Source organism: Anarhichas minor, unplaced genomic scaffold, assembly GCF_050575085.1.
Source record: "Anarhichas minor isolate MPS153535 unplaced genomic scaffold, ASM5057508v1 ptg000008l, whole genome shotgun sequence".
NCBI classification, from domain to species: Eukaryota; Metazoa; Chordata; class Actinopteri; order Perciformes; family Anarhichadidae; genus Anarhichas; species Anarhichas minor.
In genome coordinates, this window is record NW_027466454.1 from 444,936 (window position 1) to 517,024 (window position 72,089).

Below are 72,089 nucleotides of genomic sequence, written 5' to 3' on the forward strand. Positions count from 1 at the left end.
TTAAATCCCTAGTGTAGTATGCTTCAAGGTCCAAAAGCATTGGATCATACATTTACCATAATACAACTCAGTAGCGTCTGTCACCAGATGCTCTCTATTGGGTAAATGGCTGTGTCTTTCAAACTCCAGCCCCCCAATTTGTAAAACAAACAACATTTGGTCTCAAACCCATCGTGCGATCACCCTGATGACCCCTGATCATCGGGCTATATTTTCTCAGAGCACCTCCAGAGCCACAGAATACATTATAGAACTATTTTTCACAGGCTGAATACTACTCATGGTTAGAAAGTGTCAAATCAGTGGGGTGAAGTTTTCACACAAATTGTGTATGTTTTTTTGTTTTAAAAATTTTCACCCATTTTTAAATATTCAAAATGTTAATTGAATATTCTTCTTCTTCTATTAAAAGAAAAACACATTTTGCCTATTTGTGTATTACTAAGTGGATGTTTTTGTAATTTTCTGTTTTCCTGTGTGCATGTGTTCATCGAGCAGTAATGATTGCAGACTCTCTGGAGTTGGGCTGTGGTCACTTTGAATTAGGGGCTTTGTCTCATCAGCCCTCCTCACTACCTGACTCCTGTACTGCTCACTAGACCTGAGTCACACACACGCAAACACACACTCAGCGCTGTGTATGTGTGTGTGTCAGTCAGCCGATCTGACAGCAGCAGCCTCTGGGCAATGAGGCCCATTGATTCATCTCTGCTCAGAAGAAGGTAGTAAAACACAAACACACACACACACAGAGACACGTTCTTGTCACATCCATTTGGGCCATGAGTAACCCTGAGGGTAGACCTTTCATACCTGGGGGGGGGGGGGGGGGGGTTTGCTGCTTCCTGTAAATGGGGATGACCCTGGAACCTCAAGGTCCACCACACACACACAGACATGCCCCATTAGTCACAGTTTGCCCCTCTCTTCTCACTGAGTTGACTCACAGCCCCTGTGTAGTAAACTCACACATACACACACTAATGAAAAACATCATTCTTTATAGTTTTGACCTACGCACTAACCTTTAGTCAATTTCCTTTTAGGTGACCTTTGACCCTGCCCTAAGGCTCATTTCCAATAAATACCTCACACAGACTTTGAGGCACATTCACCCTAAATCCATGAGGGTCGCTTTTCTGCAGACTTTGCCGAACAGGAATTACCCACAATTCATAGTATGGTACTGGTGGCGCGTGCAGATCCTCCCATAGACGTTGCTACATTCATGACAAATATATACTCATTAACATCAGAAAAGAAATCACAAGGATTGGATAAAGCTCAGCAGATCTTGAGACGATCTTCCAACCACTCAGCCAGACCGGCCAAAGAAAAACACCATCAAAAGCCATGTGATGGACCCAGGAAGAGAGGGAGGAGAGCCCTGATGAGAGCTAAACAGGACCTAAGGTTATTCCTCCAACCAGCCTGCTCCAAGCTTATGTTTGTTCGCTGGAAATTTAGATGGATGGAATAAGACTCATAATATAATTGATCTGGACAATACACATTATGTGGACAAAATCACCAATACAATTCAAACTTCATGTGACACAGAATGCAGCCTGCAGAAGAAAAATGTAGACAAAAGTTTATTTTAAGTATGTATTTTTCCCACGACACAATTTCTCACACATTTCTACTTGCCAACAATGAAACATCCCCCAAAGGCTCTCTTGCAAATTATACTGCAGTTTACAAATTTACAAAAGAGAAATGATATCAAAGACCATGTATTTATTTTCCTTCAAACTTTGTCACAAGAAAACAAAGATGAATGGTGTATAGGAGTGCGAGTGTTGCTCCATACCATGTATCAGGAGACCAGTGTTTGTTCAGGTAAAGAGTGGATTTTAGTCATTCAGTATAATCCAAGTGGGGATCTATGGAGCCAAATTCAGGTCAATAGTTTTGATCATTTGAAAAAAAAAATTTGAACCTGAAAGTTCAAGTTGTGGTCTTGTACATTGAAAAATACAGCAATGTATTAAAAATAAGTGAATGAAACGTTTTTTGGGTTGAATATCATTTTGATTCAGTTCTGGAATACATTTTTCACGATATATACATTTTTCACTACATATATACACACGCACACACACACACACACACACATATATACATATATATATATATACACATACATACATACATATACACATATATACATACATATACACATATATATATACATACATACATATACAGTTGTGTGAAAAAGTGTTTGCCCCCTTCCTGATTTCTTATTTTTGTGCTGGTCATATAATTAGAATATCATCAAAAAGTTGATTTATTTCACTAATTCCATTCAAAAAGTGAAACTTGTCTATTATATTCATTCATTACACACAGACTGATATATTTCAAATGTTTATTTCTTTTAATTTTGATGATTATAACTGACAACTAAGGAAAATCCCAAATTCAGTTTCTCAGAAAATTAGAATATTACTTGAGACCAATACAAAGAAAGGATTTTTAGAAATCTTGGCCAACTGACAAGTATGAACATGAAAAGTATGAGCATGTACAGCACTCAATACTTAGTTGGGGCTTCATCTACACACACACATACGTATATATACATATATACACACACACATATATATATACATATATACACACACATATATATACATATATACACACACACATATATATACATATATACACACACACATATATATACATATATTGCTGTATTTTTCAATGTTCAAGACCACAACTTGGACTTTCAGGTTCAATTTTTTTTTTCAAATGATCAAAACTATTGACCTGGATTTGGCTCCATAGGGATTGTCTTTTCTGCTTTAGAGCACAAAGTGTAAAACCAAATTCTACACATGAAGTCCTCAGGTCTGCATGTTGGTTCTAAGAGTGGCTGTAGGTGAATCCGTCACTACACTGAGTATGTCAATGCCCATTTCCATGAGTTAAACTGTACATGCTGACGAAGCAAATAAGTTGACAATATTGTGATAGAAATACCCTTATAGAACAACTCCTGCTCAACATCAAAGTGAAAAATGTTTCTTATGATTTAAAAACAATAGGCAAGAACAGAGGCCTGTACTATGAAGCAGGATTTGTGGTTAGCGAGGTAACTTCAGGTTTAGGGTAGATCTCTTATCTCCAACAGAGGTTATGTTGGAGATAAGAGATCTACCCTTGTATAAGCTCTGCTTACTGACCAATCAAAGTTTCATACGTAGATCGGAAATTAATATTACACAATTACGAAGAAGTTAAAGTCATAATCCAGACTAATAGCAACACAGTTCAAACAGCCAGCAAAAAAAGACAGCTGGAATCGTCTGTCTACTGTCTGAATGGATCATTTAACAGATTTATAATACTACTGCTTCATCTAAAGCACGATCGATCTGACTATAATTACACATGAATGATGTTTTTATATTCATCTTCTATTTGCTCCCAGTCCATTTCACACCGCCAGAGTTCCAGCTGAAAGAATAAGGCTAAAATATTGTCATCAGAATACATCCAATTAACACAGTAACTGAACGGAATACACATGAAATTATAGTCAGCTCTTCTCGTGCTGTTAATTTACACATTCACACAATAGGTTCTTACCAGCTGTGCTTTCTGCATTTGGCAGTTTACAATATGTTACTTTCAGCCTGAATTTAGTGATTAACTTTTTTCTAATTTGATAGTTTTCTCTTTATGTGAACACACTCATAACCAGACTGAGAAACCCTTGTTGACGTACTGAGTTGATAACCAGCGTTTAGGGTTAGTTCAACTGGATAACCTAAAGATACCCTGGGCATTTGTTGAACTGGCTTCATGGAACAGACCTCAGGACCATCGTATACAGAAACCACTTATATGAAGAGATGTGTTCCTCTGTGGCACATGTTAATCATTTAAAATTCCTCTATTCCAAATGTTCTCTTAGTTAGGAATGGAAATGATGAGTTTTGTACGAATTGTCCGCATTTCTCAAAACTATTTGTTTTTCAAGCTCCCCTGTGGAGTTTTCCTATAAATAAAGTTTCTGTCTACATTCATAGTTTCTCACCAAAACACATGTGTGTTGATCCCTGTGGTTACAACATGTCCAAACTTTCTGTTTTCACCTCGGTATCCTCAGTGGCATCTATGCTGAAACAACATGATAAAGAATATTCATGATTCTGTCAAACAGTGAAATAAGATGATTTTAACAACATTAAAGCTACTTCAGAATGTTAAAAATGGAAAACTGTATGATACCGGGATAATAGTCAATGTAATGGAGTTGGTACATTTTGTCCGTACTTTACTGTCTACTGTATCTTAATCACCACAGAGACAACTAACTGGGATACAATGTGTCCTGTTAGAGAGAGATAGGAAGAGAATGAGGATAAACTATTATAATATATCAATATCCCCTCCAGCCTCTTCCTCTCTCTCGCTTTCTCCCTCTCTGTGTTTTCGACCTTGATTTCAAAGAAGAATCCATCTCTCAGACATTTACTAACCTTGGGTTGCTAGAAGAATGGGAGCCGTTTCTGCCATTAAAAAACCTGCACTGTTGAATCTATAAAACGTTCTTCTATCGTCTGATGGAGTGACGCTTCCTGTTTCTGAATGAATGCAGGTCAGGAAAACATTTTCATTTTATTCTATTGCTAATCTGAAAACATTTTGATAGTGAACATGTTTCTCATTTCCTCTTCCTCGTTGTTACAAGCAAATAAAAGTTTCTAAATTGTTTGCAAAAAATCAATAATATCTCTTTTTGGAGTGTTCATGTATCATTTTTTGTGCACTGCTTCTCTTTGTTTGGTACTGTTCTGTGCTTTTAACAGTCATTTAAAAAGGAAACGTCATCAGAGTTATGAAGCACTGCAGCACCCCCATGTGTCTGCCCACAGAACTGCATCTCAACATGGCGAGGAGAACTTAGAGGAGAAGAGAGGAGGAAACAGTAAGGCAGACTTTTGAATGAATGAATTCAATAAAAAACACAATGCAAATATACAAAAACTGTATATATACTATATCATGAAGCAGGTAGTATACATTAGACGTGACAGTGAGAGGTAACTCATGGATGGAACAGTTTTGGTATCTTAGGGATCTTAGATCAGTTAAAGATCATTTTCTTTACATTTCCTATCATCAGCAGATGGATACAACTGTTTGAAATCATATCTCTATTATCACGACTTGATTTGGTGGGTCTGCTTTGGTTTCACCAATAATTAACCTAGAGTTCACCTGGAACAGGACCGAGACCCACCTGACCCACTTTGATCTGGTTGTCTAGTCCGCGCCAGATACAGTTTTCACACCAACCTCAGCCTGACGTTGAGAAACAAAAATTAGGAGCCCACACACAACAGACTCTAAAATCAATCTGCATACAGTGTGTCTATTGTCAGAAAGTAGAAACACTGCAGTGTTTTGTGGGCCTGCTTTTGAGCTGTGTTGCTCCGTCTTTTCTGTCTGAGTGCTGCTATCAGTCTCATCAGTTATACATTTACTTCTTCACTGCATGATACAATGGACGTGTGGCGTGAGAGCGTGTAAAAAGTGTCAATGGCTTCATGGTCAATGTATGTGAGTTGGCAGTCCTGGTTTTGTGAAGGTATGTCTGTGTCTTATTTCCAATAAATTTGACCACAAACTTTCCCTAATCTTCCCTAAAGTCATTTTAACCACGATGATAAGGGTTCCTCAACCTTAACATAGTTTGAAATGCCTTTTTGTGCGTCAACCTATACAATAGATATGTCAGATTAAACTGCTATCTAACTTGGCCGTTTGATTGTCTGACTGCTTGTGTTTCCAGACCCACAGGTTCTTTTTGATGATGTTACCATCTTCACACATCTCTCCCATTTTGGTTCATCAGGTTCCATCTGGGTGTGTGGTGTCTCAAATTGATTTCTCAGTCACTACACACTCTGTATGTATATGCAGGTCGGTGATGCCTCCTCAGAATGCAATCCAGCTCTTTTTTTCTAGTTCTGCTTCACTGTCTCTTTCTTGTCACCACCTCTCTTTGGCTGCGAGAGGGGAGAGAGAGAGAGATCAGAAGCCTTTGGTACTGCGCCACCTCCTGGCATTTCCTCTATATCAGTACTAGTGCGTGTACACGTGTGTCATCTCTTAGCTTGCAGCATTAATGTTGGTAGCTGACACAGTGTGGTGATAGAGCCATTTCATTACACTCACACAAACACACACATACATGAGAAGACACGATGGGTAACACTTTATATAAGTCCATACATTTGTTTTTCATCTTGCACCTGGAACCTCAATTCTTTGGTGTGTTAATTATCTCCTTCACGTTGCTGGGAGGTCAAATTCAAAGGTCACGTCTCTGGACACCGAATCAGACACGATCAACATTTATGTACAGATGTCCCTGTTCATCATTTTCTTTAATTAAAAAAGTAGTCCTGACTGTAGACTGTTTTGAATGTACTGTACAGACTGGCACATGTTCAGGGATGCCACCACCCAGGAGAACTGGAGGAATACATATCAACATTGATTATATATTAGTTAATGTGTTGATGATGCGATGATCTCAAAAATAATCAAAATCATTCCCGCACTAGAAAGCCTGGATGAATGGAGAGGTGATGGCTATATCCAAAGCCAAACAAATCTGTCTTTCATTCAGGTGACAAGGAAGCATACAGCATCACCAGAGAAAGACTGAAAGCTGGCGTCAAGATGTACTGATGAGAGATCTCAACACCAACAACACTAAAGATATGTGGCAGGAGATCAAGAATGTCACAGGCTATAAAAGCAGGAGCACCCCCATCATGTGTGAGGCCACATTCACAGATGAGCTGAACACCTTTAATGCTTGCTTTGATCTCCTCAACAGAGAGTCAGCTGTCAAGTCTGCCCCGCCTCCAGAGGACCGCCCACTGTCAGTATCCTCTGAGGATGTGAGGAAAACTCTGATGAGAGTGAATATGAGTAAAGCTGCTGGGCCTGATAACATCCCTGATCGTATACCAAGAACATGTGGCGACCAGCTAACTGGTGTCATCACTGATATTTTCAACATACCACTGTCACAGGAGAGAGTTCCACCTGCTTCAAGACAGCCACCATCATCCCTGTCCCTAAAAAGTCTGCAGTGTCCAGTCTAAATGACTACTGCCCTGTGGCACTCACAGGTGGTTTGTGAAACTGGTTCTCCAGCATCAAAAACAAGCCTGGACCTCCACCAGCATAGAGAGCCAACAGATCCACAGAGGATGCTGTCTCCACTGCTCTCCACTCAGCCCTCACTCATCTGGAAAATAACAACACCTACATCAGAATGTTGTTTGTTGATTTCAGCTCAGTCTTCAACACAAGATTTCCAATTAAACTGATGGTAAACTTAGCACTCTCACAAACCGACCCCAGGCCATTCAGATTGGCAGCCACACCTCCACACTCTGGTGTTGAACACCGGTGTGCTCAGCCCCCTCCTGTTCACGCTGTACACCAACGACTTAACCTCCAACATGAAGAGAACTCTGTTGAGAAGTTTGCAGATTACATTATTGTCATCAGCCAGATAAAAAGCGACGATGAGACTTCATATAGAGAGGAAATAAACAATCTTGCCCCGAGAACAAACTACTGCTCAACATCAGTAAAACCAACTTTAGGAAAAAGGAGGCAAAGACCCACGCCCCTGTCTACATCAACAGAGCAGAAGTGAACAGTTCTCTGTTTCTGTCGTGGTTAAGGTTCTGTCTGTTAAAGCCGCTGTCGTGGTCATGACACACCTCGCTCCCAGCTCATAAACAGCTGCATTCCTCAAGGATTCTTAAGAAGGCACAATGCCCCTGCCAAGTTCTTGTCAACTTTCACAGAGGAGCAAATAAAAGCACTGCAAACATTACAAAGACTGCAAACATTACAAAGTGACATGAGATGTGTGCAGCCCCAAACAAGAAGGTAACAGCTGGTAATTTAAACCACCCAGAACATCATTGGTACCCATCTAAGGAGCATGAGTGATATTGGTGAGAAGAGGTTTCAAAGAGCTCAAAGGATATTAAGACACATTACCCACCCAGCCACAGCCCGTTCCCCCGGCTGCCGTCTGGAAAGAAACCCAGAGGAATCCCTGATGCTCGGTAGATGGTACCAATGAAGGGCTTTGAAGTTTTAATCACCCGCTGTAGAGCCCTCCTGACCTGGGCCAGGTACATCCCATGCCAGCTTGTAATGTTTGCAGTCAGGATGCTTTCTATTGCTCCTCTGTAAAAGTTGACAAGAACTTGGCTCGGGAGTTATGCCTTCTTTATTTTCCATATAACAAATATATAGTTTATGATTTTTTTTTTACCAGGATGGAGATGTGTGATGACCATGGTCAGGTTGTTTGTGATGCTGATTCCCAGGAACTTAAAACTATTGACTTGTTCCACTTTAGCTCCATTGATGTAGACAGGGGTGTGTGTCTTTGCCTCCTTATTCCTAAAGTCAACATTCAGCTCCTTGGTTTACCACCACTCTGTAAGATCGACCAAGACAGGTTTTACAGGAACACTGTTGTTCATTTCCTTCTGTCTCGATCACCGGGTCACGTGGTGTTTCACTGTTACACTGTGATCAGTGGCTTTAGCTTCTAAAGGTTAATCTTTTTAACCTGTTTTCTCTGCTGAATCACGTTGACATCCTGGATATATCCTTCAAGCACATATTGTAGATCTTTCTGTCTGCTTCTCTTTGAAGTTGCTTTTTTCCTAAATTAGATATTTATTCAGTGAGTGCAGCTAGTGAAAGTGTGGGCTCCATGGTAGTTCTGACTGCTTGACAGAGTAGCAGCAGGGGGCGGGGCTTAGCGAAGGGTCAATCAAGGCTCATAAGAAGTAAATTAAAGACATATTAAAGTAATACTCCAACCTGAGCGACAGTCTATGGATCATCAGCAGTGTGGTAAAATGTTCATATGCCTGCAACATGGGCAGAACTAGCTTTTCTCTCAAAAAGACTAAAGCTAGCTGAGTTTAAGCCAGCTTTTTCACTGCTCAGAGCTACAGTGGAAGCTCCGGGGCATTTTGTCTCCATCCTGCCATCCTCTCATCAGCAGTAAAAGCCGTCAATTTACAGTGCTGAGAGGGAATGCAGTGTGCCACAGGGCAGCGGTTACACAGATAGATTACCTGCAAATCCCACCCAAGAGGGATGGAGAGCAGCCACATCAGCAGACTGCATGCCGCACACACACACACACACACACACACACACACAGACCTCGGAGTATAACCACACCAGGCTTCATAGGGCCAAACCAGTTCATGGTGCTGCTACGTTCTGACTGGCTAATGAGTGGACTACCAGGGGAGCAGGAATTCCACAAGGTTGGAGATTGATGAAAAATCATAATAACGATTGAATCAAATGGCAAAGGTTAGGGCTGGACCATCTGCAAGTTACAACCTGGTTGAAAGAGGGACACAACAATCTGATGCAAAACATGGGTTCTTCTTACTGAACTAAAAATAAATAATAAAAATAATTTTACATCACTGAGGTAAACCCCACCTGCTGACAGCAGAAAAACATGTGCACAGAGGTAACTTAATTGAATATGATACTGGATTCTGGATGGTGACAGACTGGCTTTATGTCCAGAGTCCTTCAGACTTTTTGTTAAGACTGAAAGACTATCTAGCATTACATTGTTTTAGTTGTCTATATTGGTTCTGTGATTTCGGTTTCTAGGTTTTGGGTTTTCTGTTTCATTTTGATATACTCACCTTTTGTCATGTCTGGTTTTATGTCCCTGCCCGGGCCTGATTTGTTCCTGACTGTGTCTAATCATTACAAAAAGCTGCAGTCAAGTCAGACACTTTCCTGCAGCCTTCAAAGAATACAGGAAATCACGGAAGTATTCACATATATATATATATATATATATATATATATATATATTAGGGATGTAGCAATACACGTATGAGGCTTTCGGTTCGGCACGCATTACAAACCGAACAATACGTTATAATAATACTATTGCTTTTGGAAATTAAAACAAGCTTAAATTGTGTGAAATATAATATTCTCAGTGGAGCCACTGCGCTCAACAAGGCAACCTACTTGACGTCGCAGGCAACGTGCTGTCTGACAATCCCACCATCAAAGGAAAACGTTCTGGAAAACGCAGGCTTTACGAACATGCTGAATGTTATTGAGCCCCGTGACACTACTCATTCACGAGCCCATTTCAGCCAGACCATAATTCCTGCTTTGTTAAAGAAAACAAAAGCCCAAACAGAGAATCAAACTTCCGAAGTACCCGCTATGGCTCTGACAACAGATGGCCGGACGTCACGGACTACATAAAGCTACCTGACTGTAACGACTCATTACCTCACTACTGAATGGGAGATGAAGAGCCATGTTCTTCAGACACGCCCCCTTGAGAGTCTCAGCGAGGATTTGGCCTAAATAATGACAGAAGCAGCGGAAATGTGTTACATGAGCGAGCTAATGTAACAACTATTCCTGTGACCGCTGATAATGCCAGTTAATGCTGTTGGAGCTGCTGGACTAGGGCCACAAATAGGAAGCTTTGCCCATGTCATAAATCCAGCATCTCAGAAAGCAACGGCAGTGCAGCCTCCTCCAAAGATCAGAGACATTGCGACCTTCTTTCAAATAAGTACAACGGCAGCCCATGTGTTAAAGATAAAACAGGAGTGGCTGCAGCTTCCTGCACACAAACTAATCCAAGATGTACAAACTAAATGGAATTCCAGTTATATGATTAAAAGATATATTGAGCAGCAGACTGCAGTGTACGCTGCAATGACAGACAAAGCTGTAAAGAAAACTGTTAAACATATTGTGACTTTGACTGAAAACGACGTGAGACTGGTTGAGGATGTCATCACAGTTTTGAAACCCCTGAAAACTGTGACAACCATTATGTGCACTGAGTCCTCTCCATCCGCATCCATAGTCCTGCCTATGAAAATGATGATCCTGAAAATTACGGTACTGTTTGATGATGACAGCCCAGCAGTGAGGGATGTCAAAACAGCCGTCAGGAATGACCCGGAGAAGAGATACACAGACCCTGGTCTTCAGTATTATCTACACAACAGCACTGCTTTGGATCCCTGATTCAAGTCACTGCTGCACTTGGATGCTGCCACTCGCCTGAGAGTCTATGATGCACTCACCACAGAGATTGTGAGCACTGAACAGGTATTATATATCATTCTGCTGCTTACTATATTTTTGATCAATGATGTATTTGCATACCGTGTCATTCTTTTAATCAAATAATGTAACAAATATATTATTATTTATATTTCTTCAGGGCCATGCCTCAGTCACCACCTCTGCAGAGACTCTGACAGTAGACTTGAAGCCCTCAACATCACCTGACAGGAGGACTCAAGCACCAAGTCTGTAGCCAAAATGGCTGAGGAGGTGAACTCCTTCAAGCAGTTTTGTGCTGTCTACAGAAAATGTGGACTTTCTGAAAAAAAAAACTTACAAATTGAGTAGAAACACACACTTACACACTCACAGAGTTCCATATAAAACAGGATTGTTTATTTTGTTTGTATTAGTTTATAACTACAACAATGCTACATTTTAGTTTTCATAAGAAACTGTTTTTATTTTACACGCTGCTAAGAAGACACCCCAGAAGATGGATGACTCAGGTCTTTTTCTATCATTGTTCATACTCAAAATGATGATGGTGATGTAACAATACAATCAATTTTTGAAGGAGCAGTTGTTTTTTTATATGCTTATATGCTACTAAGAAGACAACCCAGACGATGGGTCACTCACGTATAGTACCATCATTGTTCAAAGTCAAAAAAAGAACTTTATGATGTTAGTTTTAATACATAACTATATTTTAAAATCAAGGAAATGTCTCTGGCATTTCTAGTAGTATATCTAAAAATGAGAAGCAGACTAATGTTAACTGATTATTTTGCACATTGCAATATAAAGGATGGTAAAGGATGGATAAAGGGTGATGGCTGCACGGTGGTGTAGTGGCTAGCACTGTCACCTCACAGCAAGAGGGACCCGGGTTCGACCCCCGATCCCGGGTGGTCCTTCTGTGTGGAGTTTGCACGTTCTCCCCGTTGCAGCGTGGGTTCCCTCCGGGTTCTCCGGCTTCCTCCCACAGTCCAAAGACATGCAGCTTAGGTTATTTGGAGACTCGAAATTGCCCGTAGGTGTGAATGTTTGTCTGTCTCTATATGTGCCCTGCGATGAACTGGCGCCCTGTCCAGGGTGTACCCTGCCTTCGCCCAATGTTAGCTGGGATCGGCTCCAGCGCCCCGCGACCCTCAACAGGATAAGCGGTTTGGATAATGGATGGAATGGAATATAAAGGATAGGCTCAGGGTTAGATTTGTTAGCCATGGAGCAAAGTTTGGTATTTTCCACCTGCAACTGGATCCAAATCTGAACCAGCTACATGATACTCAGATAGCACCAAACAGTGAACTAATCTACTGAAATAACACACTTGAGTCTGTGGTTGCTTTTACTTGACTTAGACCTTTCTATAAAGAATCATTTTCTGATAAAATCACATTAGTCAGTCCAGACAATGTTTGTATAATGTGCAGGGACTTGCTCTGTTCAGACACATAGTTGTTGTGGGTTGGTGAGAAGAAAAAGGTGATTAGATGTCATTTACTGTGACATAAACAATCACAATACTCACAAACACAATGGCATGCAGATACAAAGGGAATTTTACATTCATCTTTATTCTTCATTAAAACACATTATGTTAACTCACTCACATTCAGCAGAGACATTCATGATTTTACTTTGTACTAAATGAGCACAACACCAGTTTTTCTCTGAGATGGAGATCAGCTCAGTATATACATGTATGTGTGATTAGCGGGGACCAAAGAGGTGATGATCTGAACTGTTACTGCTCAGCAGGGACGACAACCAGGATGATCTGCAAGGTTCTGTTGAAGGAATCTGGGGTCACAAAGAAAACCAAACAATTGCATCATCTCTCATGTTATAAGGTGACATATAATAAACAGTGTGGTGGAAAAAACTGAGGGGTGATTTGAATTCACAAAGAACATTTACAAGGTTGTAACAATTTGGGAATTAGAATACTAGCAATTACATTAGTAATACATTAGTAATATTGTTACATATTCGCAATGCAAAATCAACATGCTTTGTTGCTACCTGAGGGTTTGACTCACCTCCTTTCATGATTATTTTTCAGTTCATAAGCAGGGCAAATGGAACTATTTAACAAGTACATCAAATGGGGTAAAATTGACTAAAGTGACTTTAAACCATTAAAAAGAAAAATTATAAAAGGGTTCTTCCCAGGTAGAGTGCTTGAACTTTTGACTCCTGGGAAACCCCTTTCTGTTATTCACCTTTTGGAAAAGCTATTTTAAAGGCAAACATTAGTAAAGAATTTTCTTTTTTTATTGAAATGCCTTCTCATTGGAACCTTTGGAAGATAACAAAAGTATAATTTTTACTAGTGATGTGACCTTTCGTGTCGAGGCTTCGAAGCTTGTGTCGAGTAATCCAGGAAGATTTTTATGAAGCGCGTATCGAGGCTTGTGTCGATGACGTATGTGGTGACGTTCGAAGCCTCGCGAACCAGCCGTACCACGTGACTGATTCAGGAAATGGTTCACGGGTTTGGCGTGCGATTCGAAATAAAAGGGGCAGCGATACGCAATGGATCCCCGGTCACATTTTGTGTACTTAGGACTTTATTGAGCGTTTCTTTACAAACTACTCGAGAAATTGGAATTGAAATTGGAAATTGGAATTGAAATTGGCCAATCATAGGCTGAGAAAAGCCTCACCTAGACACAGGCAGACGAGAATGGATCCATGGTTCACAGACACAGAGAGGGTTTAGAGAGGATTCTAGCTCTCAAAATGATGCCAAACTGCTGTATTTGGATAGATTGAATACTATTAGTGATAAAACAAGTGAAATATATAGTTATATAGTATATAAAAGTACAATGGAACAGCTGGAACAGCTTGTTCTAAAATGACAATTTTGCTTGACCTCGCGTGACCTCTCTGTACTAAAACCTCTCTAGCTTTTTTTTGCTTTACTTTATCAAAGCAAAAATTTGCAGAGAGACTGCTGACATGTGCTATGATTTTCAAAGAAATAATATCAATAAATGTGCTTTTTTTTCAGGCGAACCTGAAACTTTTCAATTTGAGCTGTGTGCCATCTTCATTTACTATTAACCAGTAACATATATACAATATTTACATATCTGAACAAATCTCACAAGTGTTACCTGTATTATAACATCAACATTATTAAAATATACGTTGTAGTTACAGAATTACAGTATTTTTAGTATGGGTATGCAATTTTCGAGCAGAGGCTTAACAATAGGGCTAGGGTTAAGAAGGTTTAAGGAAAGAGAAAAAAAAGTTTCCTTATTTTTTATTCATGTCATACTTTTATTATTTGTACATTGTGTCAAATTCAAAGACATAGTTTATATGGAACACAACAATAAGTATTGTAATGATTTTCAAATAGTTTAGGCAACTGCAGAGGATGACATACATTCATCACATTACGTAGAATTGAAAAGACTCATTGTTTACTTTTATTGTAATGTAAATAAAATTTTCCTTAGGTCAAATTCTGACTTACTCAGGCCCTGTCCACATTATTCCGTTTTTACTCCGTATTTGCTACGTTTACACTGAGCGCCCACACTACGCCGGAGTTTTGGAGCACCCTAAACGGAGGAATCTGAAAACTCCGCCGAGGTTGGAGGTGTTTGAGAACTCCGGGGTTGCGTTTGCGTGTGGACGGTCGGATACGGATGTGCTTAGAAAATATTACGCCCACACCCGTGTTCGCTACTGGATTGGTTCTTGGCAACCATGACGTCTCCGTCCCTGATTCGTCACACTCACTATCACGTGACCCGTACCCGGAAGAAAACAAACTGGGCTACCAGCGATTAATTTCAACATGGATAACTAATTGCAAGCGTTGCTGCTATCACAACAGCTACATGATGTTGCTGCTAACACAACAGCTAGCAGCAGTTAGCAGCTGTTGTGCAGTAAAAGTCTGCATTTCTGTGGAGGAAGCAGCTGTTATTGGAGTGATTAGCGAGCGGCGTGACCAGCATCAGCCCTATGGAGCAGCTCGTTGTTTTTAGATTCTAATGAGAAGACACGCTGCACTAACGTTTTACTTCTTCCGTTTGGTAGCCTTGAGAGACCTTAGTCTGTAAGTATGTATTTATGAAGCATGAAAAGATGTACGTAGATATATTCTATTCGCGTGTTTAGTATAACATTTGTGTTGTATTAAATGCTAATCGCGGTTAGCATTTCTCCATTGGTGGTAATGTTAAAATTAGCTTAGAAGCTAGCTAGGCGGACATGTTACATGCTGGCTATATCATGGATTGTTGTTTTGTATTCGTGTAATGTGTATAGGGACAGTTTGTAAAGCCATATTTCATATTGTGTTTCCACAGTTTTACAAATAAGAAAGATTCACACTGAAGTCTTGAAACTCTTCTATGGATTCCATGGTCTTTATTTCACGGATCTACTGTTAGCGATCTGCTAAGCTTTCCTGCACGAAGCAAGAGCAGAATAGAGTGAGAGACGTGTGTTGACCACATTTATGGACCCATATTCTAGTAAACGTTTACGTGTAAGTGTTGATTTTAAAGTACATTTGATGTGAGAGAGAGAGAGATAGACCCGCAGCGCTGTAATGCTAATCGCGGTTAGCATTTCTCCATTGGCGGTAATGTTAAAATTAGCTTAGAAGCTAGCTAGTCGGACATGATGTTCAGAGCTACTAGTGAGAACAGACATCAACAACACGGAGGAAACGAATGAGAGACCACATTGATGGACCCATAATCTAGTAAACGTTTACGTGTAAGTGTTGATGTTAAAGTAAATTTGATGTGAGAGAGAGAGAGAGAGAGCGAGAGACCCACAGCTCTGTAACTACGTCTGAAAAATAAAACTTCTAAAACTTTCCACGAACTGTGTCTGTTTGAGTTTATAGAGGGAGATTTTAGAGGAAGATCTTAAGTATCAAATACAACCTTTCATTATTAAAGACTACTTTATTACTCTGTCGTATTTCTTTTTTTTTTAAACTAAGCAAGCAATCCACTTCCTGTTTACACCGTCACGCGCATGCCCAGTGTACGTTAATGGTCACGTGCTGTCCGCCTTCGAAGGCTGCCGTGTGGACGCAGATCAACTCGAGAATGATGCTGAAACTCCCGTGTGGACGGAGATCGTTTCTATTTGACAAATCTGCATCCAAGGAGAAACGGAGTAGTGTGGACAGGGCCTCAGGCTGCGCCCTCTATTCGACTCTATGTAGAACACTCTACACACTGTAGTAACCTTCCGTTTACAAGTGGAATAATTGAAATGGCAAATTGTTGGCACTAAACTACTGTTTTGATGTCTTCCAATCAGCCACACCACAGCCGTGAGACTGTTCTTGTAAAGGTCTTCAATGACATACACTCAAACACAGAGTCAGAGTCTCTGTGGCAGAGCCTCAGCCGTAGTTTTGTTGAATGTCAATGAAGCATTTGACACAGCTGACCACAATAAATTACCAGAATAACTGGAAAACTGAGTGGGACTTTCTGGCACATTACTAAAGTGGTTTGACTCCTACTTAAAGGACAGAGACTACTTTGTGTCTATAAGTAATACAGGTAACACATTTGAGCAGACAAATAGGACATGCAGAGATCCCCAAGGCTCCATTCTGAGGCCTCTTCTGTTTTACATCTATATGCTTCCACTGACTCAGATTATGGAAGACAACAAAACAAGTTGCCATAATTATGTAGATTCCACACAATGAACATAACCATATTACCAGTGTACTATGGTCCAATACAAGCACAGGGTAAATGCATTGAACAAATCAACTTTTGGATGTTCTAGAAATTGGATGTTCCAGAATTTCTGGTGTTTTTGGATCCAAGAAGAAAAAAGTCAGCGTTTAGGTTTTTTGGCAATGTTAAAAACCACAAACCAAGCCAGAAGTCTTGATGTACTCATGAAATCAAACCTGCATTTCAACAGGCAAGTACCAAGTCAGTATACGATCATTTTAAGAATACATCAAGTATTAAAGGACTTATGTCTCAGCAGGATTTGGAAAATCTTCAGCAGACTCGACTACTGCACCTGTGTCATCACAGCTTTACCTAAACAATTGATTAGACAGCTGCAGCTGATTCAGAACGCTGCTGCTCGAGTCCGCACTAAGACCCAGAAATTGGATCAAATCACTCCAGTTCTGAGGTCTTTACATCTCTCTTTCACAAGAATTGATTTCAAAATACTCCTGTTGGTTTATGAAGCACTGAATGGTTCAGGGCCAAAGTACATTTCTGATCTGTTGCTAGATTATGAACCATACAGACCTCTCAGGTCATCTGGTTCACTTCTGCTTTCTGTCCCCAGAGTCAAAGCTAAACATTGAGAAGCAGCGTTCACTTATGGACCATATATCTGGAACAAACTCCCAGTAAACTGCAGATCAGCTGAAACTCACTTCTGTTAATTCAAGGCTGAGAGACTTTTCTGTTTGCTGCTGCAGTCAAATAAATCATTTCTTACACTGCACTGTAACTTCTACAGTATTCTTGTATTTTATAGCTGATTCTATCTTCGCTTGTTTTTATTTTGTCTTATATTGTCTTCTAAATTACTGTTTTTCATTGTATAATGTCCTTTTATAATGTGTGTCTTTTATACTTTGTCTTTTGATTTTCTATTTAAAGCGCTTTGAATTTGCTGAAATGAACGATATAAATAAACTTGCCTTGCCGTGCCTTTCCTATGGGTAATACTCTTCTCCAATCACAAGCCCACTGAAAAGTTGCACAAGCATATTTGCACAATCTGAGGTCCAATTGTTTTTAAGACTCAAACTAGAGTTAAAATATTCCACATTGAGGATTCTATAACGTTTCCAGATATAAACCTTTCACAATTACGACTTGTCTACCTGAACATGTGTGGACCAGGCTTTGCAACCATGGATGTATAGAGGGAACTTGATACAGCATTGGAGGTGGGGCCCCGTTCATTTCCATGAAAGCTGCTCATTGGTGCATGAAGCAAAAAAGTTTGACTTATGAGTAAAGCTCCTCCGGCCATCTTCCACATCCAAGGGCCCATAGAGTAATCGCACTAGTGTTTCCTTAACCCCACCTGCCAGCCCTTGGTCCAGCCTCGGTCTCGGTCTCATTCACAGCGGAACGGAGGAAGGAAAGTAACTAGAAAATTTCGCAAGAAATTTTGACAGTGTGGCTTCTACTGCCCGAAGACGGCGCAAGCTACACATGCCGATGTTACCGTAGTATCGTTGAGGTTTGATTGATATATCACTTTTCTCTTTTCTGCATTTTAGATTATACTCTTGGATTCAATCTTGTATTTGTGATGGACAGTCCACAAATGGCTCCCGTCATTTCTGTACTGACGGGCGCTAACGCTCCCATCATTTCTGTATTCGAGATAAATACATTTGTTTGAGAAGCCTTTGGAAATTATGGGAGCGTTACCAATTATGGCAGCGTTAGCTCCCATAATTTCTGTGCATACCTCATTCTGAGCTTCATGTTAAGATACAGTTACTCTATGGGGCTTTTATTTTGAAAGGGTGGGACTGGGTGGGTGAGAGAGGGGGAGAGGAGACATATTCATAATGTTTGACACACAAACACACACAACAGAGGTTATTAAATGACAGACTTCATCATAAGCTAGAATTCACTCTCTGGGGCTTTTATTTTGAAATGGGAGGGGGGGGTTCTCTAAAAATATCTAAGACCTGAATGACTGTATGATAGAGAGAGAGAGAGAGAGAGAGAGAGAGAGAGAGACAGACATACAGAGAGACAGAGTGATGAGTGAGAGACAGACAGACAGAGAGGAGGTTTAACTATGCCTTTGACTGAATATCTCCATGTCATGTGTGTGTGTGTGTGTGTGTGTGTGTGTGTGTGTGTGTAGAGAGAGAGCCTGCGTGCCTGTGTGTAACTGGTTGCCATGGTGAGGACGCACCTGGTGTTAGAGGCAGACTGATTAAGAAACATTACAGTAAACAGTGATTTTGAACAAAACCTCCTTTTAACAAATTAGCAGGAGTCTGAGTGCCAAAATATCGGTACCGTGAGAAAGATAAGACTCTGCCAAATGCGTTGATGTGTTTTTTATGTTTGTGGTGTTAAAAGATTTGAGCTCTAGAGCAATATACAAAACTGGTACCGTCTGCTTTCTTTGAGAAATGAGTGGTCAGATTTAACATGGAGTCCAATGGAGCAGTTGGTTGGAGTTCATGTCGCTCTGCGGCTCTTTGAGCCAAATGTGTAAGTCCGTTGGATTCCATAGACACTTTACTGCGACCAGCACAACATTTCCAAGCTTCTGGGCCATAAATGGTGTATAAAGAGTAAAAATTGTGGGAGCTAGAGCAATTTGTTTGGAAAAATCACAGAGTATTTTCCTGCTCTGCTCAACTCTGACAGTTATGCTCTAACACTAGCTTTTAACGAGCCGTGCAATACACACCCATTATAAAATCTGAAACGGACCCAAAATTTTCCTGAAATTCTGTGACTTCATGAAAACTGTGCTAGCTATCAAAATGTCCATTTGGCTCAATAAAGTGCAGCGTTTTGTCTAAGTTTTAAACTTTGAATCATGTTTCTACGTTAATGTACGGCTAGTCAATATGGACCCAAAGTTAAGTGGTTTTTTTGCTCTCTTCACGCCGAAACCCCATTCAGGTGAATGGAGAAATTTTGCTCTGTTTTTGGGGATTTTCGGGAAAACCGTGGGGCGAATCTCACCGAAAAATAGATAGCACACTATTCCCGATAAGGCCGCACGCCGCTGTTGGCAACGCTGTGTGAGGAGAAGCGCGCCAAACTTTTGGATAAAGATTATTATTATTATTAAGCCCGCAGGATTACAGTCAGTGTGCTTTGGCATAGGCCTTTGTGCCACAAAGCCACACTGAACTATGGACTCTGGCATTAGTGCATTTTACAACTTTTAGGTCCTAATGTTTTAAATAAGGGCTAAGTGTCTTTACTGGGAAGTTGAGTTACCTCCCAAAAAATTATCCAATTAACAGATGTCCATCCATTATCTCACCCTTTTAAGGTCGCGGGGGGAGCTGAAGATGATCACAACAGACATAGGGTGAAGGCAGGGCACACACTGGACAAGTTGCCAGGCTATCACAGAGCTGACTCATAGAGACAGACAACTATTCATGGTCACATTCACACATATGGGCAATATAAAGTAAACATTGAACCTAACCTGCATGACTTTGGACTGTGGAAAGAAACTGGAAAACCGAAGCTGACACAGGGACAACTTGCAAACTCCCCACAGAACCCGGACGCCTGGGGGGCGCTCGGATTCAGAGCACCTCAAAATCAAATGCGGAAAATAGCATGATTATTAGCCAGTAGTGTGGACACGGCCACTTTTTTTTTTGGATGAAATAGCAACGTGTGGACAACAACATCATATAAGTCACTTATTATAAACTCCAAAGACAACTATAGGCTACTCATATAAGTATAACAATATCGTGGCATAAAAGCACCAAATCCGGGCCAGAAATCGGCGCTATGAGTACAGTAAATCAATGTTTGTACCCTCATGCTAACGGCTACCCAGTCATACAAAGCATGTAATAGCATTAGCACACGTGGCGGAACACGTAACTAACTTCTGTTTTACGATCCGTAGAAGCACTAAACAGTTGTGAGTGATCAAACGTACCTTCATGCTGAACTCCGCCGAAAAAAATCGTAGGTATGCGCCCAAGTTTTATGAAAATATGGATAATAATGTCGCCGAATTTCCGTTCCAAAGCTGTAGTCATTGCTGCCAACTGCATACTGTTGACTTCCGACTTGTTTCCAGAATAAGAGCGGTCAAGGGGGCTTGGGCGAGTGGTCAGACTGCCTGCGACCGGAAATTTCCGCCGGGGTACACGCGTCATTTCTGGCAACTTTATTGCATGAAATCTTTTGACGATCACCACCAAACTTGGCATGGCTCTTCCTCAGACTGTGACGCGAGACACACACATGAAATGAGAAAATCCTACAGATGACAGCCAAAACTGGCTCTGATGATGTTATGAATATGAATATGATTCCTATTATCTGTATTTGGATGTAGTGAATCATATGAGTGATAAAGAAAGTGAAATATATAGTTATATAGTGTATAAAAGTACAATGTAAGAGCTGCAACAGCTGGTTCGAAAATGATGACCTCGCCTGACCCCTTTGTACTAAAACCTCTTATTATTCACTTTATTCCACTTTATTCCACTATAACCATTTTTTAATAACTACTGATCAGTTATGCTATGACTTGGGAAAGTTTTAGGGATCAAACTGCATTATTTCAATAACCTTTTATCAATGAAAGTGCATTTTTTCCAGGCGGAGCTGAATGTTTTCAATTTCAGCTGTGTAGTCTCTTATTTTTCTATATTAACCAGTAACATATACAAAATATTTACACAATTCAACACATCTCACAAGTGTTACCAGTATTATAGCATCAAAATTATTAAAATAGACCTTGTAGTTTGGGTAGTGTCCTCAAAAGAGTAGGAGTATGCAATTTCTGAGCAGGGGGCTAAAAATAGGCCTAGTAGGCAAAAGGTTAATGTGAGGCAAACTTGCTGACCACTATTACTGGTGTCTATTCCTCCCTTCTCCACACAGGAGATGAGAGGGATTAAATACATTGAGAAAACTATCATACACAGTAAAACGTGCAGTGAAATTCTTAGTTACATTGCTCCAGAATACATCTAACAAATAAACTAAAAGATTTGAAAAATAAATAATGAAACAATGTATCAGTATGAGTCTCAGAAAAAAAACTAACTGAGGAAATGTCTCGGAAGCAATTCCGGCGTTATTTTTCAAATCCAATAATCTTTGCAAAACCATTGGGGTTACTTACGGTGACATTTTTTAGACTAAAGAGCTACTCCTTTGATTTTGTGTTGCTCAAGTTGGGTGACTTGCAAGTGAAAAAGTCATAAAAATTGGTCAAAAGGTGTTGATATTCTAGCTTTTAGTCACTTTTATGAATCAAACTTCAAACACATTGGATATTCCCTGCCAGATAAATACCCTCGCTCTCAAGGTGCGTTCACACCAAAACAAGATACGAATTATTTGCGCCGCGTTAATCACGTCATTCGTGCCGCTGGTCTCCCCGGGGACTATTTGTGTTAATTCGACGTGCCGGAGAGGGGGCGTGGCTTATCGCCCTGGAAGCCGTTCAACTGTCCGCCACCAACCATGGAAAAAATAACCTGTATTTCTCTTTAGTACGTGTTGTGGAAGTCCCAGATATCCCGGGAAACTAAACGCCGTCATGTCTGGGTTCATAACATAGTCCGGAGGAGCTCTGTGGATTTTATCGAGCTGTATTCACTGTGTCTAGCAAGCCACACGTCGGCTGGTTTACTACAGCTGTATGAACCCAAAATAAACTGATTTGGCTGTGATTTAACTGCAATAAACGGACAAAAAGGGACTCCGAAATAACTACGCAATGACGTTGATTTGTAAAAAGTCTGAATTCATGTTGTGTTAGTTCTCTCCAAAAGACGACAAGCAAATAACTTTTAAAATACTTGTTTTCTCAATGAAGCTCGGATCAATCGGTGCTAGGCTAAGCTAATATTGTAGCAGCTCCATCAACACTCACAATAACGTCACATAGACGTAAATATGTAAACTCTTTCATAGTTTGTACCATATGGTTTACACACATTTATACACATAGTTTGGTCCGGTTTGGTAAAGATTCAGCATAACCATCCCAAAACAGATCCATCTATTTCAGTCATGTGCTGCTGAATGTGATGTTCCATTGTATAAGCAACGACTTACCTAAAGCCCTCTGAAGCCACTTTGGTCTGTGGTTGAAGCAAATGAAGATGTAGTAGGCAGGGATGCCAGTGAGGGAAATGGCAAATCCAATCCCTGTGTTGACCGGGTCCGAGTACAGAGACAGAAAGACCATGAAGAAACATGTGAGGCAGAACACCACTGGGATGAAGAGCGGGACCTGGGTCAGAAGTCAGAAGTGACGCCTGTTATTATTAGCCATATACTGTCTGCAAGCAGATACACACATGTAACCTTTAAACATGACTTAAGATTTTCTCAGCAAAATGAGTAACTACAGATGTGGACAGGTGTGGAAACACTGACCTTAAAGGGGCGGGGGAGGTCAGGCTTTGTATATCGGAGGTAGATTAGGCCCAGCACCACCACACCGATGAACAGCCACCGCAGGAAGCTCATGAAGTTCAACAGGCTGTAGATGTCTCCCACAAACACCTGGAGTATGGTCATAGGGTACTGACCACACACACACACACACACACACACACACACACACACACACACACACATTTAAGAAGTTAAAAGATTTGTATCCAATGTGGGAGAAGCAATGGCTTGTGTAGACAGTCCTATTTCTGCCACGGTCAGTTGTCCATTAAAATCTACTATCAAGACACCTCAAACATGGTCAATTGTTTAACATATGCCAGCATGCAAGGTATATGCAGGTAACCACAGCAACAACATTATGCTTCATATGTTACCACTGGCAATAATTAACATATAATATGGTAAGTATTATTTGTTTCAACATTAGTATTGATGTCCTTGTAGATTGTTGTTGAATGATATTTGCAATTGCTGTTATCAATAGTTGTTATTTAAAATGGGGGTATGAGTAATGTTTAGTGTTGTCAGTTTTTTTCTAATGAACAGTTATTGACTTTTGTCATTGTTGTTCAAATTGCAGTAAACTGACCAGTATGAGGACAGCAGCCAGTGGAGTGTGCCTGCGGACATGGATCATAGACAAAACCTCAGGGAGCTGTCCTTCTCGGGATGCTACGAAAAACATTCTGGTGAACACAAAAACACACGTTACAAATATACATATATATATATATATATATATATATATATATATATATATATATATATTACACATACACTGATCATCAACTGGCTGACGAGCTGAATGTGTTTTACTGGATTCACACCCTTCACCCGCTCTGACTCTGACATCAATCAACAACCTGCACCCCATTCACCCCCACCCACTGACCCCCAATTGCACTGTGAAGAGGATGTGTGTCAGCTCAGACGAACAGGAAAGCACCACCTCATCACCTTCCTGTCTGAAAGTCTGTGCTGACTGTCGTGGCCCATCGGCATCATGTGCATTTATACTTTTTCATATGGATAATTGCAATCAGAAGCAAGGAAAGGCATATTGCTCTCAGCTGCAAAACTTTATGTTTGAAGCATTAGACAACTTAAACGGTTTGTATAGTACCTTATGAAAAGTAACTCCTCATTTTCCATGGCTATTTCTATGAAAGCCAGCCACACGTCAATTTCCGCTCGTTACATGCATACAGTCTTTAAAAAATAAACAGGAAACAACCAATTCAGGCAACAAAACTACTTAGTTAAGTTTCGGAAAAGAATACGTTTGGGTTAAAAAAAAACTTTTAAAAAACTGTGCCATTACTGAAGCAAACAAATTAGATGACTTATCAACGGTGACTCCTCGTTTCACATGGAGAACAAACAGCGGTCTCCCTGGTGGCAGATCTGTAGATATGCATTTCATTACACTTTTGTAAGAAGCTTCCCTGTTTCTCTTCCAATTTGCTATTTTGGGGTCTTTCAAAAGTTATTGTTTATGAAACTCAACACTGCCTGAACAAATATTTACCATTTACAGCCTTCCTGTGTCTCAAATAAAAAATCCCTCCAATTCCTGGTAGACTTTTAAAATGAAAAATCTACAGCAAGTGTTAATTTTCCTTGACTGATGGAAGTAGTGCTGTAATGTATAATTTACTCAATTTACAATGTGAACTAATAGAGTGCAGATAATTTCACCCATTCAATGATTTGTACCCGGTGTTTACTAGTGATTTACTTCAGGCCTCACACTCAACTCTTGTTTAAGACTCAGCCAAACTGAACAAATCATCAGTGCTATATGGCACTTTACTGAATTTAAAATACATATGTTGTGTGTTGTCGTTGGTAATACATGTGAGACAGCAGAGAGGAAGCATCTTTACCTTGATAAAGCGAAGAGGCCGCCATTCATGGATCCGAAGCAGGACAAGGCCACAAAAACCGGCACCACTATCGAGAACTTCCCCATCAGCTTCTCTGCAAAAGTCTGACAGGTAGAGACAGAGAGGGAGCAAAGAGAGCAATGATATGCGTTGCTTCAAGGATGTAATAAGTCACCAACATATATCAGCAGTGTATCTTCCCACAAACTCATGGTATATTATTCATTCATTTGAGAAACTCTGCCCTCATTGTTTTTGTCACTTCAAGGCCTCCTTTTCCAAGTAAAGAATGTATTAATGACACTTTGTTCTTATTAAAGGAGAACTTCAACACTTGAGAATATAACTTGGATGGATAGATAGATAGATGGATAGATGGATAGATAGATAGATAGATGGATAGATAGATAGATAGATAGACATCCTCTTAAAGAGCTAGCGCATTACCTGTTTAACAACTTAATAACTGTATTTATGAATAGAGGGGGAAAATACTACCACCCAGATGCCAACAGTACAAATGAGGAGGAAAGAGGTACCTCTGGTCACCCACAATATTGCTTTCCTTCATTTTGTCTCATTCAGCATTCCATACTTGGTAGCATTATCCCAAGCAGCTTGCTGTTCGTTTAGACTTGCTAGTAGCTTGTTTGTCAAGAAACAGTTACGACAAACCCCACAAATTGACATTTTAATATTTTGTTAGGAATAGGTGACTTTTCTCCTTCCAGCCTCCCGTGTCCTGACTCCAGCTCTGAACAACGCACTGACACTTTTGGAAAGAAAGCAAACAGGTGTAGCCTATTCCGCAAAATGTTAGATATTGTTGTAAAAGGTAAGCAGGGTTCCACTGTGAATGTATCAAATACTTCAACTGTCAGTTTAGTGAATTGTAGTTTGACTTATTTTTTTAACTGTAGTTGGTTAGATGAAATAAGAACAGTTGACAGGGCTGCTGGCAGTAATTGTCTTAACCTTCCTCTTGTGTTAGGGTCGGCACCGACCCGTTTTAGGTTTTAAATGCTTAAAGGAACCACAAAAAATTTGTTTATTGCATCAAGGCTTTTTGACTTTGTCAGGAACCTCTATTTCAACAAAATAAAACAAAAACATTTTTTTTCGCTAAATTATAAAATGCTCTGGTTGAAATTATGACCTTTGTGTTGTTAGGGTCGGTTTCGACCCAGTTATAAAAATAATATTATAAAGCAATAATTAGAGCCAAAACTGAAATCATAAGTGCACCGTCAGCCAACACACTGACAGCCAGCTCCTCTCCCAATCATGTGAGCTTTAGGGGATTCTCATTTTGCCTTGTTATCCAGTATACCTGCACAAAAACAAAACAAACGAAGACGGATGTCCAGACATGTGAGGTCAATTCAGTATAGAGTTGGTGACTTGCAGAGTGCACATCTCCAATTTGCAGCATGCAAAAATGAAAAGATTTTCAGTGAGACAAGTTCTGGATCATATTTTTGGTGAAAATGAGGGAGAGGACATAGAGCAGCATAGCGAGACGGATGAGCAGGTTTCTGAGGAGGAAGACAATGTGGAGTAGCATCCAGAAGACACAGACACATCTGATGAGTCTGATGAGGAGGTCACCGGTGGTGAAGCTGCTCCCGCTGAAAGATACAAGTCCAAAAATGGTAAGATCTGTTGGAGCTCAGTACCTCATGATGTACATGGCAGGGCAGCTGCTGCAAATGTCATCAAAATGACCCCTGGAATCACAAGGTTTGCTGTGATGAGAGTCAGTGACATCAAGACATGTTTTGAGCTATTTATGCCATTGTCACTAAAAAGAGTCATCATTGCTATGACAAACCTTGAAGGAAAAAAAGTCCATGGCGACATGTGGAAAGACATTGATGAGGAATACCTGGATGCTTATATTGGTGTTCTTCTTATTGCTGGAGTGTACAGATCCTGCAATGAGGCCACTGATAGTCTCTGGGACGCATCGACAGGCAGAAATATTTTCCGGGCAACAATGTCACTTCAGACCTTTCAAATGATATCAAGAGTCCTCAGATTTGACAACAGAGATACCAGAGCAATATCTGACAAGCTTGCCCCCATCAGGGATGTCTGGGACAGATGGGTGCTGAAAAAAATACTTTTGAGCCTTTTTCTTGAAGTAAATATATATGGGTCGAAATTGACCCTAACACCATAGATGTTACTATAGTTAATAATATTAAAATGAAAAAATAAATAAAACAAATTTATTTAAGAGATGTGTTCTAATACCCCTCAGTAATAGTCAGGTAACACAACAACCTTTTATTTATTTATATGATTCTCTTGAGGTTCATTTTAACATTCTTTTAATTGAAATCGAGGGGTATACTGACAAAGAAAAGGCCCAGAGGCCCACACCAAAAATATTAAAACCAATATGTTCATGGATAAGGAAGCCTAACAAGGTAACCAAGAGATGAGAAACAAATTGGATGATAGATAATTGTTTTTAGTGTATTTTACAGCTGATTTAAGACACGGGTCAAAACCGACCCGTTAACATAAGAGATGGTAACAGAAAGCCAACACAGGAGGAAGGTTAAATGGGTCATGCAGACGTGGGAGAGAAAGCTGCTTATTATTCAAGAAGCCATTCAGTGCTGATTAATCCCAGTCCACGCTATGGACAAGGACGGGCTGTGAGGGAAAAATGTGCATTTGTAGTGTTGGGAATGAAAAGGAGCTAATTGAGTTATCAGCATATATAAAAACTAAATTATTGACGTCAATATAATTTTTAATGTGAGTAAGATTATTAACAATTATTAATATTAACAGGTCTCGCTAACACTAACGATCTCGGTCGTTAATCTCGGCGATTATTGGGCATACACACCTTGTTATAAAAATGACAGTAATTTAAGCAACACAAACAAGATGATAAACACAATGACCAAAATCTGCCCAGACGCCACTAGGAGTTGATTTCGTGGTCTGACCGGTCGGTCCTCCGAGTGATGGGGGAGGTCTGCGGGAAAATTGTCCGCTTCCTCTTCCAGGAAGCGAAACAAAAACAAAGCAAAACAGTCCATTAATTTAGCGAATATAAAACTGTTAACCTAGGGGTCGGCAACCTTTACTATCCAAAGAGCCATTTTGCCCTATTTTCCACCAAATAAAATTTGTCTGGAACCGCAAAAGCTATTTGATATCGCAGCTTATAAAGTTGTATATATAGTTATATTATATATATACAAAAACTGTAGTTTGTTGAATTTATGAAATTATAGAACAAGAATAATGACAATTCTTGACATTTTATTGCTTTTTTACCTGTAAAATATCAATATCAAACTCTTATGAAGAGGAAAAAGAAATCGCTCTTAACTGCAACTCTTTATCAGCACAACTTCCTCATGCAGGTTACTGCCACGGTACAGACACCCTCCAGGTTCCCTTGCTTCACCTACATTCCCCTGGGTCCTAAGTCCCTCCATGTACAGCTTCTTATCACCCTCTATGTACCAACACACATTTATAACAAATACCACACATATTAGTTTTTAAAGTTGTTTTGTTTGTAATATGTATGATAAGCATTTCATTTATTTATCGCTACTGAGAATTTAACAAACACAAAAACATGACGTAGATAGGTTTGCAGTTTTCAAGGTGTATATTTCAAATTGCATCTATTGCACACATGAAGATAAAGTTGTGAACACGGGCTGAATATCTATTATCAGAATCATTGTAACTGTATTATAACTGCTACTGTGTAAAGGGAATACTGCTGTTAAAAATAACCTTATTTGTTTAAAGTGCTTGCAAACCAAATGTTATTGCACTTTTGTTCATATAGCAGTACTTTTAAAATAAAAGTGCGCAATACACTACTTTTGAATTCATTATTAAATTTCGCGCATAACAATGCTATTAATCGCAAAAAAATCATGCGATTAATCGCGATTAAAATTTGTAATCGTTGCCCAGCACTAATAAATATATGTGACTGGTTCTTGTGAGTTTGTTCTTGTCATTGTGTTAATTACATTGATTTTGACTACATGCATTGTCCGTTAATGATGAAGCATCCCGATAATGATGAAGCATCCCGTCATGCGTGTATTCATGTATCTGTTTTCTTTTACAAAGCAAGAATTATGGTCTGGAGAAATAGGGATTGTGTAGCGATTGCTTTAGCCCTGTTTGAATCGATAGGGAACAGCTAAACGCTGCAGGGAGAGTTTGTAGCATGTGTGCTTGTAGCGTGAGTTTGTGGGTGTTGTTTTCCTGCTAAGCTAGTTTAGCATAGCCTCCCAGAACACACGTGCCTCAGCAGAGTACATGTGTATTGCAGTGGCGTGCCGTGCATTTTATACCTGGGCCTTCAGTGCTGTCCTACTAACGTTGAACCACCTCCTAATAACCTAATTATGATGCCACAGCTGTAGGAAATTTGGGTTTAGAACTGTGCTTTAAGAAATTATAATAGTGTTTAATAATTCATAATTAAGAAATCATAATTAGAAGTGTCTTGGAATACATAATTAGAAGATTCATAATTGTAGAAGTGTTTTAGGATTTGTAGTTACAAGTGATTTGTAGTTAGAAGTGTATCTTAGTAGAATTTGTAGCACCTTTAGCTCTATGCTTGTGAAACTTGTGAAGGTTTTTGCCAAAAGTTGCAAATCTTTATCTGTATATAGAATGTTTACCATAGAAGTGTTAAGCCATAAAAGACAGTCATTGAATGTTTTAAACTGTAAAGAATAGTATGTTGGGAGTAAGGGACAGATAGATTTCTAGACAGGCAATTACAGGTCATACCCGTGCGAGGGTCCTGCGAGGAGGAGGAGCCAACTGGATTTAGCCAATAGGAACTACGGACATTATGGGATGTTTTTTGAACTATGTAAGGCGGGGGAGAAAGAAATTCCGGCCTCTTGCTCCTGTACCACTGGGTGGGTGGTAACGCTTTTTGGGGTGAGCAGGTCATATTCGGTGTAACTGTAAAGCATGAGATGTATTAAATGCTTTGTTTATAATTGAAACCGGTTCTCTTTGTGTAAGCGGCTGGATTACATGCGGTTTCCCCACAGTCTAGAGGTTCTATGAACCTAACACAGCTACGGTTATTATTTGTTTCTTGGGGTGTAACAATACACGTATTCGTATTAAACCGTTCAGTGCGAGGCTTACGAACCGAACAATACATTTGAATATTACTAGTGCATTTGGAAAATGCAGAAGCTTAAATTGTGGGAAATATAATGTTCTCGGTGGAGCCACTGCGCTCAACCTGGCAACCCACCCGACATAACAGACAACGTGCTGTCTGACACTCCCACCACGTAACAGACAACGTGCTGTCTGACATTCCCACCACGGAAGAACAACATTGTACTCTGGTGAGGCTCGTGTGTTCTGGCTACGCTAAACTAGCTCAGCAGGAAAACCAACAGCAGCATGCACGCTACAAACTCTCCCCGCCGCGTTTAGGCAGCGGTTCCCTACTGATTCAAACAGCGCTAAAGAAATCGCCACGGCCCATTTCTCCAGACCATAATTCCTGCTTTGTAAAAGAAAACAAAAGCCCAAACAGAATCAAATGTCCGAAGCTCCCGCTGTTGCTCTGACAACAGACGGCCGAACCGTGGCACCACTGTATTGTATTGAACCTATATATTTCACTTGTATATCACTAATGGTGTTCAATACATCCAAATACAGCAGTTTTGGCTTCATTTTGAAGGCCAGAATCCTATACCGACCAAAATGAGATTGACAGCACTGTTAGCCAATCAGAATCAGCAGGGCGCCGTCCTGTGAGACATGCTTGGTTGTGACGCAAGGCGATTCTAACACTTCCTGCTTGGACTCAGCAACGTAGAAACGCCCAGAATAATTTTAGTGTAACACAGGACATAGGTCCAACGTATTTCTGTCTGGAATTACCGGGAAAATAAATATATCGATGAAAAACAGCAAAGGTAAGTGAAATTTTATAACTATCGTTTGATGGAGCGATTTCTGTTGTTTAGTGATGGCGAGATGAAGCTTCATGAAGCATTGAAGCTTTCCATCCAATTGGTTCACTCGTGGACCGAAGTTTCATGGCGCTTCATTTGCTCTACTACGCCATCAAGTGGACAATAAATGTGTGTGTGGCTTTGGTGTGTGAAGTTTTGAATTGAATAAATAAATGAATGATGTTTGTGATGCTCAAATAGATTGCAAACAAATGCGCAATAAAGTCCCAAGTTCAGAAAATGTAAGGGGGGATCCATTGCGTTTTGCTGCCCCTTATATTTTGAATCGCACGCCAAACCCACGAACCATTTCCTGAATCAGTCACGTGGTACGGCTGGCTCGCGAGGCTTCGGACGTCACCACATACGTCACCAACACAAGCCTCGATACGCGCTTCACAAAAATCTTCCTGGATTACTCGACACAAGCTGATGCTTTGTTGTAGCTGGATTTAATGTGCGGAATCTGTGGAGTGTCTGCTTTCTTTTGAGATATCGTGTGTGCGTACTGCATAAAATACCACAGAGGTAGAGCCAGAAATGTGGCGAGTGGGTTGACTAGGTGGCGCTATATGGATTTTGATATTTGGTCATTCATTTAGATAATGTTTGAGTTGTGTTTGGAGCATGTAAAAACGGCTTACATATTCTTGTAGCCCAGGTTCTGCTGTTTAATCTGATGTGCAACATCACTATTTTCATTTGTGATAAGTGCATTTTTTCGGACGGTATATGCTAAACTTTCTCCACAGCCCCCAAAAAAGGGGGCGCTCGGCCTCAAATTTGTGCCTGCAGTGTGTGATAGGCAGAAGGTACCTTGCATAGTATCCTCTACCATCAGTGTATGACTGGGTGACTAGAAAAAGGCTATACAAGTACAGTCCATTTACCATTCATGAGTTTGTAATGTTGAAGATGGCTTTAACTGACCTTGTACCAGTAGAGGAACCTGAACTGTACACATTTTGTATTATATCGGATTACCAACATCTCCCCTCTGCTCACCATATTGCCCTGTCCTATACCCATGCCCCAAAACCTTTCTCGAGACAATGGCAGCCTTAGAGAGACAGTACGGTCAACCACATCAACTTGCCCTGGCCCAGATACAAACCATAATGAATTATTTTAGAGTAGCTTGTAGAGATGCTGCGGGGTCCTAGGATGTTGCAGTGAAGTCATTAGTCGGGATGCTACAGTCACTTAAATCCGGAAAAGGTATACCAGAACTATCCTGTGCTTTACATGTTCAGTAGTTGGTGAGTAAAGTCACTGTAGCGCTGAGCCTCTCCTAATGATCACTATAGTGGTCTTCTCTGCATGGCTTGAAGGAGAGGCGCAATGTCAAGCAGTTGTAACACAAGCCAACAACTTCCTAAATTAAAAAGAAAGAGACAAGTAAAAGATTTTCGTCAGCTACCATTCTCCTCTGGGATGATTGGAAGTCCCCATGTAGATACACTGCACTAGGACATCAGCCACAACCCCAAATGAGGTATCTGTGTGCATACTATCAATCAACCTCGAAGTGTGAAAGCTCAAAGAATTAAGAACAGATAAAGTGGTCAAATGGCTAAAGGAACATATCCAATGTAAGAAATTTGGTAGAACTCACAAAGCAGCAGATTTCCCTTTGGGAAAAAAATGTCCCATGTGCAATGGCCTACACCTTGGCATAGTACATGATGTAAATAGAAACAGCATCTAGGATGGTGTGCATTAACCCACTAAGTATGTCACCCAAAGTCCTACTTAAAATTGTTAAAGTAACATTTTTCAACAAGAATAAGACATTTGATACTCATTAAATCCTAGATGATTGATCAGAACATACAATGCTGCTTCCAGATAGAGACACTAGAGGGAAAAACTGTAAACTTCAAACTATATGGTTGCTTATGTCCCTGAAAGAGAATTTGCATTTGACAGCACTTTCACTTCTGACATGATTATGTTTGTTGAGCAGAGTTACCCTATTCATAAACTCAAGCAAGGCTATCCACATCTACACTGTCTCCCACCAACAGTCCAGCTTGGTGTGTTTATTTTTTCAGTCGTCCATGTGTTGAAACTGCAATGGAATCGCAGATGGGATGGAGGAACCCTTTAGTTCCTTAAAAAGTAGTCCAGGGACTAAGATTATCAGGATATTTTTTTATTACTGTCATTGGTTTGGACTAGAAGCTTTACATTAGCATTCACAGGGTTGGGCTGTAACAAACACATTAACAGCAGCTGGGAGGCTGATCTGTCAGACCTGGCATTAACACATGTCTTTTGTGATCACAAGTGGACAGCTCTTAGTAGGTCAGTTCACACCTATGCCGTTATCAGCTGCTCCAACAACAAACAGACTTTGGAAAAAACGGTAAGCAAAAGCTTCATGAATTAAATTGTACCCTACGTAAGAAAAGGCCACATTCTTTTAAAAATCTCCATTCAATTCTCATACATTCGGAGCAACTTACTGTACTACATTTTGTGATCGTAAATCTACTTTTACAATATCATGTCTCGGAAATGTTTATTAAATGGTGCATTTTTTCTGATGAGATTAACAACTTAGTTTTAACAACTAAGATTGTGCCCCGTAAATAGAAATACAATACTACAATGGGTAAAAGAGAAGTTAGCCAGAAAATAATGTGTTTTCTTTGGGTAATATTTTTTAGCCTTTCCATTAGTATTACTTACCACAGCAACAGCTTCTGAGGCCAGGAGCTCGTCTGCTGACATCACAGTGTAGTATGCCACATTGGTCAGCACGTAGCAGGAAGTCACAATCGCCATGGAGATACCGATAGCTAATGGTATAGTCCTGATGGCATGAGGGATATTAACAGAAGCAGTACTGTAATTGCTGTAATTCACTTATGCATCTCATTCACATTTTTGTCACCTCTGTTATGACCTCTGACTTTCTCTTTATCTGTATGATATTCATCTAAATGAAACACTGTTGCTGGAGGAAATAAATGCACAGAGTTAACTTATTTCAGGAGGGTATAACATAAATGATCAAATAAAAGCTGCTATTCAAATGGTGGTCTATCCTACACTGTTTGTGTCTGTCAGCCCCAAGCCCATTGGTTCCTACTGAAGACATGAACGAAATATAGCTTTATTTTTCAAACAGATGACCACTGTACTTTTTAAAAAACGAAACTCAAAAATGAGGAAATTTAAATGAATTTGTTTTTTCAGTAGCGGACTAATTCACATTTGGTGCTCTAGTGAGTATTTGTTACAGCAGGATGGCGTGTGTGTGGGATTGAGTGAAACAAACTACAGTGTGTGTGTTCAAAGTAATGAAGATACATGTCACCCAGTACAGTGTGGCTAATTAATGTGTTTTTAGACAATAATGGAGCTCTATGGCACAACCGGATGAGATAGGCACACACAATACTTGTTAGTTTATTCACTGTGTGAATTGTTCACAGTACAATATAATCATTTGTCTTTTTTTAGTTTGACTTTTGGTCTCTTTAGCTGCTAAATGCTCCCCTGTGTTCACCAGCAAGTGAAACACTTTTTCTTTTAGCTATTAGGCAGGTAGTGTACAACGGGTTTTCCCTGAAAACAGCTACCTGCTGGTGGAAAACCAGGTTGATGAGAACCATGAGAGTGAACCAATTCAATAAAGTTACAGACTTAAAACCAAAACAACAAGCTAAATTAGAGCTAATTAATACTGCCAAGCGGGAGATAACTCTTTATGACTTCATCACTATGAGCAACTGTTGTTTGTATAAAAATATTGATTATCGCTGCATTCAAAATCTTTCCCATTAATATGGTGCAATTTAACCTTTGTGCAACTACTGCTGAATTTAAAATCTGATGGAAAATATTTTCTTGTTTTCCATTGGGTTTTAAATTCAGCAAATATAGATAAACTATGCTGATACGGCCAATACATAGATTCAACTTACCGCTCAGGGTTATCTACCTCCTCTGTCAGAAAGTTCAAATAGAACCTGCAAAAGGAAACAGTTATTTTATAACCTCCAAGGATTAATGAATGGTAAATCATGTGCAATGTATACAGAACTGAAGTGAAGACATTCAAAATAATATGCATCAAACTGAGACCATTTAAATATCTAGTGTGTAGGATTTGGTGGCATCAAGAGGTGAGGTTGCAGATTGCAACCAACTGAAACCTCTCGTGAAAATGCCAACGGGCCTAACTAGTGTAAGGTTTGTCCATTCTGGGCTACTGTAGAAACATGGCAGTCTACATGAAGAGGACAAGCTCAGCCGCTGTGAAGCTGGAAGAAACTTTGGTGAGTTAGTTTTTTGTTTCTTCAAGTTTTATGGAATGTATTGTATGACAGCTTTGAGCTAATTGCCTGAGTAGGTTACTACATGAACACTCAACACTTAATACCCAAGACGTTTCCGGGTCCTTCTTTGCTCAGGTTTACATGCCTATTGTCAAAAAAATAGAGTTGAAGCCTAAGTTAACGTTTCAAGTCGTGTTTACTCCCATGAGACGGAGCTGTGACGCCGATGTAGGCCCCTGCATTGATTAAAAGGACAGCTGTTGTGTGAGACGTGAGAGTGAAAAACACTGTTACGCTCTTGGTCTAGACGCGGGATAACCAATTGTGGGTTGCCTTTGTTGAATAAAACATCCCAGCAGTGATCATTGCAGACACAGTAAAGGATCCTCTGTCAGTGCTTTAATGTGTGGTATGCCACCTATACAGCAGAGAACAGGAGGTATTGGATGTCTAGTACTGATGAATGGATGTAGAGGGGAGCGGTGCAGGTGGAAGAGGAATTTGATCTATATGACTCAGTACAGGGATTCCGTTTCAGGCGTGTTTCAACCCGAGCTGAATAGAGGACCCCAAAAGAATCAGATTTAAATTGAGCTGAGTTGAATGTGGGCTTGACAGAGATCGCTAAGACTGTTGCAGATGTAGAACAAATATGCCTAAAATGACCAGCGGCAGAGGACCTGGATGGTTTGGTCTAAGATGCTCTGAGACCTATCAGATGCAGAAAGAGCAGGTACAGGGGAAAAGACAAACTGGCCCCCACCAGGATGGGGGGTGATGATGAGGGCTGTGGCCGCTAAGGCAGCAGAAAGGCCTATAACGTCATGCATAACAACACTGACTGTGGTTGGTTCTAGTGAATGGAATAAGGTGACCATATTTTGGATGCGGGAGAGGGGTATACGTTTCCCTTTCAGAAATCGTTGGAGGCTGGTAACGTTCCAGTCTCTGATGCCGGACTCCATTTGTGGACGTGGATACGGCGGAATCGATAAGGTGGTAGCAATGCAAGCGCTCCATGGGGGCCAGGGTTGTGGGTTGTGTACTGGCAGGAAGGAGGTTGCTGATAATGAGAGGTTGGTTGGCTATTACATTGGTGTATGCGGTTTTTGGCCATCACTGATGGAGGGGTGGAGGCTTAAGATTTATCGGGAGTCTGAAAGATCTCGTAAGGACACCTTGAGTCTGACTGTTGTGTCATGGCTGCAGGATAATCGGTTTTGAACAGATTGTAAGTTTAGATGGTTTAGTTCAGATAATGCAATTCGGTGTGAATCACGGTCTCTCTAAGACAAAAAGGTCAGGATGGGTTGCCCAGGTATTAAAAAGCTTGACACGGGATGAGAGTGTGTGGTGTGTCTCTGTGTGTGAGGACCATACCTACCACCCAGCGTATGCATACATCCCAGAGTAGAAGGCTAGTGGCATTCCAGACAGCTTCACATTGCTCAGCTCAAAGGCATTCTCAAAGTTCTTGGTCTCTCCTACAAACACAAAAATGCATGCGCGCACACACACACACACACACACACACACACACACACACACACACACACACACACACACACATTTCTATTCGTTGGCATTTTGTAGCACCATAATTGCTCCTAAATGAAGAGGGAATGTTACAGCAATTGAATGATTTCTGTAAATAGTTCTTACACCAGTAGTGGTCATAGCCATAACAATAATAATAGTAACCATAAAAGTAATTTCAACAATAAAACAGATGAATGCAGCAGTACTCTGCCTTATTAGCTTGGAGAAGTAGATTCTTCTGTACAACAAAGGTACTTCAGGCAGATTTAATCACTGTCAATGTAATCAGTGTTTTATATAAGAGCTCACATTTACGGACAAAAACTGCTCATACAAACAAATAAAACACAATCATTTCGCACTAAAATGTTGAGAGGCATGAATTGTTTGTAATGAGCACTCTGTGAAGACATGCAGAGGTGAATACATTACCCCCCCCTTAGATTGTGTTAAAAGTAGTTGGCTGTTTCTGAAGTGAAATTAAACTCTATCAGGAGTACAGTTTTTGATAACTCATACTCTCAAATTAATAATTCATACACACTAGTTAAAGCAATATTAAATAGTAAATATATACAGTTTATTCAGCAGTTGGTTTGAATATCTGCATGTTAGAGATATCCAACTATGCTATGCCAAGGAACCGTGTTCCCAACAGGGGCCTGATCCACGTAGAATCACGTATGGGCATAAAATCAAAATAAACACCAATAAACCTCTAAAACAGAGGCAGAAGCCTGGTCATCTATGCTGGGGCCTTTGTTTACCTTTAAATGCAGATTTTAAATGAACAATATTTCATTATAATCCTTTTTATGATGGAGGGTCATAGGATGAATACAGATGCTGTAGTCATCAGGATCTGTTAATGTTATTGGCTTTAGCTGGTCTGCAGAAATGTGTATGATAATTAACTGAAGTCATTTTGAGTAATATTATATATGATATGTAATATCAATTCCAGTAGAGGTGAACATTCACCAAAATTGCATGTGTACTAGTGTACTTTATACACACACATAAGCAGATTTAAAAGTGAGGTCCATAGCTGAAGACGGTGTCCATGTGCTGTGATGTAGGGCCACTTCTAACACCAGCAGTGAAGACATTGGGAAATGCCTGAGCTCTTGCTGTGAGCAGCTGTGTATCACGGACTGCAAGGCTTCAAGGTTATATTTTTAGTACATGTTGCTGTTGTTTGAGACAAAGAGAGCTATGTTAATTTGTACAGCTGAAAATTCAGTGTGAAGTCTGACAATGTTCCTGAACAACAGTAACATGGTTGAAACATTAACATTAACATGTAGTTTATTACTATACTCCTTATATAAATCTTGCACAGAGCTTCTGCAAAGCTGCAGTGATGATTTTCGTAGCTAGCAGAGCTTGCAGAGCTGTAGAGATGCGCTGCGCACCTCCATAAAAATGTGACTATGCGTCAGGCATAGTGATAAAGAATACACATTGGGGCCAGACTTCCTAACCAGATGAAGCCTAGGTGCTACTTCAGGCCCCTGCTGTGTCGACCCCTTGATTGACCAAATGCCAACTGTATGTCCTTCCTGCAGGTCTGAATGTGAATGCCCTGGTTCCTGCCCATTGTCATAGTCCCCCCTTACCTCTGTCTTCTAGTATTTACATACAGTCTAACCCAGGGGTGGGCAAACTTTTTGGCTCGGGGGCCACATTGAGTTTTAAAATTTGACAGACGGGCCGGGCCAGTAGCAGATGAATTTTTTTTGTTTGTGTGAACTAATATAAATCACAAGTAAAAGCCATGACCTAAAAAGTAACTTGCATTTAATTTCAGTGGGAACAGTGTTGTTGGTCACCCTTTTTAACCAGTGCGTCAACATTTGGTGTCAGTTTGGTTGTGGCAATTCTCAGAACAGATCTGAGGTGTTCATCAGTTAGCTGGGATCTTACACTGTATTTTTTTATCGCATTAATGCATATTTTATCATGCACTTACTTATTAAGTAGTCATTTTTGACACAGTGTTTTTAGTGTAAAGGTTAATGACTGTGGTCTTTTCAGCAGTTTGATTATTTGACCGGATGATACACATATTTGACTGTCACATCTAACATTATTAGAGTTCTGCTCTGTAATGTCTTTCCTTGTCTCTCCCCCCTGTGTCACGGTGTAGGTACATCTCACTGGCGTCAGGAAACTTATCAGAATACCCTTATTTTATTGGCTAAACTGCATCACGTGACGTGATTTACAACGCATTGGTCGGTGTTTTTCCTGCACCGCTGAACAAGTGTCTTAAATGCTGGAAAGGAGCGTGAATAACTTCGCTGCATAAAGCAAAGGCCCGCGACCCACTGAAAACGGGTCCGCGACGAACCACCAGTTAAGAATCACTGGTCTGCAGGATCGTGACGAGCGGTGAACAGCTGCTTGTGTGGCGTGTCTTCCGTTTCTTCCCGTTTCCTTCACCTACATTCCCCTGGGTCCTAAGCCCCTCCCTGTACAGCTTCTTATCGCCTCTTTGCACCAATGTACATTTATAACAAATGTGTCAAACTCTATCGGTGCATCTCCGGTCTGTCTTTGTTCATCCTGCATCGCTCTGTTCTGTTCTTTAATGTAACGTAACTGGAGCGACGGAGCCTCTCCCAGCTGATAGCAGACTGTTATGCTAGCAAGCAGGCTCGCTCGGGAGCTGTACCCAGCATGCAGTTCGGCGGTGAAATTTTATAAATGTTTTATAAATTAGTGTTACAAATTGTTTATGTGTCACAGACTGTTGTGTGCTGTGGTGTTTTTCTCTGTTAAAGAGCGTTAGTTGTGGGTTATTAATTGTTGTGTTATAAAGTTATGACCATGACTAGGGTTCCCTCTCAATACATATAAGAAAACTGGCGCTGGCCGTTCGATCGCGGTAAAGAATACATTTAGCTTCCTGTTGAAAGCAGATAGCAGTTGTTTCGACTATGCACCGGTGTAATGGTGTGTGAAGAATTCATATCATACGGATAATTAAAACCGGTATGCTGCCCAGCCCTAGTCTTTATTATAGTTTGGACAATTTTGTACCAATATTTGACGGGCCGGATTAAAAAGCCCAACGGGCCGTAGTTTGCCCATGCCTGGTCTAACCACTGATCTGGCTCCCTGTATAAAATGCTTCTTTCTTCATTTGTGCAGGGGTCAACTCACCGGCTCAGATCTGCTCTGTGTCTGTGAGGTCACCAGTATACCGGTATGCTTTATTGAACTCACAACACCACAGCAACTTCTGAACTGGACTTGAATGATTTCTTCAACAATTGTCATATGTCAGACACCGCTGACATCTGATTGGACATAAGAGCCGGAAGGCAGTATTTCAGCAGTTACTTAGCAATCAAATAAATCAAAGACTGTCTGACAAAGGATTGAAAACCGCAGATGCAAATCTAAGAGAAATGACATGCTATGTGTAAACCACAGCAGTACTATGTAAGCCTGGAGTGCACAAGACATGCAAGTGCCAGCCTGCACTGTGGCTCAGAGGAAGCATGAGTCATCCTCAAAGGCTGTGCCTACAGTGTATGTGTGGGGTATGAATGAGGTAGTTAGTCCTAATGGGCTGGTGGCACCTTGCATGGTAGCCCCTGCCATCAATGTATAAATGGGTGAGAAAGCGCTTTGAGTGGTCAGAAGACTAGAAAGGCTCTATACAAGTTTCAGTCCATTTACCATTTGCAACCGTAGGATCATAAATTAGGCATAACACCTCATTTCCACTGCATGGTTCGGCTTGGCTCGGCTCGACTCAACTCAACTCAACTCACTTTTTGTATCAGGTCCTATTCCCTATTTCCTTTTTCACTGCGGATAGTACCCCCTCAGTGTATTCGGGATCCTCAGCTGAAGGCAGCATGAAACTGCCCTGACATCACCTACAATACGACACTGGCTGAATCTTTTCATCAGCAACTAAACAGAGGACAATCTTTGTCAGTTGTTCGGCAAACTTTTGCAGGCTTTTTTAAAATTTAGGTTGAGTGAAGAAAAACAACTGAGGTTGCTATTGACATTAGCTTAGCTATTTTAAAATGGCCAGTTTGTGCAGAACGTTCCGTGTCGTAATCGTGACAAGTCTTTCTGAACAATCAGTGGTCTGCAGTGATTTGACTCCACCTTCTAGTATCGGTGAAGTATACCACCGACATAGTGACATAAATTACCATCCACACATTTTGCTAATGAAAAACCAAAAAAGAGCAAGTCGAGTTGAGTACAGCCGGTATATACATGTATCTTGGAGTATATGGGCTCTAGAATAATACTAATAGATTCTACTAGAGGTGGTGATGATAGTGATGATGATGGTGTCTTACCCTTAAAGAGCTGGTACATTCCAGGTACTATGATCATGCTGATGGCCAGCAGCTTGCTGAAGGTGAGGAGGATTTGAATCCTCGCTGTCCATGTCACACTCATACTGTTCAGGTACATAACAGAAGCTACAGGGACAGAGAAAGACAGACAGGACTTAGGTTGCTATTGGGGAATTTTATAGCACACAATTTATGGCCAGTGACAACATTCAGTGCCAATGCAGCAAGTAGTGTGTCCTTCAATAAGCAAATCAGAGAGTTAGGTAGGTTAAGATGGTGAGTGGGCATGGGCAGGTTTGGCTTAAATGTGTAGACTTAAGTTTGTGTCTTAACACAGTTTAACAGTTCATGTTTGAATCTTTTTAAATCTAATCTTTGCCTCAATTTAACCAAGTGGTTTAGTTGCCTAACGTTACCCATAGATCGTAGAGGAAATAGAACTTCTGAAAACCTAAAGACTTGATCAAACCACAACCAGTACTTTGGTCCACATGATATTGTCTTTCTTGTGTTGAGTTGTCTTGTTTCTTGTGCCTACACTTGCACTGAAATAGTATGGACTGGGGCGACTGTGGTAGAGCAGGGTCGTCCTTCAATCAGAGGATCGGCGGTTCAATCCCTGGCTCTGCTAGTACCATGTCGATGTGCCTACGGAGTGTGAATGTAGTATAAATGTTAGATAGTCCTGATGGGCAGGTGGCATACGTCAGTGTATGAATGGGTGTGAATGGATGAATGATGACATGTAGTGTTAAAGAGCTTTGAGTGGTCGGAAGACTAGAAAAGAGAAATACAAGTACAGTCCATGTACCATTTTTCCGTTGATCCGATCAGCTATTCTATTGGATTCTGAGAAAGGACCTGAGAAAATGTGACATTGAAGGAAAGAAATGTATCCATGCACTGGATCAAAGCTGCCAAAACCAGTGGATTTGTCATTGTATAATGTGTCACTCTTTTGAAAATATCTGGAATCAAAGATTTTGTATAATCTTTGTGATTTCTGTGACATATTTGCAACAAATTCCGTTTTTGATAATGTGAGAAAGTCAGAATACTCATTAGTATCCTGCATCTGGCCTAACTATAGGAGTGTGCACATAACAACCTATGATAACCCTAACCCTACATCATTATTCAGCCAATTCAAAATTAAAAACGCATGCATGAATGTGGCTTTATTATGCTAGAAATTACCATGGGAAGATTTGGTTTTGAGGCAGCAATGTTAGCTATCCAACAACAGCAAATTTCACTCTAGGTTGTATTTTACTTAACAGCTGCGGTACTGTCTATGTATTGATTTAATGCACAGGTTACCTAAGAAAAGATAGTCCTGGGTTTGTTTTCATGTGGACAGCTGACATCATCCTCTCTTTGGCAGAATGTAACTAAGTTCATTTACTCAAGTACAGTACAATTCTGAGATACATTTATGTTGTTATAGAATGAACTACCAAACTATATATTTAATAGTTCAAATAAGTTCCAACTCAACCACATACAACAGCAAAATGCTAAAGACTCAGGAATATAATAATAAAATGAAATACATTTGAATTAGTGGCTGTACGTGGTTGATGGTTGTAATGAGTGAATGCATTTTCTTGTTGTGATCTTGTGTGTATAACATTTGTTCTCAGGTCTCTTTTGTAATCTTGATCTTACCAAGAGTTCCTTAATAAATAAAGCTTAACTTACTGACTATCACACTCATGGGGGTCACTATTTTTCATACTATGTACTTTTCTTTCTTTTTTTTTTACATTTTGTTTATGATACTTCTGTCCTTTGAAATAAGATACGTTTTTAATCCGTAGGCAAATTGCAGAAAACAGAAAAAGACAGAGAGCAGCTGCTGCTGGCTGCCGCTCATTTATCGCTGGAGTCAGAATTGTATGAAGTAAAACTTTGAATGCACGACTTTTACTTGTGGAGTTTTTTCACCAAGATAATTATTTTCAGCATGTCTGCTTCATGTGATAGATAAATGCTGGAGAGAGAGAGAGGGGTTGACTTGCAGGAAAAGGCCCTGGTCCACTTCAGCCAGGACTAAGCCTTAATGGTTCGAGCTCTACCCAGTGAGCTACCAGGCTGCCCCTTGATGGAGTATTTTTTACATTGTAGCATTGCTACTGTTAATTAAGTAAAGGACCGCAATATCTCTTCCACCACCGTCTTCCTCCTCCTTTGGAGACGTGCACATGTCCTGTCATTTACAGATAGGATTCAACAGATCAAAAGGATAATATCCTGACATATTGCCACACCGATGTATTAATGGTATACATACTTATGCCGATGGCGGTGGCCAGTTTGACAGCCATGGGGGGGATAGCACAGGGCATGAACAGAGGCTCCAGGATGTACTGACCAAAGGCCAGAGAGATGACTGCCATCGCTGCAGGCCTGGAAGAAACACATACAGAGATGGACGAAGAACATTAGTCAATACTCAGCTCTATGGAGCGTCTTAGCACATGGTTTTGGTTGTACAGCCCCCAACTTCAGTGAGAAAGCTCTGATAAATCCAAAGTACTCTGTTAGAGACTAGCTGATAAACATAGTGGAGCATTTAGCATCACCAGAGCTGGGATGTTATTTTCTCAGGAGTTGGTAGCGACCAAATGCAGAGCTACAAGATAGAGAATATTGGACTTATATTCATTAGGTGGACACACAAGGACTCCAAATGTATTTATCTATTTATTCCGTTATTTAACCAGATAAGTCAATTAAGAACCAGTTTACATTTCCAATGACAACCTGGCCGAAAAGGCAGGTGGCAAGTCGTTATAAGACAAAATAAAACATAGATACATCTCAAAGAATGTCATACAAAAAATGAATAATAATGTTGCAGTCTGGTGGATTTGTAAATAGACAGCTGGCTGCAGACAGACAGCTTGATTCGCGGTTCTATTGTTGTAGCTTTCATGTACACACGTGTGCAATGTAAATATAAAGTTTAGTGTAAATATCTTTTCCATACACTTTTCAGTGTTTAGTTAAACATTTAAATTCTACATGTGTACAATTACATGCATATAGGAAATACTTGACCTGACCGAGTTGCGCTATCCATGATACTGAAAGAGGGATTTAATTCTGGGATGTTAAATGAGCAGTTCACCTTTGGTTTTGTTGTGTATGATCACATTCCATTTGTGTCCACATGAGGGGAGAAGGCAAGAGAGTGAAAAAATCACGCTACTGGAAGGATTAAAAAAATGTAAATTAATTAAAATATACCTGCAAATGCAGTGGTTAAGTTCAAGTTCCCAAGGTGTTTTATTAAAGTCCACAAGTTCACTTTACGAGCTGAAGGAAACAGCTTAACAGGCTTCATTGTCTATGAAGGCCCACTGTTGTTTCAAAAACACGTACTGTACATCTGCGTGGCTGAGTTTTACTAATCACACACAGACTGTGGAAATAATCAGACACCCGTGTGTACGTGCATCTTGTCCTCTATGATCTTTTCTAAGTGTGTGTGTGTGTGTATGTGTGTGTGTGTGTGTGTGTGTATTATCCGATGGTCAGTGTTTCCCTCATTTCCCACAGCAGCCACTGAGCTGCTAAAGCCATGGACATCTCTCTTTGTCTCCCTCATTCTTGTTTTCCTTCTCTGCCTCTGTCTCTGTTCATTTCCCATGGCTTCCATTGAGTCCCACTAGCCCGAGGCCAGCATAAGATTGGACAGCTTAGGATAGCCACTGGACTGTTTATACTATTCGACTTGGCTGTGTACATAGACAGCTGCACACATGGCCTTTTCTCACCTCACCAGCCTAAACTAAACTCAGTAGCTCACCTCACGAGGTCGCGGCCAGATAGGGCTTTTATTTGCCTGGTGTGCTGGGCTCTGTCACCCAACACAGTCTAATAGATTTGCACCTGCGGTTTTCAATCCTTTGTCAGACAGTCTTTGATTTATTTGATTGCTGTACCAAGAAGTAATTAGGTTCTTGTCTGCTCTGGTGTAAAGAAAGTGTGTTTGGAACACATCTGGAAAGGAATTATGCTGCAGTGTTTTGAAACGTATCTACTCAATTAAGGCCATTAGAATCCATTATAAGTGCCAACTGTGTCTAGCTGTTGTTCATGAATCTGTTATTCCTGAGATACCTTTCTAAGCCTACAGGCAATGTTTGAAACTTAAATAATTCTTTGTGGAGTATTCCTACAACCAGTGTTAGGCTGTGTTCACACCAAACGCGAAGCACATTTTCGCGTGCCAAGATTACAATGCAAAGACGAAAATGGACGCAAGAAGGCGCGAATGATTTGCATGACGCTGTTTTCACAAACGCCTATCTGCGTCAAGATTTTCCTCCTGTCATCACTGACGTCCTGACATTGTTGCATCAGAAACGGATGTAGCCGTAGGTGTTCCCCGTTCCTCCTTTTTATCCGTTTATTGCAATCAAAGTATAAGTGTCGAGTTGGATCAGAAAGTGGCACAGTGAAATACTTCCACTCGTCTTCACTGGACAGTTAGTTAACACACTTAATTCAAGGGAATGTATGCATACCACTGACTCCTGACTCCTGTACTGACAAGACAATTTGCAATTTGGCAAATTTATATGATTTGTGTGAGTTTACCAAAGTTGAACAGTACAGGGAAGCTTTGTATCGATGCACTTCATCCACTGTTTATGCAAAAGTTGTGACAGTGAACATAATAGATAACAGCTGTAAACACCATTAGCATTCATTTAGATTGGTGCTACGGGCCAATTACAATATAAGTCCAATATTCACCCTCTTTTAGCTCTGATTTGGTGTTCATCAATTCCTGAGGAAAAATATCTGTCCGTCCAGGCTGATAAGATCACTGAGAATGAACAAAAACAGTAAAGTTCTGGGCTGTCAAACCAAAGCGACGAGCTGATAAATAAGAAAAGGCTCAGTAGAACTGAGGGGACCTGCAGAATAGGATGATAATTATCTTTACAATGTACTCCTTTAACATGACATAATTTTCCGTATGCTTTTTTAAAAATCCGTCATCCGATAAAAATCATCACGTACAGAGACCTTGCACACTGAGTCTGATTGATTTTATTATTCTATTTGTGGCGCAGAATTCACAATACAAAACAAAAAACTTAACCTAACCCTAATTAATAAGATGGGTGCAATGGATAGTGCTAGTCCCAAATGGGGCTAATGAATCAATGAAATAGCAGGAAGCTTTTGTTTAGTGGCCAAGAGATTACTAATGTCTTTGGGCCATCCTTTTTTTTCCGTGACCATTCAACACAATTTTGGATAAAGAATTCAGATTTCAGTTTTGCACGTGAAGGACAGCCTCTAGTTATGAAAGGAGTAAAGAAGGTAGGCAGGTATGTATGTAGTATAAAGAGCAACAAAGTAAGCGTAGGGACACAGGACTTTCACCCAGGAGGACGGTGACTTATTTTAAATTACATATGTAAGTTACTTGTGTAACAAACTTAAGTTACATATGTAAGTTAAAAAACATACACAGGATTTACACCCACAAGACAAAACAAAACGTTAAGGCTAACTTATTTTAACTTACATGCAAACTTACGTAACTTACAAAAACAAATGTAGTTATTTTAAAACAAACCATGATCTTTTCCTAAACCTGACCGTGTAGTTTTGTTCAAATTCACAACGGTAACCACAATGAGGTCTATCGGACGACCCTGCACATCAGAAAGATTACGCTAAAGGGTACTCAGTGTGTTAAAATTGACGCCAAGGGGTCCTGGCCAAGCATCCGTATGTGACGAGTTGGGAAGAGAACATATTGATTTGATCCATTGTTATTATAAAAAAAAAGTATGCACTTTTTAAGTTAGGCTCAGTAAACTTGAGGTAAGGAGGCAGACATTACCTTATAGCTATGAGATCAGCCCATAGTCTTATGAACGCCATCTGAGGTCCAAAGGCTTCCAGTATATATGTGTAGTGTCCACCAGACTTCTTAATACAAGTCCCCAGTTCAGCGTAGCACAGGGCTCCTGCAGGGACAGAGGTGACTGATTAGCTCTGGCTCTGAAGCAAGAAGGCCGGCACACAACAGTCCCATGGCTGTTTAACTGTGTCGGCCACATCTATAGAAATGTACAGTCCCTCCCTGGCCCTCACAATCACCCAGATATATGACTGTGGGAGCCTTTCAGGATCTCAACCCATAACTTAAGAGAAACAGATTTAGGTGGACAAATTGTAATTACAAGTTCAGGGAATACAAATTAAGGGAAGCTGAAAAGGGGTTCAAGGAAGGGTATTTAGGGATAATGTGCTTGGACTTTTCATTACTGTGCAACAACTGAAAGATTTAGGGATACTGCAACAATATATGCTAGAATACACAGATGTGCACAGCAACACTTCAGCACTGCCTCCTCCAGCACCAGGATTTCAACTCTAACTCCACGAAATTACTTTTATATTGTTCTATAATGTTTTCCCAATTACACTGTGGTGACAAACCTAATCGCTGCTTGTCTTGTGTTTTATTGATTGGAGTGAACAGAAGTAGGTTTGGGTGGATGGAGGCTGTAGAAAGACACCACAGATCAGTTCAGACCAGATCAGATTTGTTTTAATCAATCTTAAAAGGTACAAAAATATTCTTATACCACCAGAAGCCAAGGTGAAGTTCAGTGTTTTTTGTGCGTACTTATTTAACAATAGTTAGTGTTACTATTTGCATCCTTATTAAATGTAGTCAGTGTGTAGTTACAAATATTAAGTTAAAGACATTACCAGCTTGGTGGAACATATTTATGTTTTTTTAGAAAAATGATCCATTTCTCCTTTTTAAAATATTTTTACAAAAGCTGTACACTAGCGGTAATCAACTACATTAATCCAAGGGCCAGAACTTTCCAAGCAGACACTGTAAACTCACAGCAACGCTGACCCTATATGCCTTATTAGCAATGAAGCAATTGCTATTGCAAAAGAATACAGTCTTGGTCATCATTGATGACTATTCACGCACAACCAGCAAAGCAAGCACAGCTTTGTGAGTGAGGTAGGCCTGACTCCTGCATCACATTGTGTGGCTACTCAGATTTATAACGTAAATCATTCCTAATAAAGTTATTTACATATCAACTGTTTTAGGGGCTGATTCAATACATGGAAATGGACTTCTGTTTATTTAGTTGTTTATTTAGTAATCGGTGTACAGACAGTGAACATGTTTTGTAACTTTCACCTCCACCAACACTTTTCCCATTCAATGTTGCTACTCTCAAAATAAGAAAAGACATATTTTCCATCTACTGATCCACCTGTGAACCAACTCACCGAACAGGGACAGCACGCCGCAGGCGATCCACACAATGAGGGACATTCCTACACTGCCTGAGTGCTTCAGGATGCCTTTTGGAGAGATGAAGATCCCGGCACCGATGATGGTGCCGATGATGATGGATATTCCTCGGAGCAGGGTCACCTTTTTCCCCAGTCCCACCTTCCTGTCGTCCTGGTCCTGCATTTTTCCATCGGGATCTGACTGGCTCTCATTTTTGGAAACTTTGTGTCCACTTGCTGCGACTTTTCCATCTTTTTGAGTAGATTCTGACCTTTTGGTCATTTTTTGAACACTTCCTAACACTGAAAACCACACACAGTCCGTCTCCCTTGGAATAGAGTCAAAGTGTATTTCACCTGGAATCTGTCCCTCTAGTGTAGCCTGGAACCACTCAGCCTGTGTGACTGGTGCAGGCAAAGTTATAAAACACACACTCTCACTTTCTCTCTCTCTCTCTCTCTCTCTCTCTCTCTCTCTCTCTCTCTCTCTCTCGGTCTCACTCACTAATATACCGCTGTAAAGCCTTGGAGGCTTGCTCTTCCCCTTTCTGACTTCAAACTGTTTTCCTCTTTTACCTCTTTCTCTATAATTTGCTCAAGGGGACGGGTTATTTGAGTGTAAGGCAATCATGACACACCAAACAGGATTTCACTCATAACTGATTTCTCACAGATTACTTTGCATTATGTTGGGGTGTGGTGTAGTATGTTAGAAGCAATAGAATCTGGGCAAGTGGCAAACCCTCCATACTCGATTTACTTGGAACGTGAAAGAGATCCACTCTAGCAACACACACATCACACCAGTTCAATGCTTTAAGTACTGCCCCTATTCACATGTTGGCATGTGTATCGGCCGGTATCAGCAATATATACTGTATATAGCAATATGTGTGTAGGGGGTGGGAGGTTTTATTCGTGATTGCCAGCAGTTTTGCCAATATTCTGTCCTCTGCCAACTCCCCCAGTGTGTCCAGCTTGCAGCTAATGACAGACCCAGCCTTCTTTATGAGTTTATTCAGACCTTCTGGATAAGGTGGGGTGTTCCTCTTTCTAAAATCCACCATAATCTCCTTTGTTTTGGCCACACTCAGCTCCAAGTGGTTTTCCCCACACCACTGAACAAAGCGGTCCACCTGCATCTATACTCCTCCCCCTGGCCAACTTCTACACCCCCCACATTGGCAGTGTCAACAGTAAATTTATGAAGGTGACACAATTCAGAGTTGTCTTTAAAGTCTCATGTGTAGATGTTAAACAGGAAGAGGGATGATACAGTTCCCTGGGGGGCTCTGATATTACTCACCAGAGGGGCAGACACAAAGCCTCACAAACTGCAGTCTGCCAGTCAGGTAGTACCGGGGCCATGAGACTACGTTCCGGGTTGAGAGGTCACAGCTCGTTGTCTCCTACGTGAGCGCAGTCCACCGAAAACATTATATTTCCCACAATTTAAGCTTCTGCATTTTCCAAATGCACTAGTATTATTCAAATGTATTGTTCGGTTTGTAAGCCTCGTACCGAATGGTTTAATACGAATATGTGTATTATTAAACTCCTAGAAACAAATAACCGTAGCTGTGGCACCATCATGAGGTTATTAGGTGGTGTTTCAGTTGCAAGACAGCACTGAAGGCCCAGGTATAAAATGCACGGCCCACCACTGTGAATGATTGACTGCTCTGCCTTAGCAAGATCTTCAGGTGTTAAGCTTTGTCCTTTGAGTATGGCTTTAAAGCTTTGAACTTTTCTTTCCACTTCATTCTCCTGAATCTTCAGATTGTCCTTTCTGAGGCCTGCAGAAGCACAAAACTCCTTTCTCTTCTGTTCCAATGACAGGAGAAGTTCCTTGACCTTCAGAAACTAAGTCACAGATGTTTTTAGTGTAATCAAAGATGAAAAATAATAGATCATTAATAATGAATAATGTCAATCTCAGAGTATTTCATCCCATTCACTAGGGTGGGGATCAGTTGGACCAAGTGGCTAGACAGGGCCTCTTTACAGATGGGCTGTTCAGCCAGAGTCAGCCAGAACTCACCCTTTTGACCTCTGGGTCATCTGCAGAAATCACATCAAGATCCACATCCAGTTTAGGCCACTCCTTCTTTGACTAGAGAAACTCAGGTTCATTTATCCATCTCCTGCCTTTCAGGAAATCCTCAGCTCTCATTCCTCTTGATGCTTCATCTGCTGGATTATCCTTGGAACCCACATATCTCCACTGATCCACATCTGCTGCTTCTCTGATGAAAGAGGTTCTGTTTGTCACAAAAGTGTGGAATAGTCTAGTTTCACTAGAGATATATTTAAGGACTGTTGTGCTGTCCGTCCAGAAGACTGACCTCTCCAGCTTGAGTTGCAACTCCTTTCGAAGCATTTTATCGACACGAACCGCAAGAACTACGGCTGTGAGTTCCAGTCGAAGAATTGTAGTCTGCTTTAGTGGAGCAACTCTAGCCTTTCCCAAGAGAAATGCAACATGTACTTTATGATCCGTTTCTAATCTCACATAAGACACAGTTCCATAACCAACTTGACTGGCATCGGAAAAGTGGTGAAGTTGTGCTGTAGCAGGGTCTCCAAAGTCTCTGGGTTTAATACAGTGGTCCACTCTGAACTCAGACATCCTTTGCAGGTGTTGGGAACGTAAAGGAGCGTGTTTGGTTATCAGCAAATATGAAACTAAATTATCAACATCAATGGAGTTATTAATATCAATAAGTTAATTAGTAATTACTAATAAGAACGGGGCACCACCCTGCGGACAGGGACCAATAACCAAACTATAAACTAAGTCTCATAATTAGTGGTCACTCCCGATATTAACAGTCTGAGTACTATTACATGTTTGGAGTGCGAGTGAAGGGTTAAGTTCGAGCATAGGCCACTACATCCAGTTGTTATTACACACCTATGCACAAGTAATCACAGATGACTGCTCTTTAAAATATAACAGAGTTTATTAAATCAAAATAATAAATGATCAAATCAAGTAATATCACAATCAACAAACGCTATCATACAATTATGTGTCTAATACCTAAACTCAAATGAATAAAGTGGGGTAAGGATATGTGTATCGCTGTGTGTGTGTGTGTGTGTGTGTGTGTGTGTGTGTGTGGAAAGAAAAGGGGGGGGGGGGGGGGCCTACTCAACAGTGATGGTGGGTAATCTCAATAGGGGCGTGTGATCCTACAGGTCAAGATGGCGGAGTCTAGAGACCAGCGACCAAAATGGCGGAGAGGTGGCTGCTATAACCACGTGGGACGGCGTACCAAGTGGGTTGGGGTCAGAGATTACGTAATCACGAGTCTGAGAGGTTCACCCAAAATCAGTAGCTCTAACTACGTGTGTGTGCGGGTTAGTAGAGGGAGAGAGAGAGAGAGAGAAAATCGAGCTCTGAGCGCGGTGCTCTGCGCAGTAGTGAGGAAGTGAGGAACAGCACGCTTTTACGGTGATAGTTGCGGTTCTAGATCTCACTCGCAGAGCCGATTTAAAGAGGAGAGAATAAAACCAAAAACAAAATAAAAGAATCCCCAAAACAAACAGATCTTTGTCACTGCGGTGAAACGCGAGTTTGTCTCCCTATCACCCCGAAACTCGGTCGGCCAGACGAGAGTCGGCCACCGTAGTTTTAGTTTTTAAAGTGATAGAATCACAAGCTCCACATCCACTAGCAGCGACGGATCAAATGCGAACGGTTACAGCAGGAAATACACAATATAACGGGACTCCGTGGTCCGCGATGCTGGCGTAATAACACGTTATAACACGACAGTAACTTAACACAACAAGATACAGGAATAACAACGACATAAACGAATAGTCTAAATTAAGCTAATGCTAAGCTAAGCTAAGCTAGGCCCAGATACCAGTAACTCTTACTTTGAGAAGCTTCGTTCGGCAGGGTCCTTTTCCCGTGGTGGGAATCATTCAGTCCTCGGGAGATGAGGGGTCCCGGTGGCGCGGCTATTGGAGCTAGCGCAGACTCAATCCCCTCGCTGCAGAGAGGGGTTTTCTTAACGTCAGAGGCATGCGGGAGTCGCTCGTCTTTGGCCGGAAATCTTCGGCTCTTTAGGGGCTCAGTTACCCTCTTTTGCCGGCAAGGTGTGCACTAAAGGGTGGGAGGACGGGTCGTAGAGATTATCCGTTCTCGCACTACGGGATCCAAAACTCAAAATAAAACACAGTCTGTAGTTTCGACCAGCGAATGTGACATGTGACCTGATAGGATTTGATGAGGCCGAGGCTCCTCGTGAATCTTCTTGTTGCCAGGACGAGGTCCGGAGGGAAGAGAGCGAATGGCGTTTCCTGCTCGCTTATAAACCAGGTCTCGAATCCAGTGGGGGGCCACTTCTTGGCCAATGAGGGGCCAGGATCAAGTTTTGGCTGTGCTGGGAGGTGTAGTCATTCATCTTGGAGTTTCCATCAGACGTTGTATGACAGGAAGGAGCATGGGTGCTTCTAGACTAGAGCCAGATCCCAACACAGGTCCTCAAGCCAATTAGACCATTGCTCAGAGAAAGAGTGGGGAATAGCGTCATCCCTCCCCAGGTTTCTCCTACAAAGCTCCTGCAGTAACAGCTTGGCTGACATACTGAATGGGGCTAGAAATCCCAAAGGGTCATAAAGTGACAAAATGCCTCTTCTAGTGTTTTTCTGTTCTCGTAATGATGTCCTGAACTTGAACTTGTCAGTTTCAATGCACCACTGTAGTCCTAGTGCTCGCTCCATTGGAAGTTGGTCTGTATCCAAATCCAGTTCCACCATTTATTTTGGTCTTTTGTCCTCAGTGATTGACAGCAGCACTGTGCGGCTTTTGCTGATCCATCTTGAAAGATTGAATCCTCCTTTATGACAGAGAGCATTCAAATCTTTGATCATTTGCAGTGCCTCCTCCTCTGACGCCATGGATTTCAGGCAGTCATCCACATAAAAATTATGTTTGACTGTATTTGTCACTTCTGGAGAGAAATGTTGGACAATATCATCTGCAGTTCTCCTCAAAGCATTCTGCACGGCACATCATCCAAAATCCTAAATAAACTACAGTACATCCAAAACTCTGCTGCTCGCCTGCTCACCCACACCCGCTCCCGTGACCACATCACCCCTGTTCTCCAGAACCTCCACTGGCTCCCCGTCCCACAACGGATTGAATACAAAATTCTTCTCCTCACCCATAAAGCCCTCCACAATCAGGCCCCCTCCTACCTCACCGACCTGCTTCACCACCACACTCCATCCCGTCGGCTCCGCTCCTCTGATGCCAGCCTCCTGTCCCTTCCACTCAGGACCAAGCACCGGACATGGGGCATCAGAGCCTTCTCCATATCTGCCCCCTCCCTCTGGAACTCTCTCCCCAAACACATCCGAGACTGCACTGACCTTTCCATATTCAAATCCCAAATCAAAACCCACCTTTTCAAAACTGCGTTTAATGTGTGACCATTATTGTGTATTTTATGTTTTTAGTGTGTTGCTTTTATATATGATGATTTTAATGTAAAGTGTATTTGAGTACTATGAAAAGCGCTATATAAATAAAATGTATTATTATTATTATAATTTGCACAACTTGGTGAGGATACAGCTCCGAACAGATGTACTTTCATCCGATACTCTAGTGGAGACTGTGCAGTGTCACCATCAGACCACCGGAAACGGAGAAAGTTGATGTACTTATCTGAGACATGAACTTGATGAAACATGGCTTGGATGTTGGCCATTACTGCAACGGGCTCTTGCCTAAATCGGATGAGGACTCCAATAAGAGTGTTATTAAGATCAGGTCTCTGCAAGAGCTGGCAGTTCAGTGATGTCCCTTTAAAAGTTGCTCCACAATCAAAAACAACTCTGTTTGCCTTTTCTGGGATGATAGACTCCATGATGAGAGATATACCACACCTTTCCATCACTTTGTTCAAGTTGATCAGCAGGTACCATCTCAGCATATCCTTGAGTTATCATGTTGTTTAAAAATGTGGTGTATTCCTCCTTAAATGGAACATTCTTGACAAATTTTCTTTTCAGGCTTCGGAGACGCTGTTCTGCAACACAGCGATTGTTAGGCAAGACAGAATTGTCCTGTCTGAAAGGTAAGTCAATAGATGCTCAGTACGAGTTACGCAGGCTCCTCCCACTCCATTAAAACTGACCCCCCTGCAGTTCCTGATTCATAAACATAGGTAGATTAAACACTTTTGGCAGAAAGGCAGGGTTAGGCCAAAGTGCCCTCCACCGTAAACAATATTGACGAACAGTGAGAGGCCACAGCTCTACTCCCATTTAGCAGAACAGAGAGCCAAAAGAAAAGCTGTCTTGAGAGACAGAGCTGTTAAGTCTGTGTCAGCATTAGGTTCATACTTCAATACAAGAGGCAAGTCCCAGTTTACTGCCTGCAAGGTCCAGCCTAGCAAGAAGCGATGGGCTCACGGCAGTAACTGTCATACAAAAGACGGACTGTGCAGAAGCCACACCAACAAGTCCAGGGCAGTTGGGTTGGGATGCCAAATCGGCCATTCTACCTGTGACAGAAAGTCAGCTCAGTATGGCAGTTGCCACAGGTGACCTTCAGGTGAACCAAGTCTGGAAACCATGGCCTTCCTGGCCAGTGTGGAGCAACCAGCAAAATTATGTAATCACCTGGCCCTCTGGAGGACTTGAGGAATAAGAGCAAGAGGGGGTAAAGCATATGTTAAGCCTATTGCCCAAACTGGACCCCTGACCAATGAATGAGTAAAATTCCAGGCAATGGGTTTTTATGGAGAAACAACCATAAACAACCTGGGCTACCCAGGGGACCCCATTTGTGTCACTAACATCTTGGTATAGCCACCACTCACACACACCGGGAGAGGCCCTGTTCTGGACAGAAAGTTGGCCTTCCTGTTTGCTACACTCGGGATGTCGACTGCTCTCAGAGAGCTCAGTTTAGGCCATGCCTGTGTCAGTAGCTCCCTTGCCACCTGGAGCATTGTGACTACGTTTTACCCTGGTTGCTTAGATGGTAAAAAGTGGAAGTGCTGTCTGTTCTCACCAGCACAGGCGGTGTGACATATGAATGGCAAAAGAACCCTGAGGGTAAGATGAACGGCCATCAGTTAGAGCACATTTATATGTTCTGATAAACAAAGGGGTTCCCACAGAATCTCGCTGTCCTACCCACCACGCCGGCTCCCCAGCCCGAGATGGATCTGTTGTGATCACTGATCTTTTGTAAGGAAGGTTCCCTAGTGGGGTTTCTCAGAAAAGGAAAACCCTCTCCCTCCAGGGGAACAAGGCCCCATATGCAAGTCTGTGTCACAAGCAGGCTCATCTTCCTGTCCTTTTTTGGATGAATATGAAAAAACCATCCCAAATGGGACACGAGCCAGCACCTTCTCTCAAAACTTGGCCTTGGACAGCAAAGCAAAGAAAGTGTCTGTGTTCTGAATGTGGAAATATGCATCTCTTAAATCAAGTGATGTAATCAACTCTCTAGGGGTGGGTAGTATTGACAGACATTTACTTACGTTGCATGTAGTAGTAGTACCTTTTTTGAGTAAATTGTACTTGTCAAATTAGTTACTTTCAACTTTTACATGAGTAGATTTTTATAGAAAAATAAATACATTTGGATGCATTCATCACGTTAGTTATTCATTTTTTGCATTCATATTTTTTTAAGATGTAGGTGGTCAGCTCGCCCCTTCAGTGCTGACACAGTGCTTTACAGGTCTGGCTATGAGGCTAGCAGGTCCCAGGTATGTTGGCCTCTGTTAACCCACTGCAGCCATGCCTCCACATGACTATCTGTTCTCTCTGCTGAAGCAGCAGTCGCAGAGGATGAAAGCTGTACGGCTGTTTTCCACACACTTTTAGACACAACAAGTGACGGCCCCTAAAGTTAACGTTATGGACTTCAAATAGAACTAGAAAATTCCTAAAGAAATTTTGACAGTGTGGCTTCTACTGCCCGAAGAAATTGCAATATATACACACGCCAATGTTACCGGTAGTGTCATTCAGGTTCAATTGAGATAGCGCTACTCTCTTTTCTGCATTTTAGATTAATACTCTTGGATTGAATCTTGTATTTGTGGGGCTTTTATTTTGAAAGGGTGGGACTGGGTGGGTGAGAGAGGGGGAGAGGAGACAGAATATCCTTGTCCGAATATCAGTTGGCTCTCTAGTCTGTTGCGGAAAATATTGACAACAAGAGTAACATAGCTGGAATGACAATAAATGAATGGTCTATAAGGAAGCTGAACCAACCAAACACAATTTTGACTGCATTGCACAATTACTACTGTAGCACTTTCTTTGACATGTCATTACATCAGCTGTGAAATACAATGCAAATTTATGGACATGTACCAATCTTGGTCTGTTGTGAAAGCTGTGTCAACAGCTGCCCAATGCTCCCTCTTTTAGATCTAAATGTGTTGATAAGATGAAAACTGTGCCGATCAATAATTTTATAGAATTCCTGCTTGAGGTTATTGCACACTATCCGGTTGAACACCTGTAAAATATAGAGAATGCTCCAGTATCACATTTAAAGACTAAATAAGGGTGGTTTGCATCTTTAAAAAAAATAACTGCTAAGTTGTGCTCCAACTGTTTCCTTGGATCATGAAGCTACTGAGCTTCATGACTAGAATCCTCCCTGTCCTCTAAATCACTGGTGTCATTTGGAGGTCCATGTTCTATTTGGGCCATTTCATTTGTTACACTACCAGATAATATTTCTGTCTTGAACATCCTCCATTTGTCTGTTCTGTGCTGTTTACTTCTCAGCGACAAGTGGTGTATGTTTCTGTAGTGTAGTTATACACCAGACGAACGACTTGATCAACAGCAAAAGGATTTTATTCCGAGGCTCGTACACACTGTAACGCGGTCTTGCTGACTGAATGTATATCTTGTACTGCCCACAAGGTTTTACTGTGAACATCACATTGCCCTTTTTTATTTTTGAAGAAATACCAACATACAACTTGACATTCTGAAACTAGGCTTGCTCTTACATATTACTCAAACTTCAACAACTAAATTTACTATACTGAACATTGTACTCGTCTAGAGGTATGGCAGCTCTGTATTAACGGTATCCCTTAACACATAAATTGTACACTCTATGCTAAACATTTCTATAGGAAAATCATTTAACTTTTCAAACTTGGCTAAATCCGTAGCTTTTTAAGTTCACAACAGTTCAAATTTGTGTCCATGTCTCTGAGCACATTTATTGTATGTAGCTAAGAGATTGTCCACATGTTTACCAGTCCATAAGCTACCTATAGTCCTGTAGGTAGGCGGGAGGACATCTGTTGTGCCTTGAGGGGTACCTCGGTGTTGTTGAGGTCTTAGAGGCATCACTGTAATCACACTCATTATCATCAGGATCTGGTAAAATGTCCACTACTTCTGGAGTGATCTTTTTGAAGAATGAAGAATTCCTGACAATGAAGTGTCCATTTCTGGCTGCTGTGATCATGGAACCTTTGACTTTAGTCACCGTGTATGGCTTACTGTTATACGGTGTGGTGAGCTTGATGTGCTTGGGCTGACGATGAAGCACAGCATCACCTGGAGTGAGAGTGTGTGGTGTAGCATTATGATGAGAGTCTGCATGAGATTTCATCTTGGCTTTAGCCTTGTTGTCCCTTGCTCTCACTTCAGAGTCTGAACACTTACTTGTAGTGTGAGTGATTGAAGGAATCTTTGTGTACACCTTGCGTTGGAACAATAGTTCAGCAGGTGAGCTTTCTGTTGTGCTGTGAGGTGTGGATCGATACTCGCGTAGAAAGATGTTTAGTTGTTGTTTCCAGGGAATGCTTTGTGTTTCGGCCACACGAATAGCTTTGCCTAGGGTGCGCATGAATCTTTCAGCTGTAGCATTAGCTTGAGGCCACAGCGGTGTGATCCAGCGGTGGTGGAATCCTAGATGATCGGCAAACTGGGAGAACTGGTCACTGTTGAATGGGGGACCATTATCAGTTTTCACAACTCTGGGGATACCAAACATGGAGAAAACTTTGTCCATGACCGGAATGACTGTTAGCCGAGATTGACTTTACACTCTCTACAACTGGGTAGCATGTGTAATCGCATAGCATGTGATGTTGTTAGTTCACTGCTAACTTCTCTGAACTGCTTCAATATGTCAGCATGTCGTGACTTGTCACTTTGGTGTTGTGTCTGATGTGAGCACTAATCTCTTGAAGGATTGGGTCTGCGAGTGTCTCTATCTTTATCTCTGTGATTGTCATGGCTTAAGGTGTTGCATGACTTGCGATGAAGTTCACATTCTTCTCTGCTACCTTTGCTGCACGTGTACTGTCATCTGTCTGAGACAAGATAGGATGACGAGACATATAGTCAGCTGGGTTGTCGGCTCCCTTTCGGTATTCCACCTTGAAGTTGTAGGGCTGACTCCTCAGTCCCCATCTCTCAATCCTGGTGGGTGGTTTTGACCTGGGATTGTTCCATATGATTTCCAGTGCTTTGTGATCTGTCACCAGAGTTAAAGGATGAACATAGATGTACAGGTGGAAATGCTCACAGCTCCACACAATGGCCAGCGCTTCCTTTTCTGTTTGGGAGTATCTCCTCTCCACATCGCTGAGAGACCGACTAGCATAAGCTATCATGTACTACACCCCTTTTTCATCTCTTTGGCAGAGGATTGCACCCAGTCCAACAGGGCTAGCATCCACAATCAGTTCTGTCTCTCTACCTGGGTAAAAGTATGACATTGTAGTGTCACTGGCTAGACTGTCTTTCAGTGTCTGTAATGCAACTTGCTGTTCTGGGCCCCATACCCAGGGTGTCTTTTCTGGTGAGCTTGCGCAGTGGTTCTGAAATGGAGGAGAGGTCTTTGATAAATCTGGAGCAAGTCACTAGCTTAGGACCCCACCTCGGCCGGAGCGAGCCTTCGTCGGTTGTTTAGAGTGTTGAGGAATGGTTGATGGAGATTTAGCCTGATGCGGTTTGGGGGAGGCTTAGCTGAGGATCCACTGCGGCTCCCGGGCCTTGCAGATCCCCCGGTCTCCATATGGGATAGGAGGATGATGACTATGGGGGGAGATAACTATTAACGAGAGGGAGGGAGGGTGGGATGCAGAAAACGCGAGCGAGCCGAGGCTTAGAGTGGGTAGGTATTTATAGGAGTGTGGCCGGAAGTGGGCGAGTGGCTGAGGTGTGGTCCTGCTCCTGAAATTCAGCTAAGTTTTATCTCCAATAATTGGCCATGCCCAGCAGACTCTTGATTTCACCTGGATTCTGGGGGTCTGCAGCTTGCTGAACTGCAATGACTTTCTTGGGATCAGCTGAGACACCCTCTGCAGAGAAGATAAAACCAAAGAACTCGAGCCTGGACCTGTTGAACTCACATTTTTCACAATTGAGTGTGAGACCGCTTTCCTTGAGTCTCTGGAACAGTGCTCGGAGGTTGTTGTCATGTTCTGTCTTGGAGGCACCGTAGAAGATGTCATCGCTGAGGTTTTTCACACCAGAGAGACCTTGCAGTGTTTGGCATATGGCATTTTGAAATACCTCAGCAGCAGACGATATGCCAAAACTCAGTCTCTTGTAGCGTCTCAATTCAAGGTGAGTGGTGAAGGTAGTGATGTATCTGCTGTCTGGCTGAAGCTCTAGCTGGTGGTATCCAGCTCTCACATCCAGTTTGGAAAACACAGTTGCTCCATTCAACTCATGTATCACATCATCCATGGTGGGAGTGATGTGGTGTTCCCTCTCTATAGCCGTGTTAGCTTGGCGCATGTCAACACAAAGTTTTACTTTGTCAGGGTCTTTAGGCTTGGGAGGTGCGACAATAGGTGAGACCCATGGTGTCGGGCCAGTGACCTCCTCAATGATGTCATCTGCCTCCAGTTTCTGAAGCTCATCCTCAACCTTCTGGCGGATGTGGAACGGCACACGTCGATGTGGTTGGCATGTAGGCTTAATGTCAGGATTTATGTGAAGCTTTACCTGAAAGTCTTTCAGTTTTCTGATCCCTTGAAACAATTCAGGATGACTCTCCACTAGGTCATCTGCGACTGTGCAGCTCTGTGGTGTGGATGATACTGCTGTGACTTTGGAAGTTTTGTAACTGAGAACATTGAATCCGTTCCCTTTAATTACAAAGACTGTGCACGTTGTCGTTCTCTGTCCTTTCACCACTGACAGGCAATAGAACCTTGGAGCGGAAGGGGTAGATCTTGGTGCTGGTGGGGCTTAGTTGTGGACGTGGAATCAATTTCTCGAAACCTATTTCACTGACAGTTTGCTGAGGCTCCTGAATCAATTAAAACTAGCATACTACTGCCATTTAGCTTGATGTGAGTCTGTGGCAGCTCTGAGATCTTGTCAGCATCTGCAAAACATAGGCATCATCACTGCTGGAAGAGCTGTGCTCTTTTTTTTCCTCACCTGGTGTCTTTGTTATGTGATGGACTTTTTATAGGGTGTTGGTTATCCTTGTACTGTGTTCGTTTTGTATCACTGTCTTTGACTTTAGAACGGCATTGCTTTGCAAAATGGTTTAGTTTACCACAGGCTCTGCATTGTTTGCTTCTAGCAGGGCTTTCACCATCATGAGGTGACTGTGGCTCAGTGGAGAGCAGGGCCGTTCTTCAATCAGAGGATCGACGGTTCAATCCCCGGCTCCGCTAGTCGCACGTCGATGTGTCCTTGAGCAAGTCACTTCACTCCAAAATTGCTCCCGTAGCTGTGCCTACACTGTGATTTCTGAATTGTAAGTCGCTTTGGATAAAAGCGTCTGCTAAATAACAGTAATGTAAATCATGAGGATATTTACCCCCGCAGCTGTTGTCAGAATGTCGTCTTTCCGACCATCTACTGTTGTTTGGATGCTTCTGCGTAGTCTGTTGAGCCAACCTGTTGACTGTAGCTGTTGAGCCTCTTTCTATGCCAGTCGCTTGCATTTCAGACAGTTCCAGTGTTCTTCCATGATCAAGAAGCTCATCTAGGCTAAGGTCGGGCTCCCTTGGCGCCTTCCTGCGCAGCCTGGATGATGCACAGCTTTGTATGATTTGCATTTTAATCTCTGCTTCGACACTTGCAAATTCACAGTTCTTAGCTAACATCCTTAGCCTAGTGTGATAACTGTCCACATTTTCTCCTGGTTCCTGCAGTTTTTCTGAAGATGTACACTTGATACTGTACGTTTTTCTTAGGAGAGAAATATCCAGATAGCTTAGCATATTTGTCATCTTCTGCTGCTAATGTGTCATAAATATCATGCACTTGTTCTCCTGCTACATGTAGCAATAATGCTTTGAGCCTAGCATCTCCGCCAATGTTCATTGCTGTTGTGTAATTTTCAAACCTTTGCACCCATTTATTCCAGCGAAGTCCGACAGAGCCAGGGTCAGTTTCGGTGTCGAAAGGTGGGAGAGCAGCAGTATTTCCTGCCATGCTTGCTGTGGTGTGCCGGCTACCATCCACGTGTCTGTGTTAGCTTAGCTAGCTTGGCCTAGCCGCACTCATCCTCTTGTCTGTCGTTCTCCCCTCTTTTTTCTTTTTGGGAAAAACGCGGTGTCCATGTCGACTCGCTGTGTCATTTCTTTTACTCGTCGCCAATGTAATGTTACTGTAGCGTAGTTATACACCAGACGAACAACGACTTGATGAACAGCAACAGGCTTTTATTCCGAGGCTCGTACACACACTGTTAACGCGATCTTGCTGACTGCATGTATATATCTTGTACCGCCCACCAGGCGATTATACTGTGAACATTAGAATCAGAATCAGAACCGTTTATTGCCATGGTATGTTGAACATACAAGGAATTTGACATGACGGGTAGTGCATAACATTAAACAGTCAACAACAATCAACACAAAGTAGAAACATATTAAAATTAAACTTTACAGTAAAATATAAAATAAAGTGAAATATAAAATAAAGTGCACAAACGAACAGATAACAGGACTATAAACAAGTGAGATGTAAGTGTAATGTAAAAGTGTCATGTGTATTTAAATAAGAAACCTAGAAAACTAGAATGTGCAGGGGAGTGACTGGTAATAAATTGTCCTGGGGATGACGGAGTCAGTGGGGGTCTGGGGGAGGGGGACCTGGTGGTCTGGGGCTGGTTGATGGAGCTGTGGGGGATGGACTCAAGGCTGTCCCATTGTCTATCAAAGCGACAGTAGAACTCGTTCAGCTCGTCTGCCAGGCGGAGGTCATTCATGGAGTGGGGGGCTTTTGGCTTGTAATTGGTTATCTGTCTGAGACCTCTTCAGACAGAAGCAGAGTCACTTGCTGAGAGTGTAACAGAGTTAATGATTCCACTTGCCATCACTGGCCATTATTTGCTAATATTACTGTATTATTTAAGTTATTGCTAAGCCATATCATTTTCATATTATTTCCTCCTCTATTTCTGTAAATATCATTTACAGCTTATTAGTTTCCCACGGAGACAAGTGTGTTGTGTGTCACATGAGCGCCCTCTGCTGGGCCCTTGCAGACTTGAGTGGTTCGCCTCGCTTTCCGTGACCAGTCTGCAGCACGCTGTCTCCGTGTGTTCCGGAGCTTGTAACCACGAGGTGGGCTGTGAGAAACCCTGAAATCATTCTGTTTGTTACCAGATATGCTACATATATGCTGTCCTGTGAATAAATGGCTGGTTGGAGCAAAAAAGACAAGAAGTGTGCCTGAATCAAAACACAACGCAAAGAGAGAGTACCCAACTGCTACAAGAGCTGGTGTTGCAGTTTCTCAGAGTATAGTCGTTTAGCGCCTCTCACCGCCTTACTAAACCTGTATTTTGCCTCTTTATACAAGTCCTTGTCCCCACTCCTAAATGCCTGATCCTTAGCTATCTGAGTTCTGCTGTAAACCAGGGTTTGTTGTTGTTGTAACTCACCCTGGTGCTTGTTGGAACACAGCTGTTCTCACAGAAGCTGATGTATGAAGCCATAGCCTTTGTGTACTCATCCAGACTGTTGGTAGCAGTCCTGAAAACATCCCAGTCTGTACAGTCTAAACATGCCCGAAGATCCTCCATAGCTTCACTGTTCCACTGCTTGAATTTCCTCACCACAGATTTACAGAGCTTTAATTTCTGCCTGCAAGCAGGAATCAGATGGACCATGACGTGGTCAGTGTCCCAGTGAAGCACGAGGGACGGCGTGATAGGCCCCGCTTATTGTGCTGTAACAGTGGTCTAGAATGTTCTCCTCTCTGGTTGGGCATTTAATAAACTGTCTATATTTGGGGAGTTCATGGCTGAGGTTTCCTTTGTTAAAGTCACCAAGGACAATAACTAAAGAGTCCGGGTTGGTCCGCTCCACACACAGTATCTGGTCGGCGAGCGTGCGCTGTGCCTTCTGCAAGGTTGCCCGAACCTGTAAAAACAGAACATCAAACTTTCAGCTCAACAACTCAGTTGCAGTAACATTAACTCCATTTCAAAACATTAACCAGCCTCTGCTAATAACCAGCTAATGACCTCATGCCTTGAGAAGTGAGCTAAGTTACTGCTATAAATGCAATAAATCACTCGTGTGCAACCTTACCAAACACCATTTTGAATCGGTTACCTAACATTATCGTACATTATAAACCACAGCACATGCAAACACACGTTTTAATGTTATAAAGTGGACCGATGGGAAATCGTCAGCATGTTAACACTAAGCTAACTTTAGAGTTTAGCTTACTTGTTGTAATAAATGTTCCCAGAATATCTAACGTTACAGATTGTTAATTTACACACTCATCATTCCACTTAGTGTACGTTGCTTCCAAAATCCCCCAGCTCCGAAAAAAGTCACGTTACGCAGTCGGACGCAGTAGCCAGGACGAGCGGACTCCTTTCGACTGTTCACCATGCGCTGCGCACTGTACTGTTTATACAATACAGGAGTATCTGCCTGACATCACTTGGAAACAGATTCCAAAGATGTGTTTCTGCTTGTTTGGGTTAATGTTTGACTTGGCAACCTTTCTCAAAAGGGAAAGAACTGATTACACGGGATGGCCCCTTTCAGAGTGTGTGTACTAATTTCCACTTTTTTTAAACACATCACCTCCAGTTTGCCACACAAGCATTTATTTTAAAGTCTCAAGCCCAATTCGAGAGAACCCTTAAGAAATCATCAGGGTTCTTTTTTGTTTTTACTTTGGAAAGCTCATGTAGAGAAACAGGAGACATTACAAAACAGACTGAGAAGAACTCAAATTTGTGTGTTCAACTATACCTTCAATATGCAAGTTAATTAGCTATCAGATTAATGTAATGGAAGAACACTGGCAAAAATGGAACCATCAACAAGGTTAATAACATTACTCTTAAACTGTACTTGAAGCAGTATAAATTGGTGTTTTGGGCCACGTGCTTGAGGAGAATTTATTGTCATTATGCAAGACAGGGTTGGATAATGAAATGAGGTTTTAGCCCATATCCTACACAAGACAAACATGACAAAACAAAACAAAAGCAGTGGTGCATTCCTGTAGTGCATTTCATACATTTGCATTAGGAATGTAAATAGCAGCAATACCACAATATTCTAGGAAGATAATATGGCTGGTATCTGAATGGAAAAAAATAAAAAATTCACCATTTCAACACCGACTATGTTTGAGCACCCAATAGTCTCTTTTGGCTGCTAAATGCTCCACTTTGTTCACCAGCTAGTCTCTCATTGTGTCCGTCTGCTGTCAGGTCAGGTAAAGTAGACTAGTGTTTTTTTTTGGCTTTCAAGGTTAAGTGAAATCAATTTCAACAGTAAAGTTGTAGGCTGTAAAATAAAAAGATGCTAAAATGTCCTTTAGCACCATCTCAGATTAGTTGTGCCTGTATAGATGGCTCGATTTGATGAAAAGACCCTCTTTCCAGCAGTGAAATACCTTTTTATACACAATCTTTCCCCATCTTTATTCAATTATTGTTTTAACCATGATAATGAAGGTTCCCCAACCTTAACCAAGTTAAGAGTGCCTTTTTCTGCCTAACCTAACCAAACCAGACTTTTGAACTCTAAAGACACTATGCCACAGAGTAACACACACCTGACTGTGAAGAAGTCTATGTTGAGCATTATGAAATGGGGTTTCCCTTTAATTTCAATTCAATTTATTTTGTCTAGCCCAAAATCACAAATTTCTGTACAGTCTTTCTTACAATCTGTACATATGCAACATCCTCTGTCCCAGGACCCTCACATCGGTACAGGAAAAACTCCCCCAAAAACCCTTTAACGGGGAGGAAAAAAAAAGAAGAAACCTTAGGCAGAGCAACAGAGGAGGATCCCTCTATCACAGGGGTGGGCTATTATTTTTCCCAAGGGGCCACATGAGAAACAGGGACTGTTGTGGAGGGCCGGACCATTAGACTGAATTCAATCCTGTTCAATATCATTCCAACTCTTTATAAAAAGCAGTAAATTGCATGGTTTTGATTAGCTGTGAGTGGTAAGAGTAACTATTGATCAGTGGTAAAATGTAACTAAGTATATTTGCTTAAGTACTGTACAAATTAAGTACAAATTCAAGGTGCTTTCCTTAAGTATTTCTATTTGATTGAACTTTTTATTTAGACTCTACTACATCTCCGAGGGAAAATGGCACATTACAATTTTTCAAACCCTTCCCAACTACCCAAAGTGTATAAAATAGTTAAAATAAGCTCCACCTTAAACATCTGCAGCAGGAATAATGGTCAAAAAAATAATACATGTAATATGTAATATCCATATATAATAGTAAAACACCGACAGGGATCATGTCTCAGCAAAATTACTACTTTTATTACTTTTGTTTGGTGTCCATTTACCTCATTTTCTGTTTTTACGTTCAGTGCGAGAAATCTAGTCTGTGTTGGTCTTGAACGTGTGTTCTGAAGTCAGGTTGAATGTGTGAGGTGGAGATGTGAAGGACAGGTGATCGTCAGTGAGAGAGGATCTGGATTTGTTAAACTTCATCACGGAGAATGTTTGTTCACAGATGTAGGTCGATCCAAAGAGAACTGAGGACTCAATGAAGAGCACCGTTTAGTGTGAAGCTGTTTAACCCTCCTGTCGTGTTCGTTTCTCCCCCCTTACTTTAGTGTTCCTGGTCAAAATTTGACCGGTCTGTTTTAACTGCTCTTGAAACCATTAATCATCAAATTTAACACATTTTTAAGCTGTAAACAATGTCTCAGACTAATGGTTTACATGAATAACTGCTGTGAATATACAAAAAATAGACACTGAAAATGTATCACTAAATTAAATAAGCAGTTCTCCAGAAGGGTGCAACAAAGCCAAGTGTTCAACCACTCTGACATGTTTTCAGCTGTTCAACTCTTTCCACCAATTACTTTTCATACACCTCTCATGCATGCAGTCTAAAATTACTAATTGTACTTTGAGACAGCCTCAAGACAACTTCTAGACAAATTAAGTTTGAGATGTAAACTTCTGCCTCCTGTCTGTGTGGAAAGAAGAACAGAGTAATTATTTTATTACATCACAGCCTTCTAAGAACAGATAAATGCTCTTAACACCTTTCTTAAGGCCCGTCTATCACTCATCGCACACAGGATTAGAACTAACTACGTTAGAAAAGATCAGAGATCTCTTTGTGAATGAGTCTTCCCCAGCTGAAGGCTATCAGTAGCACTGACAGAAGTCCAGTCTAAAAAGCAATGGTGGCTGTTATTATGAGATGTCCACGATGTGATTAAGATTAACAGGGCTGGGCTGAAACTATCACATTACCAGCTGCCGGGAAGCCGAGCTGTCGGAGACGCTTTGCTGATAATTACATTTTAAGTTCATGAAGGTAACTGTGGTGCCTATATTAGGAGTAAACGTCGCTAACAGCAGAGGTGAGACCGCTAGATGTTTTCAGGGAGCACACGCACTCGAAATGTGAATATCTCTGTTTACAGCTTTTTGGTGTTTAGTTTTAAAATATACAGTTATACAGTGTGGCGAGAGGTAGACGGGATGTCGTTTACCGTTACGAGGACAGCCAATACTTAGAGCACAACAACGCCACCTTAGGAATTGCACCCAAGGATTCACTTTTCCCCACACAGTATCAGGTTTACTACGACACTCAGGTTCATTATACAAATTAGCAGGAGACGTGGTTCCAATACAAAAAAATCTTTATTCTATTACAAATTCACAAAATACTAAAAGAGCCGTTATACATTTATTTAAAAGAGGACTGCGGCTTACCAGTGGCGAGGTGGACCAGTGCAGGTGAGGATCCCAAAAGAGGAGGCACCCCGATCACACAACACACACACACACACACACACACACACACACACACACGTGAGGGTTCTTAACCAGGGGCACGCCAAACGACACAGCACACGAAGGGAGACACCAACACCTGGAAGCACCAACCCCAACACCTTGGCTTAGCAGCTCCTACAGGGACAAAGGACACAATTACAAAAAGGCTCTGGTTCTCAGGAAAGAAAATCAAACAAAAGGAAAAAATAAGAAAAAGACGAAACAACAAAAATAGCTCGGGTTGACCGATCAGCCAGGGGGGGTGATCAGTAACCCAATTAATATAAACTTAAAGCCAGAGTGGGCCTTAACATCCCTGGGCAGAATACACGAAATGGCTCAGGCTAAAAAAGGTTGTTCTCATTAAAACAAGGGTGCTGCTGACAGCAAACAGCACAAGACAGGGGCGCAATAGCAGCGTCAGACCTTATAGGCGACACAGCGCAGGTCAGGGTAGACGAACCCAGTAGGCCAAAGCCGTTAGTTAAACACGGCCGTAGGCAAAACACCGGTAAGCAAAACAGCAGCGTCCTTGAACGTAAGCCGAGTTAGCTGTAGACGCTTTCTGGCGGCGTTCCGCTCAAACCCAACCAAAAGTCCCCTGTGATACGGGATGACAGAATTAATAGAATAATTATTAACACCAAAGTATATAAACCAACAGAATAAAATCACCTTACCGATCAGGCAATATGCGTCGGCTCCAGAAGGGGGGAGGAGGGCATGTAGCGTAGCTACCGGCAGCTATATAAGCAAGACACGGTCACTAACAGAACACCAGAGTATAATCAAATCACATATCTGCAAACTCATGAAAGGTGAAAAAGGTGACAAGCCCGAAACCCTGACCGGGGGGGGGGGGGGGCATGCTCCGAGAAGTTTATTTTAAATATGAGCTTTAACATGTAGCATTCTGGTGTACTCTGAGAATAAAATTAAGTGATAAGACAATATTTACTTTGAGCAAAAAACGAATTTATTATTCAGTGATCAGTATCTCAGCTCTAGTTGAACAGCTGGCTAGTTAGCTTTTTTTTTTTTTTTTTTTAAATCATTAACCTTTATTTAGACAAAATCCATTGAGACCGAGGTCTCATTTTCAAAAGTTTTAGTCATATAAAAACAAAGATATGCAAGAGTAGCGAGAACCATCGCCTGTACAAAATAAAGTGATTAGTTTTCATTGAACCCTGTTACTGTATGGCTTCATATTGACTTCCACTGTTACTGTACAGCTGTTGGAATTGTGGCCTATCTTCTATTTGCAATTAATATGCATTCAATCCAGTTTAATTATTTAAATGAAAATGATAATCTACTCTGGCTAAAGTAGTTTATCAATAGTAAAATAATATCTGTAATCTATACACACCTCTGCATTAGCAACCCGCTGAAATGAAGGTACAGGCACCTTAACCCTCTCATTACTTCAGGGTTCTTGAGAGCAACGTGGGACTGTTGGGACTGTTAGTGCACTGGCTGTGGTCATCACAGTAAACAGTGTGATGAGAGGGCATGTGAGCCCTTGTTGCTGTACTTTATCTCCTTGGAGCAGAGGCTGCATTTAGCATAGCCTGCCTTATCAATGCATTTAAAACACTGACAGCAGGAAACTGTTCTCACGTCTGTTTAGACATCCACCTTTATCCAGGCCCAGCTCCACCTTTATCCAGGCCCAGCTCCACTCACAGCTCAGCCCTGCATCAAGCTGCGCTACACAACCAGCCTCCTCTTCCTGAAGCTCTTTGACCTCATCTCATCAGTATCTGGGCCTCACTTTTCGTTATCTTGAACGATATTATCACCACGAAATCGCCTCATTCTACTTTGAGTTAAAAAAAAACAACCTGCAACCAGATGCACCGGTGTTCGGGTTTAACGTTAATGAGTGACCGCTTGAACTGAACCGGAACACGGGGGGGCTGCATGTTTCATCACGTTACGTTTTTTCCTCCTAAATCGCGACTGAAGTCGATAAAGTTCCGCATGCAGTGGACTTTAACTTAACCCAGCAAGTCGGAACGGTAACGGAACATAATTTAAACTTTAACGGAGGGAAATGAAGACGCTGTAGACATCTTAACGCTGATTGGCCAAGACTCGCCACGTCAAAGATGTTCTATTGCGAAGATCACTACATCACCTTTTCTCCTCGTCTCACTCCAATCTGAGAAACGCTGGCTGGCCGGCTGAAGTTAGATATGAACCTGGTGTTGTCAAGGGGATTCGATCAGCACTATTGGGCAGACATTGGCTGAAGAAAATAAGATCGAAGTGTAGGGAATATTCCAAGTCAAAGCAACAGAAGGTGCTGTTGATCCAGATGTAAAGGGAGATTGTGTGTGTGTGTGTGTGTGTGTGTGTGTGTGTGTGTGTGTGTGTGTGTGTATGTGTGTGTATGTGTGTGTCCTTGAGCCTTTTGAGATGGAAAAAAAAAAAATAATAATAATAATTAAAAAACAACAACAAAAAAAAACAGGTAAGTATTTTTAATTCATTATTATTGTAACAGACTGTCTCATGTTTATCGTTTTGTATTGGAGATATGATGTCCCTTCAGGGTTGCCGTAGAGAAAAGGCGACTTCCGCTTCTGGTCGAGGGGGGGGGCAGAAATAAAGAGAGAAGCTGCACCAGCTGTTGCTCTCCCTGGAGACTACTGGACATCGCTGCGGTAAAGTCAGCAGACACTCAGATCTCCGTGGTCAACTCAGCAGACACTTACATTTTAGTGCACCTATATGCTGAAATTCACGGTAAACGCATTTAAACGGCACAGATCGGGAGTGAGCGAAGGACTTTGAAAGTTAGCGGAAAGATTAACGTGAGACAACATCCGGTTTCTTCAGACGAACATCTGGTTTTCAGAATAAGATGCCAACAAAGTATGAATTATATTCACATTAAGTATAAAACATGCTACCTGCATCTCGTGAACCAAATGTTATTGCCCTTTTGTTCATATAGCAGTACTTTTAAAATAAAAGTGTGCAATACACTACTTTTGAATTCATTATTGAACTTTGCCATAACAATGCGATTAATCATGATTAATCGCAAAAAAATCCATGCGATTAAATATAGTTTTTTTTATATCTGAATGGCCCGTGCCTTCGAGTGTGTAGCAGAATGCGTGTTGCTGTTTAGCGTTTAGCGTAGCCTCCCAGAACACGAGCAGTGCCTCAGCTGTTTTTGGTTTTGGTTTTTTTTGTTCCGGGTTCAGAGGTCACAGCCCGTTGTCTCCTACGTGAGCGCAGAAAACATATTTCCCACAATTTAAGCTTCTGCATTTTCCAAATGCACTAGTATTATTCAAACGTATTGTTCGGTTTGTAAGCCTTGTACCGAACGGTTTAATATGAATACATGGTTAAACTCCTAGAAACAAATAACCGTAGCTGTGGCGCCATCATGAGGTTATTAGGAGATGGTTCAGCTGCAGGACAGCAGTGAAGGCCCAGGTATAAAATGCACGGCCCGCCACTGGCTGTTTGTCTGGTTTTGTATGTTAACTGTCTTGGAGCATGGCATGTGTCAAGATGCTTAGGGTCATGGTAGAATTTGATTTGGTACCTCAAATGTGTCTCCAACTTGGCAGCTTGTTCAAGCAGCTTTGGTAAGAAGTCAAAGTTAATGCTTTGTTTTTTTGGTTTGTGAGCGCTTTGTTTATGTACCTTGGTTTCCACTTTGTGTTGTGCATCTTTGGACGAGGAGCCATTACGTTACTTTGGTTTAAAGGGGTTGAACTGTACTGTTCTATATTCCTCACTTTTCAGTTTCTGCAAAAAACAGATCTGCATTTTGAGGTGGGTAGCCTACTGTTTGGGTGGTTAGTTTGGCCTTTTGCCCTTCAAAAGCTAATATGCCCTGTGTCCACAGTGGCATTGTTGCCCCAGCTGCTGTACCCCAGAGGATCTTACCCTTTTCTCAGTTGCCTCTTGACTTCTTCTTTGAATACGGATTTTAGACGCTAGAAAAACAGGAAAACCGGTGTATTTATCATGATTATTGTTGACTTTCGTAAGCTACGTCGCTGTTTTTAAATTATGTCGGGCACATAAGAAGTTACGTTACAAATGTAGTGTTGTTAGCCCAAACTGATCTTTTTAATGTATGTAGTTATGTAAGAAACGTAGTTCATTTAAACAAAACA

General features: G+C 41.3%; 1 protein-coding gene across 1 annotated transcript; it reads right to left on the reverse strand.

Annotated features, from left to right (window-relative positions):
• Positions 1-22,929: 22,929 nt before the first annotated feature.
• On the reverse strand, positions 22,930-48,959 carry slc7a11 (solute carrier family 7 member 11). Its single transcript, XM_076086819.1, has 11 exons — positions 48,671-48,959; positions 47,244-47,370; positions 43,665-43,780; positions 41,372-41,497; positions 36,883-36,982; positions 35,145-35,189; positions 33,904-34,027; positions 25,211-25,314; positions 23,914-24,010; positions 23,301-23,450; positions 22,930-23,154 (listed from the first exon to the last, which is right to left on the reverse strand). The coding sequence occupies exons 1-11, from the start codon at positions 48,957-48,959 to the stop codon at positions 22,930-22,932; spliced, it is 1,503 nt and encodes a 500-aa protein (XP_075942934.1).
• Between the last annotated feature and the right edge of the window lie 23,130 nt (positions 48,960-72,089).

Excerpts from the sequence above, each read along its gene's own strand:
- slc7a11 (XM_076086819.1), bottom strand. The coding sequence starts at position 48,959 with ATGACCAAAAGGTCAGAATCTACTCAAAAAGATGGAAAAGTCGCAGCA. Across the intron at positions 25,315-33,903 it reads CCTCAGAAGCTGTTGCTGTG|ACTTTTGCAGAGAAGCTGAT; the intron begins GTAAGTAATACT and ends TCTACCTGTCAG. Across the intron at positions 23,451-23,913 it reads TGGCTGCTGTCCTCATACTG|TACCCTATGACCATACTCCA; the intron begins GTCAGTTTACTG and ends GTGTGTGGTCAG.